This window comes from Pristiophorus japonicus, unplaced genomic scaffold, assembly GCF_044704955.1.
Source record: "Pristiophorus japonicus isolate sPriJap1 unplaced genomic scaffold, sPriJap1.hap1 HAP1_SCAFFOLD_141, whole genome shotgun sequence".
Taxonomy (NCBI): Eukaryota; Metazoa; Chordata; class Chondrichthyes; family Pristiophoridae; genus Pristiophorus; species Pristiophorus japonicus.
Window position 1 is genome coordinate 774,943 of NW_027251082.1, and position 72,089 is coordinate 847,031.

The 72,089-nt window shown below is 48.4% G+C and overlaps 1 protein-coding gene across 1 annotated transcript; it reads right to left on the bottom strand.

Annotated features, from left to right (window-relative positions):
* Nucleotides 1–3,100: 3,100 nt before the first annotated feature.
* Nucleotides 3,101–54,937, bottom strand: LOC139242649 (probable G-protein coupled receptor 139; the record flags this gene model as incomplete). The annotated part of the gene is made up of 2 exons (XM_070870453.1): nucleotides 3,101–3,175; nucleotides 54,074–54,937. Coding segments are annotated over 2 exons (939 nt in total), but the record flags the coding sequence as incomplete, so codon positions are not given.
* Nucleotides 54,938–72,089: the final 17,152 nt, after the last annotated feature.

Here is a 72,089-nt window from a genome sequence, read left to right on the forward strand (position 1 = left end):
GTGATAACACCAAACAAATCTCTCAGCACACAAGTGTTCGCAATGTTCATAAATTAACTGGAACTGTGTTTGCGAGCAGAAATGTACAGGTCAGAATCCACGAGTTTGCAACTGCCAGCAGGCCTCAGGTGACCCAGATGACGGAGAATCCCCAACAAAGGATGAATGCAAGGCAATTCACACCTTTGACGTTGTGGAGGCTTCCATTCAGCCTATTCATGCCGCTTCAAAGGGTATGTTTGCAAGGGCTGTGGAACAATGGGGCATCTCCAACGAGCTTGCAAACGAGCTGCAAGCTCTGCAAAACCTGCTAACCACCACGTGGCAGAGGAAGATCGGTACATGGTGGATCAAAGCAATTTCAAGCCTCAGAGAGAGGAGGCAGATGCTGAAGTATACAGGGTGCACACATTTTTGACAAAATGTCCATCTATAATGCAAAACTTAAAATTGAATGGCTTACCCGTAGCCATGGAACTGGGCACTGGCGCTAGCCAATCCATCATGAGTAAAAAAATGTTTGAGAGACTGTGGTGCAACAAGGCATTCAGACCAGCCCTGAGCCTCATCCACACGAAACTGAGAACGTACACCAAAGAGCTTATCACTGTCCTGGGCAGAGCCATGGTCAAGGTCACCTACGAGGACACAGTGCATGAACTGCCACTCTGGATTGTCCCGGGCGATGGCCCCACACTGCTTGGAAGGAGCTGGCTGGGCAAAATCCGTTGGAACTTTGATGACATCTGAGCGCTATCACATGTCGATAAGGCCTCATGTACCCAGGTCTTAACAAATTTCCTTCCCTTTTTGAGCCAGGCATTGGAAACTTTTCTGGGGCGAAAGTGCGGATCTACTTGGTCCCAGAGGCACAACCCATTCACCACAAGGCGCGAGCGGTACCTCACATGATGAGGGAGAGAGTGGAAATCGAGCTGGACAGGCTGCAACGCGAGGGCATCATCTCCCCAGTGGAATTCAGCGAGTGGGCCAGCCCGATTGTTCCAGTACTCAAAAGTGATGGCACGGTCTGGATTTGCGGCGGTTATAAAGTAACTATTAATCGTTTCTCGCTACAGGACCAATACCCGCTACCTAAGGCAGATGACGCTGGCAGGAGGCTCGATGTTCACCAAGCTCGACCTGACTTCGGCCTACATGACGCAGGAGCTGGAGGAGTCTTCGAAGGGCCTCACCTGCATCAACACACACAAGGGATTGTCCATCTACAACAGATGCCTGTTTGGAATTCGGTCGGCTGCAGGATCTTCCAGAGAAACACGGAGAGCCTACTCAAGTCGGTACCACACATGGTGGTCTTTCAGGACGACATATTGGTCACGGGTCGGGACACCGTCGAGCACCTACAAAACCTGGAGGAGGTCCTCCAGCGACTGGATCACGTGGGGCTGCGGCTGAACAGGTCGAAATGCGTCTTCATGGCAACAGAAGACATTCCTTAAACGTTACCACATTTTTGGTCACCTGCGCTAATTTCTACCCATGTGGCTAGGTACCAAATGTTTAACTCAAACCTCTTGTGCAGCAGGGGCCTTTCTGTATGTTAAATGAGCTATATAATTAAAAGCTATTGTGTTATGCTTATCTAAGGCTCCCTTTACATGTGTCTATACTATTCGCTTCAACCACTGTTTGAGCAACTGCTGCCACAATCTCACCACTCTCTCAGTAAATCATTTTCTGCTGAATTCCGTATTTGATTTCTTGGTGTCTATCTTACATTGATGGCCTCTAGTTTTGCTCTTCGCCACAAGAGGGAAGGCGCTCCCTGCTGCTAGTAAATGTAATGCCTTCTATTAGTTCACCGCTCAGCCTTGTGTGTCACTTGAGACACAGATGCAGCCTGTTCATCTTTTCCTGGTTGGTATAACTTTGCCTTTCTGGTATCATCCATTCTGGCATCTTTATGAAATAGTTTCGGCAGTGAGAAGTTAATCATGGAGACACATGTATAATGGGCGGACCAATGATAGCAGGACTGAGGAAGGAAGGGGGAAACGAGTGGAATCAGGCTAACTCATTCAAAACATTGCCAATTAGGTCGACAGGTGTCGTTTAAGGAAAAGTAAAAAAGTTACCATACGTGCCTATTTTTAAATAGACAAAGAATAAGCGGCACATTATTAATCACACTTATCAAACTGAAGTCAAATGTGTCAGCAATTATGAATCATTGGTTCAAGTTGCATGTATTTAGAAAATATATTAGACGATCTAACACAACAACATCCTTGGAGATCATATAGCTATGTATACTTTTGTACAGATTCAGAAATTCTCAGATGTGTACACCAGGGAGAAAAACAATTCAGGTTTCTCCCATTTAAATATCCGCCATACTTACCGCGAACGTGAACGCGGACACTTTATGATTTCTGATTGGCAACTGTGCAATGAAAAGGTCCGTTATGTTCGGAACTATTGATCTTAAATCAATGCAGATTTTCGCGGTTTGTTAGCTTCATTGAATGGATCCTAGTATTGTCTTGATAAAATCCAACGTGATAATGATACCACAATAGTAAAATCTAGACCGACTCTTGAGCATCAGAGCATCTCCTTCCAGAACCGAAGGCGGATCGACCTGTAAGGTCACATCGCCATCTAATTGGGAGCAAAGTGTCCTGGTTAGAATGCATCACCTGTTTAACTCACACAAAGATCTTTCTGTAAAGCCGTCCAAAAAAAACCGGCAAGTTAAAGTTCAGGTTTCCAACTTTCCCGTTTCCTGCCTTTGTTGCGCTGAATAAATGTAACACTAATATCGATTTCCATGAATCCTGTTTCACAGTCCCTGCTCCTGCACCCAGCCCTAATTCGAACTCCAATCCAGCCTCGGGCAAGTGAAGAACAGGAAGGAAGCTGAGTTTAATTGCTGCATGGTTTCAATTGCCGTTAATTCATATTTCTCTCCTCGAGCCGCAAGTTTCCACTATGCGACCCAAATCTTCTGAAGTTGCATCTCTGAAATTAAACTATGTTGGGAACAGCTGGTAAATGGGAACTATTCGTCGAGAGCTAACTGACGACATAATGTGGCGAGGAGTAGAGTTTCTAATGAAGTTCCACGCTAATGAGGTCAGATTGTTCCATGTTGAACCATGAGGACGTGCAGCTCATCCAAGCCACATATGTACATCTCCAGCTGTTCCACCTGGGTGGGAAGCAACTCCTAAGCAGAGCATAGAATAGGCAATCCAGTGCTAAAGTTAAATTAGTGCTTAAAGAATCCTGCTATATATGTACTCAAACTGATTATCTGCACAATATATTGTGCCCTTGTGTGCATGCGGGCGGTGGGACCAGGCTTTCCTGTGCAATTCACTGATCACCTTAGGCATATGCGAACTAGCAGCTGGTCCACGCATGTGCAGTAACCCACAATTGTCGCTGCAGTTCAGCGTGGGCCAAATTGTTCAGCTCCGGAGGAGAATAGCCTGCATGGGATCCGTGCTGGCCAGCGGTGGGGGAGGGGAGAAGAGAATACCGAAGGGAGAGAGATAATCCTAGCGAGAGGGGACGAGAGATAAGTCGGGAGAGGGAGCGATCAGCTCTGGGACCCCAAATATGTATAATATATATATTAATGATTTGGAAGAAGGGACAGAGTGTAACGTAGCCAAGTTTGCTGATGATATAAAGATGGGAGGAAAAGCAATGTGTGAGGAGGACACAAAAAATCTGCAAAAGGACAGAGACAGGCTAAGTGAGTGGGCAAACATTTTGCAGATGGAGTACAATGTTGGAAAGTGTGAGGTCATGCACTTTGGCTGAAAAATTCAAAGAGCAAGTTATTATTTAAATGGAGAAAAATTGCAAAGTGCCGCAGTACAGCGGGACCTGGGGGTACTTGTACATGAAACACAAAAGGTCAGTATGCAGGTACAGCAAGTGATCAGGAAGGCCAATGGTATCTTGGCCTTTATTGCAAAGGGGATGGAGTATAAAAGCAGGGAAGTCTTGCTACAGTTATACAGGGTATGGGGGGGGCCACACCTGGAGTACTGCGTGCAGTTTTGGTTTCTATATTTATGTAAGGGTATAATTGCTTTGGAGCCAGTTCAGAGAAGGTTCACAAGGTTGATTTCGGAGATGAGGGGGTTGTATTATGAGGAAAGGTTGAGTAGGTTGGGCCTCTACTCATTGGAATTCAGAAGAATGAGAGGTGATCTTATTGAAATGTATAAGATTATGAGGGGGCTTGACAAGGTGGATGCAGAGAGGATGTTTCCACTGATAGAGGAGACTAGAACTCGAGGGGTCGTATGGCCTACTCCTGCTCCTATTTCCTTATCTTAGAATAAGGGGCCGACCATATAAAACTGAGATGAGGAGAAACGTCTTCTCTCAGAGGATTGTGGATCTTTGGAACTCACTGCCTCAGAGAGCGGTGGAGGTTGGGACATTGAATATATTTAAGACAGAAATAGACTGTTTCTTACACGATAAGGGAGAAGGGGTTACGGGGAGCGGGTGGGAAGTGGAGCTGAGTCCATGATCAGATCAGCCATGATTGTCTTGAATGGCGGAGCAGGCTCGAGGGGCCATATGGCCTACTCCTGCTCCTATTTCTTATTATCTGTGACCATCGACATGATTAACCTAAGCTGCTAAACTCTAAAGCAGCTGAAGAGAAGAAACACTCAGTGGTGAAATTCGACTGCGGCAGAATGCAGAACAATCGGTTACACATTTTCCGCCAGTCTATAGGTGTCGTCACGTATTCAGTTCAATCGAAGTATATGTAAAATATGAATGCATCCAACTATTCAAATTACCTGCACAGGAACAAATATAATTTATTTGAAGATCCTAATGGTCTGAGGATAAATGGAAATATGATGTCAGATGAAAGGAAAATGTCTAACATTTAAATTATTCATTGTTGTGAGAGCCACTGAGTTCTCCTGTTCTGTCAAAAACAATCATTTTAAAAATTAGTGATAAGCCATTTAGGATGGAAATCAGGAAGTTTCTTTTCACATAATGGGATGTTGCCTTAAACCTTCACACCATCCAGCACCAGTGCACTGTGGCTGCAGTGCATATCATCGCGAAGAAGCACGACAGCATTTCGCCAAGACTCACAAACCCGCGACCTCTACCACCGAGATAGACAGTGGCAGCAGGCACATGGGAACATGAGCAGCTCCACGTTCCCCTCCAAAATACACACCACCCTGACTTGGAAATATATTGGCCGTTTCTTCATCGGCACTGAATCAAAACCTGGAGCTCCCTCCCTAACAGCACTGTGGAATTACCATCACCACACGGACTGCAGTGGTTCAAGAGGGTGGCACACTAAAGGGGCAATTAGAGATGGGCAATAAATGCTGACTGCGGCAGAATGTGGCAGAATTGGACACCATTCCACAACATCGAGGATACCCCAGGAGGGGCAGGAATTCGGCAGGATACAGAATACCCCAAGTGGAGGAAAGATAGAAGAAACAGAGGATACCCCAGGAGGGGCATAAATTAAAAACTGAGAAAATGTTGGCTGGAAAGGACTTATACACGAACTATGCTGCACTAAATATACTGGTAATAGTGCAAGGGAACTCGTCTTGCTCGTATTATCCTGTAAAAATGTGTAACCGACGTAAGAGGCAGGCCCGAGCTCGTACTAGAGTTAAAACATTGAATAAAGGCAGAAATGACTTACTTAGTATAACTTGATGGGAAAGTCAATAGGTAGATCCTGCAGCTCGGGAAGAAGCACTACCCAGGCGAAAGCACAACCCTGGAAGGTCACCCAAGAGGGATTAATTGGGAAATACCTTATCTTGGGCATATAGCCAAGGGCCATTCGGGGGGAAATGTAAGGGATAAATTGTCAGGTTGCAAATAGGTGGTCAGAATTATGGTGAAGGTAGTGAACTTATCAGTAGTAGGAGGGTCTGTATGATTGCCGATGTATGTAACACTTGCTGTTGGGGAGGAGTTAAATGAATATGGCAGGGGGATGGGAACCTATGCAGGGAGACAGAGGGAAATAAAATGGAGGCAGAAGCAAAAGATAGAAAGGAGAATAGTAAAAGTGGAGGGCAGAGAAACCCAAGGCAAAAAACAAAAAGGGCCACATTACAGCAAAATTCTAAAGGGGCAAAGTGTGTGAAAAAGACAAGCCTGAAGGCTCTGTGCCTCAATGCGAGGAGTATTCGGAATAAGGTGGACTAATTAACTGTGCAGAAAGCAGTTAACGGATATGAAGTAATTGGCATCACGGAGACATGGCTCCAGGGTGACCAAGGCTGGGAACTCAACATTCAGGGGTGAGAAGGGGGATTTAATAATGGGAAATGTGGAAATGGCTGAGACCTTAAACAATTATTTTGCTTCGGTCTTCAAAGTGGAAGACACAAAAACCATGCCAGAAATTGCTGGTCACAGGAATGTGGGAAGGGAGGACCTTGAGACAATCACTGTCACTAGGGGGGTAGTGCTGGACAGGCTAATGAGACTCAAGGTAGACAAGTCCCCTGGTCCTGATGAAATGCATCCCAGGGTATTAAAAGAAATGGTGGAAGTTATAGCAGATGCATTCGTTGTAATCTACCAAAACTCTTTGGACTCTGGGGAGGTACCAGCGGATTGGAAAGCAGCTAATGTAACGCCTCTGTTTAAAAAAGGGGGCAGACAAAAGGCCGGTTAGTTTAACATCTGTAGTGGGGAAAATGCTTGAAACTATCATTAAGGAAGAAATAGCAGGACATCTAGATAGGAATAGTGCAATCAAGCAGACGCAACATGGTTTCATGAAAGGGAAATCATGTTAAACTAATTTACTGGAATTCTTTGAGGATATAACGAGCATGGTGGATAGAGGTGTACCGATGGATGTGGTGTACTTAGATTTTCAAAAGGCATCCGATAAGGTACCACACAAAAGGTTACTGCAGAAGATAAAGGTACGCGGAGTCAGAGGAAATGTATTAGCATGGATAGAGAATTGGCTGGCGAACAGATAGCAGAGAGTCGGGATAAATAGGTCCTTTTCAGGTTGGAAATCGGTGGTTAGTGGTGTGCCACAGGGATCAGTGCTGGGACCACAACTGTTTACAATATACATAGATGACCTGGAAGAGGGGACAGAGTGTAGTGTAACAAAATTTGCAGATGACTCAAAGATTAGTGGGAAAGCGGGTTGTGTATAGGACACAGAGAGGCTGCAAAGAGATTTAGATAGGTTAAGCGAATGGGCTAAGGTTTGGCAGATGGAATACAATGTCGAAAAATGTGAGGTCATCCACCTTGGAAAAAAAAAACAGTAAAAGGGAATATTATTTGAATGGGGAGAAATTACAACATGCTGCGGTGCAGAGGTACCTGAGGGTCCTTGTGCATGAATCCCAAAAAGTTAGTTTGCAGGTGCAGCAGGTAATCAGGAAGGCGAATGGGATGTTGGCCTTCATTGCGAGAGGGATGGAGTACAAAAGCAGGGAGGCCTTTCTGCAACTGTATAGGGTATTTTTGAGGCCGCACCTGGAGTACTGCGTGCAGTTTTGATCACCTTACTTAAGGAAGGATATACTAGCTTTGGAGGGGGTACAGAGACGATTCACTAGGCTGATTCCGGAGATGAGGGGGTTACCTTATGATGATAGATTGAGTAGACTGGGTCTTTCCTCGTTGGAGTTGAGAAGGATGAGGGGTGATCTTATAGAAACATTTAAAATAATGAAAGGGATAGACAAGATAGAGGCAGAGAGGTTGTTTCCACTGGTCGGGGTGACTAGAACTAGGGGGCACAGCCTCAAAATACAGGGGAGCCAATTTAAAACCGAGTTGAGAAGGAATTTCTTCTCCCAGAGGGTTGTGAATCTGTGGAATTCTCTTCCCAAGGAAGCAGTTGAGGCTAGCTCATTGAATGTATTCAAGTCACAGATAGATAGATTTTTAAGCAATAAGGGAATTAAGGGTTACGGGGAGCGGGCGGGTAAGTGGAGCTGAGTCCACGGCCAGATCAGCCATGATCTTGTTGAATGTTGGAGCAGGCTCCTGGGGCTAGATGGCCTACTCCTGTTCCTAATTCTGATGTTCTTATGACTGGATAAGTTATGTGTGGGAAGAATCTTCCCGATGTTGGGGAAGTCCAGAACCAGGGGACATAGTCTTAGGATAAGGGGTAGGCCATTTAGAACTGAGATGTGGAGAAACTTCTGCACTCAGAGAATGGTGAACCTGTGGAATTCTCTACCACAGAAAGTTGTTGAGGCCAATTCACTAAATATATTCCAAAAGGAGTTAGATGTAGTCCTTACTACTAGGGGGATCAAGGGGTATGGTGAGAAAGCAGGAATGGGGTACTGAAGTTGCATGTTCAGCCATGAACTCATTGAATGGCAGTGCAGGCTCGAAGGGCCGAATGGCCTACTCCTGCACCTATTTTCTATGTTTCTATGTTCTATGATAAGAGTCCACAAATCAACATTACTTTGGTGATAACAATAAACCTATCGAAGATGTTGAGGAGGATAGCTCTTCTCCAAAACCTGTATAAAGTATGCTTGAAAACTCTTGTATTTCGGCGGTTCCATGACGGAACTTCCCGTGCATCGCTCGTAATAAAACTGGTTGGACCTGCGATTTCGTGTGTTCACTTCCGTGGTGGATGTAGAACAGGAGAAGGGCGAGGTGTCGATTAATGATATCAGTTAATTCACCTAAAGGAGAGAGGCATCATGTTACCCCAACAGACGGGTGAGGTATTGATTAACTATATCAGTTAGTGCACCTTGAGGGAGAGAGTTCTCCTGTTACCCCAACAGACGGGTGAGGTATTGATTAACTATATCAGTTAGTGCACCTTGAGGGAGAGAGTTCTCCTGTTACCCCAACAGACGGGTGAGGTATTGATTAACTATATCAGTTAGTGCACCTTGAGGGAGAGAGTTCTCCTGTTACCCCAACAGACGGGTGAGGTATTGATTAACTATATCAGTTAGTGCACCTTGAGGGAGAGAGTTCTCCTGTTACCCCAACAGACGGGTGAGGTATTGATTAACTATATCAGTTAGTGCACCTTGAGGGAGAGAGTTCTCCTGTTACCCCTACACAGGACATTTGGAAAAGCATAATTTGGTCAGGCAGAGTCAGCATCGATTCATGAAGGGGAAGTCATGTTTGACAAATTTACTGGAATTCCTTGAGGATGTAATGAACAGGGTGGATAAAGGGGAACCAGTGGATGTGGTGTATTTGGATGTTCAGAAGGCATTTGACAAGGTGCCTCATAAAAGGTTACTGCACAAGATAAAATTTGACAGGGTTGGGGGTAATATATTAGCATGGATAGAGGATTGGCGAACTAACAGAAACCAGAGAGTCGGGATAAATGGTTAATTCTCAGGTTGGCAACCAGTAACTAGTGGGGTGCCGCAGGGATCAGTGCTGGGACCCCAACTATTTACAATCTATATTAACGACTTGGAAGAAGGGACCGAGTGTAATGTAGCCAAGTTTGCATCGAAACAAAGGTGGGAGGAAAAGCAATGTGTGAGGAGGACACAAAAAACATGCAAAAGCACATAGACATGCTAAGTGAGTGGGCAAAAACTTGGCAGATGGAGTATAACATTGGAAAGTGTGAGGTCATGAACTTTGCCAGAAAAAAATTAAAGAGCAAGTTATTACTTAAATGGAGATAAATTGCAAAGTGCTGCAGTACAGCTGGACCTAGGGATATTTAGAAACATAGAAACATAGAAAATAGGTGCAGGAGTAGGTCATTCGGCCCTTCGAGCCTGCACCACCATTCAATAAGATCATGGCTGATCATTCCCTCAGTACCCCTTTCCTGCTTTCTCTCCATACCCCTTGATCCCTTTAGCTGTAAGGGCCATATCTAACTCCCTCTTGAATATATCCAATGAATTTGCATCAACAACTCTCTGCGGCAGGGAATTCCACAGGTTAATAACTCTCTGGGTGAAGAAGTTTCTCCTCATCTCAGTCCTAAATGGTCTACCACTTATCCTTAGACTGTGACCCCTGGTTCTGGACTTCCCCAACATCGAGAACATTCTTCCCGCATTTAACCTGTCCAGTCCCATCAGAATCTTGCATGTGTCCATGAAATCTCCTCTCATCCTTTTAAACTCCAGTGTTTAAAGGCCCAGTTGATCCAGTCTCTCCTCATATGTCAGTCCTACCATCCCAGGAATCAGTCTGGTGAACCTTCACTGCACTCCCTCAATAGCAAAAATGTCCTTCCTTAGATTAGGAGACCAAAAGTGAACACAATATGCCAGGTGAGGCCTCACCATGGCCATGTACAACTGCAGTAAGACCTCCCTGCTCCTATACTCAAATCCTCGAACTATGAAGGCCAACATACCATTTGCCTTCTTCACCGTCTGCTGTACCTGCATGCCAATCTTCAATGACTGATGAACCCTGACACCCAGATCTCGTTCCACCTCCCCTTTTCCTAGTCTGCCGCCATTCAGATAAAATTCTGCCTTCGTGTTTTTGCCCCAAAATGAATAACCTCATATTTATCCACATTATACTGCATCTGCCATGCATTTGCCCACTCACCTAACCTGTCCAAGTCACCCTGCAGCCTCTTAGCATCCTCCTGACAGCTCACACCGCCACCCAGTTTAGTGTCATCTGCAAACTTGGAGATATTACACTCTATTTCTTCATCCAAATCGTTAATGTATATTGTAAATAGCTGGGGTCCCAGCACTGAGCCCTGCGGCACTCCACTAGTCACTGCCTGCCATTCTGAGAAGGACCCGTTTATCCCAACTCTCTGCTTCCTGTCTGCCAACCAGTTCCCTATCCACATCAGTATGTTATCCCCAATACCATGTGCTTTGATTTTGCACACCAATCTCTTGTGTGGGACCTTGTCAAAGGCCTTTTGAAAGTCCAAATAGATGACATCCACTGGTTCCCCCTTGTCCACTCTACTCGTTACATCCTCAAAAAATTCCAGAAGATTCGTCAAGCATGATTTCCCTTTCATAAATCCATGCTGACTTGATCCGATACTGTCACTGCTTTCCAAATGCGCTGCTATTTCGTCCTTCATGATCGATTCCAACATTTTCCCCACTACTGATGTCAGGCTAACCAGTCTATAATTACCCGTTTTCTCCCTCACTCCTTTTTTAAAAAGTGGTATTACATTAGCTACGCTGCACTCCATGGGAACTGATCCAGAGTCGATAGACTGTTGGAAAATGATCACCAATGCATTCACTATTTCTAGGGCCACTTCCTCGAGCACTCTGGGATGCAGACTATCAGGCCTTCAATCCCATCAATTTCCCGAACACAATTTCCCACCTAATAAGGATTTCCTTCAGTTTCTCCTTCTCACTCGAACCACTGTCCCCTCGTCCCTTCGGAAGGTTAGTTGTATCTTCCTTCGTGAAGACAGAACCAAAGTATTGGTTCAATTGGTCTGCCATTTCTTTCTTCCCCATTATAATTTCACCTGAATCCGACTGCAAGGGACCTACGTTTGTCTTTACTAATCTTTTTCGCTTCACATATTTATAGAAGGGTTTGCAGTCAGTTTTTATATTCCCTGCAAGCTTCCTCTCGTACTCTATATCCCCCTCTTAATTAAACCGTTTCTCCTCCTCTGTTGAATTCTAAATTTCTCCCAGTCCTCAGGCTTGTTGCTTTTTCTAGCCAATTTTTTATGCCTCTTCCTTGTTTTTAACACTATCCTTAATTTCCCTTGTTAGCCATGGTTGAGCCACCTTCCCAGTTTTATTTTTACTCCAGACAGGGATGTACATTTGCTGAAGTACGTCCATGTGATCTTTAAATGTTTGCCATTGCTTATCCACCATCAACCCTTTAAGTATCCTTTGCCAGTCTATTCTAGCCAATTCACGCCTCATATCATCGAAGTTACCTTTCCTTAAGTTCAGGACCCTAGTTTCCGAATTAACTGTGTCACTCTCCATCTTAATAAGGAAATCTACCATATTATGGTCACTCTTCCCCAAGGGGCCTCCCACAACAAGATTGCTAATTAGTCCTTTCTCATTACACAATAGCCAGTCGAGGATGGGCAGCTCCCTGGTTGGTTCCTCAACATATTGGTTTAGAAAACCATCCCTAGTACACTCCAGGAAATCCTCCTCCACCGCATTGCTGCCAGTTAGGTTAGCCCAATCTATATGTAGATTAAAATCGCCCACGATAACTGCTGTACCTTTATTGCACACATCCATTATTTCTTCTTTGATGCTGTCCCCAACCTCACTACTACTATTTGGTGCTCTATACACAACACCCACTCGCGTTTTCTGCACTTTGGAATTCCGCATCTCCACCCATACCGATTCCACATTATCCAGGCTAATGTCCCTCCTTACAATTGCATTAATTTCCTCTTTAACCAGCAACGCCACCCCGCCTCCTTTTCCTTTCTGTCTATCCTTCCTGAATGTTGAATACCCCTGGATGTTGAGTTCCCAGCCTTGGTCACCCTGGAGCCATGTCTCTGTGATGCCAATCACATCGTATCCGTTAACTGCTATCTGCGCAGTTAATTCATCCACCATATTCCGAATACTCCTCGCATTGAGGCACAGAGCCTTCAGGCTTGTATTTTTTAAACACACTTTTCCCTTTTAGAATTTTGCTGTAATGTGGCCCTTTTTGTTTTTTGCCTTGGGTTTCTCTGCCCTCTACTTTTACTATTCTCCTTTCTATATTTTGCTCTGCCTCCTTTTTATTTCCCTCTGTCTCCCTGCATAGGTTCCCATCCCCCTGCCATATTAGTTTAACCCCTCCCCAACAGCACCAGCCAACACTCCCCCTAGGACATTGGTTCCGGTCCTGCCCAGGTGCAGACCGTCCGGTTTGTACTGGTCCCACCTCCCCCAGAACCGGTTCCAATGCCCCAGGAATTTGAATCCCACTCTGCTGCACCACTGCTCAAGCCACGTATTCATCTGAGCTATCCTGCGATTCCTACTCTGACTAGCACGTGGCCCTGGTAGCAATCCTGAGATTACTGCTCTTGAGGTCCTACGTTTTAAATTAGCTCCTAGCTCTCTAAATTCGCCTCGTAGGACCTCATCCCGTATTTTACCTATGTCATTGGTACCTATATGCACCACGACAACTGGCTGTTCATGCTCCCTTTTTAGAATGTCCTGCACCCGCTCCGAGACATCCTTGACCCTTGCACCAGGGAGGCAACATACCATCCTGGAGTCTCGGTTGCGGCCGCAGAAATGCCTATCTATTCCCCTTACAATTGAATCCCCTATCACTATCGCTCTCCCACACATTTTCCTGCACTCCTGTGCAGCAGAGCCAGCCACAGTGCCATGAAATTGGCTGCCCTCCCCTGATGAGTCATCCCCCCCAACAGTACCCAAAGCAGTGTATCTGTTTGGCAGGGGGATGAGCACAGGGGACCCCTGCACTATCTTCCTTGCACTGCTCTTCCTGCTGGTCTTCTATTCCCTATCTGGCTGTGGACCCTTCACCTGCGTTAAGACCAACTCGCTACACGTGCTATTCACGTCATTCTCAGCATCGTGGATGCTCCAGAGAGAATCCACCCTCAGCTCCAATTCCGCAACGCGGTCTGTCAGGAGCTGGAGGCGGATACACTTCCCGCGCACGTAGGCGTCAGGGAGACCAATGGCATCCCTGATTTTCCACATAGTACAGGAGGAGCATAACACGTGTCCGAGCTGTCCTGCCATGACTTATCCCTTAGATACACTTAAATTGGCAGCAACAATGCTAAATGTTACTTACTGATATCGAAAAGCAAAAGGAAAAACTACTCACCAATCACCAGCCAATCACTTACCCCCTTTCTACTTCTTTTTGCTGCACAAGCCCCGCCTTTTATAGGCCTGTCGCCGACCCCGGACTCAGCGACCACGAACTCCCGGTGCCTCTCACGGCCTTTATAGGCCTGTCGCCGACCCCGGACTCAGCGACCACGAACTCCCGCTGCCTCTCGCGGCCTTTATAGGCCTCTCGCTGACCCCGGACTCAGGCCTCAGCGACCACGAACTCCCGCTGCCTCTCGCGGCCTTTATAGGCCTCTCGCCGACCCCAGACTCAGGCCTCAGCGACCACGAACTACCGCTGCCTCTCGCGGCCTTTATAGGCCTCTCGCCGACCCCGGACTCACACCTCAGCGACCACGAACTCCCGCTGCCTCTCGCGGCCTTTATAGGCCTCTCGCTGACCCCGGACTCAGGCCTCAGCGACCACGAACTCCCGCTGCCTCTCGCGGCCTTTATAGGCCTCTCGCTGACCCCGGACTCAGGCCTCAGTGACCACGAACTCCCGCTGCCTCTCGCGGCCTTTATAGGCCTCTCGCCAAACCCGGACTCACACCTCAGCGACCACGAGCTCCCGCTGCCTCTCGCAGCCTTCATAGGCCTCTCGCCGACCCCGGACTCAGGCCTCAGCGACCACGAACTCCCGCTGCCTCTCGCAGCCTTCATAGGCCTCTCGCTGACCCCGGACTCAGGCCTCAGCGACCACGAACTCCCACTGCCTCTCGCAGCCTTTATAGCCCTCTCGCTGACCCCGGACTCACACCTGAGCGACCACGAACTCCCGCTGCCTCTCGCAGCCTTCATAGGCCTCTCGCTGACCCCGGACTCAGGCCTCAGTGACCACGAACTCCCGCTGCCTCTCGCAGCCTTCATAGGCCTCTCGCTGACCCCGGACTCAGGCCTCAGTGACCACGAACTCCCGCTGCCTCTCGCAGCCTTCATAGGCCTCTCGCTGACCCCGGACTCAGGCCTCAGTGACCACGAACTCCCGCTGCCTCTCGCGGCCTTTATCGGCCTCTCGCTGACCCCGGACTCAGGCCTCAGCGACCACGAATTCCCGCTGCCTCTCGCGGCCTTTATAGGCCTCTCGCTGACCCCGGACTCACACCTCAGCGACCACGAATTCCCGCTGCCTCTCGCGGCCTTTATAGGCCTCTCGCTGACCCCGGACTCACACCTCAGCGACCACGATCTCCCGCTGCCTCTCGCAGCCTTTATCTGGCCTCTCGCTGACCCCGGACTCACACCTCAGCGACCACGAACTCCCGCTGCCTCTCGCAGCCTTCATAGGCCTCTCGCTGACCTCGGACTCAGGCCTCAGTGACCACGAACTCCCGCTGCCTCTCGCAGCCTTTATAGGCCTCTCGCCGACCCCGGACTCACACCTCAGCGACCACGAACTCCCGCTGCCTCTCGCAGCCTTTATAGGCCTCTCGCTGACCCCGGACTCACACCTCAGCGACCACGAATTCCCGCTGCCTCTCACGGCCTTTATAGGCCTCTCGCTGACCCCGGACTCACACCTCAGCGACCACGAACTCCCGCTGCCTCTCGCAGCCTTTATAGGCCTCTCGCCGACCCCGGACTCAGGCCTCAGCGACCACGAACTCCCGCTGCCTCTCGCGGCCTTTATAGGCCTCTCGCCGACCCCGGACTCAGGACTCAGCGACCACGAACTCCCGCTGTCTCTCGCGGCCTTTATAGGCCTCTCGCCGACCCCGGACTCAGGCCTCAGCGACCACGAACTCCCGCTGCCTCTCGCGGCCTTTATAGGCCTCTCGCTGACCCCGGACTCACACCTCAGTGACCACGAACTCCCGCTGCCTCTCGCGGCCTTTATAGGCCTCTCGCTGACCCCGGACTCACACCTCAGCGACCACGAACTCCCGCTGCCTCTCACGGCCTTTATAGGCCTCTCGCCGACCCCGGACTCACACCTCAGCGACCACGAACTCCCGCTGCCTCTCGCGGCCTTTATAGGCCTCTCGCCGACCCCGGACTCACACCTCAGCGACCACGAACTCCCGCTGCCTCTCGCGACCTTTATCGGCCTCTCGCTGACCCCGGACTCAGGCCTCAGCGACCACGAACTCCCTCTGCCTCTCGCGGCCTTTATAGGCCTCTCGCTGACCCCGGACTCAGGCCTCAGCGACCATGAACTCCCGCTGCCTCTCGCGACCTTTATAGGCCTCTCGCTGACCCCGGACACACACCTCAGTGACCACGAACTCTCGCTGCCTCTCGCGGCCTTTATCGGCCTCTCGCTGACCCCGGACTCAGGCCTCAGCGACCACGAATTCCCGCTGCCTCTCGCGGCCTTTATAGGCCTCTCGCTGACCCCGGACTCACACCTCAGCGACCACGATCTCCCGCTGCCTCTCGCAGCCTTTATCTGGCCTCTCGCTGACCCCGGACTCACACCTCAGCGACCACGAACTCCCGCTGCCTCTCGCAGCCTTCATAGGCCTCTCGCTGACCTCGGACTCAGGCCTCAGTGACCACGAACTCCCGCTGCCTCTCGCAGCCTTTATAGGCCTCTCGCCGATCCCGGACTCACACCTCAGCGACCACGAACTCCCGCTGCCTCTCGCAGCCTTTATAGGCCTCTCGCTGACCCCGGACTCACACCTCAGCGACCACGAACTCCCGCTGCCTCTCGCAGCCTTTATAGGCCTCTCGCCGACCCCGGACTCAGGCCTCAGCGACCACGAACTCCCGCTGCCTCTCGCGGCCTTTATAGGCCTCTCGCCGACCCCGGACTCAGGACTCAGCGACCACGAACTCCCGCTGTCTCTCGCGGCCTTTATAGGCCTCTCGCCGACCCCGGACTCAGGCCTCAGCGACCACGAACTCCCGCTGCCTCTCGCGGCATTTATAGGCCTCTCGCTGACCCCGGACTCACACCTCAGCGACCACGAACTCCCGCTGCCTCTCGCGGCCTTTATAGGCCTCTCGCCGACCCCGGACTCACACCTCAGCGACCACGAACTCCCGCTGCCTCTCGCGGCCTTTATAGGCCTCTCGCTGACCCCGGACTCAGGCCTCAGCGACCACGAACTCCCGCTGCCTCTCGCGACCTTTATAGGCCTCTCGCTGACCCCGGACTCACACCTCAGCGACCACGAACTTCCGTTGCCTCTCGCGGCCTTTATCGGCCTCTCGCTGACCCCGGACTCAGGCCTCAGCGACCACGAACTCCCGCTGCCTCTCGTGACCTTTATAGGCCTCTCGCCGACCCCGGACTCACACCTCAGTGACCACGAACTCCCGCTGCCTCTCGCGGCCTTTATAGGCCTCTCGCTGACCCCGGACTCACACCTCAGTGACCACGAACTCCCGCTGCCTCTCGCGGCCTTTATAGGCCTCTCGCTGACCCCGCACTCACACCTCAGTGACCACGAACTCCCGCTGCCTCTCGCGGCCTTTATAGGCCTCTCGCTGACCCCGGACTCACACCTCAGCGACCACGAACTCCCGCTGCCTCTCACGGCCTTTATAGGCCTCTCGCCGACCCCGGACTCACACCTCAGCGACCACGAACTCCCGCTGCCTCTCGCGGCCTTTATAGGCCTCTCGCCGACCCCGGACTCACACCTCAGCGACCACGAACTCCCGCTGCCTCTCGCGACCTTTATCGGCCTCTCGCTGACCCCGGACTCAGGCCTCAGCGACCACGAACTCCCGCTGCCTCTCGCGACCTTTATAGGCCTCTCGCTGACCCCGGACTCAGGCCTCAGCGACCACGAACTCCCGCTGCCTCTCGTGGTCTTTATAGGCCTCTCGCTGACACCGGACTCACACCTCAGCGACCACGAACTCCCGCTGCCTCTCGCGGCCTTTATAGGCCTCTCGCTGACCCCGGACTCATGCCTCAGCGACCACGAACTCCCGCTGCCTCTCGCGGCCTTTATAGGCCTCTCGCTGACCCCGGACTCAGGCCTCAGCGACCACGAACTCCCGCTGCCTCTCGCGGCCTTTATAGGCCTCTCGCTGACCCCGGACTCAGGCCTCAGCGACCACGAACTCCCGCTGCCTCTCACGGTCTTTATAGGCCTCTCGCTGACCCCGGACTCAGGCCTCAGTGACCACGAACTCCCGCTGCCTCTCACAACCTTTATAGGCCTCTCCGATAGAATGGCAGAGCAGGCTCGAGGGGCGGTATAGCCTACCCCTGTTCCTATTCCATATGTTTTTATGTTCTTATTAGCAATAATGGCTGAGAAAATATGAAATTAAATTCATAACCCAGATATTAGTGCCTACGGTATTAAGCTTTGGAGCATTAAGCTGTCCGAATAACTTCTGTCTTATTGCCAATTAAACAGAGTGATCAGCTTCTTGAAACCATCAAGTAATGGTTGCGGTTTATATTCAATACTTGATATTCAGATGACATTCCTTGTTCTGTTTTGGCATTCGTCTTTTAAAATAAATAGTGCAGTGGCTTCCGTCAAACAGATGAATGTGAAAGAAGAAGTTTCAGCATCCAGGCAGCAATGGCCTGTCTTTGAGTCACTTGTTTCGTTTTGCCACAGAGGTACTTATAGTAACTCACTAAAACAGCAACAGATTCGCTGTGTATAGGAGTTTCTGCCGCCGTTGTTGACTTTACTGGTTTGGTAAGTAATCCCGGTTATACTGGACTCCTCTTGGTGGACTTCTTTATCCGGGTCTTTGCAGAACGAGGAAGGTCCTCGGGTCGAACTGTTGGTCACTGAGCAGGTTAACAATGCTTCGCCTCCTTTTATTAACTCATTACATGGCCTGATTGAGAAATCTGGAATTGACACTGGGACTCCTGGCAATATATCCACTTGTTAATTACTTTGCTTTGGTTGAAGTTGTCACGTCAGTTTTAAAGTCAAATCGGACTCTCATCGTAATTAAGAGCCTGGTCACTGAGATCACCACACCAATATTGGGCACCCGTCTCCCCCTTCTACTTTAGCAGTAGTTAGAGGTAATTGAGGAAAGCGCGATTGTGGAACGTTACTGAGTCCTCATGCAGCCAACCTACTATCTCTGGTCCGGTTCTGATTCGTACTGACTCTGCTCATCAAAGGCAGGAGCTCTGCACTATCCCCGTGCCATGGCCACTAATCTAACTAAAAGCAATGGTGTCCAACTCCTCCACTCTACGTGGCAAATCTTAACCTCCAGCACTCGTCATCAGAAAGAAGTTCCAAGCTCTGCACTTCCCGTCTTTAGTGATCATTATGCATTGATCATCCATCCTTATATATTTCACATTTCGACAAAAAACCTTCCCCTATTTACTTTAACCTCACCCTTAACTTTAAAAATAACCAGTGCTAAATGACATAGCTGCTTTGGTTACTCTTGCAATATTTTTCCCAGTAGTTCAAGTTTCACCTGAAGAATAAATGTATCCATCCCAGTGACATCCTGTCCGTTTTCTATTATTTTAAAGTTCTCTTTAGAATTGACGCCATAAATTGCACGCAGTGATTGATGCCAAATGAGTGTGCCGTACAAACATACCTGTCGTTATTACTCTGGTTTTCTATGTATCGATGTATTTACTATGTTACAAAGTATGTGTTAAACATATAGGTAAGGCCCACTTCGAGACTGGGAAATTCCTGTGTGAGAATTTGTTAGGAATAATGTGGAAGAAAGATGATAATTGCAGTAAATGTTACTGACGTCTGACTGAAACTGAAACCGGATTTCTCGGTTTTTTCACCTCACTGTTCAAAGTAAATCCCCCAATCGTCCGGCCGAGATGTCTGCTTGATATAATAGTTGTGGTCTTTCGCTGAAGTGAAGGCTTGTCCATCTTTATAAAATTCATATCTCACAGAAGAAGGGGGGCAAAATATTTCAACCAAACAGGCGAGTTTAAAATGTTGGCCCTCAAATAACTGATGGTCAGACTCAGCCCTCAATGTAGGTTTGGAGAAGACCTCTACAACATTGAACACCATTTGGATTTTCCATCTAAAACATCTAACACAAACTTAAGAATTTGTGTTTGGGTAACAAATGTTAATGATCAGAACATGGAAATCCCGAGAACACCTCAGAGAAGGAGTCTTTCAATAATCATTGATTTCGCTCTGCTTACAGGAACATGCACTCTGGGATACTGACAAAGATATCACCTGAGATCTGAGCAGCTGCTCTTATGCAGTCTAATTTACATTTTACCCACTAGTTTTCAACTATAAAATATTTGGGGGACAATATGTGGTTGGATATTTTATGATTAAACACACTGCTAACTTTCCCCAGGTTCTGCTCAGCGATGATTCAGTCAGACTGAAACACATCCAAATATGTTTTTAAATGTGGGAGGGTTTCTGCCTCTACCAACCTTTAAGGCAGTGAGATTTAGACCCCCACCAGAATCTGGGTAAAGACATTCCCACTCATATCTCCTCTAAACCTCCGACCAATTACTTTAAGTCTATTTAACGTGCAGCAAATTCGATACCGAACATTCCACAGTATTGCAGGAAGCTAATATTACCCACTTGCAATGCATAGTGTTCTTCATAGTTTGCCCCTCTTACAAGTGTGGCGTATGTCAAATGTATGGATTAGAAACATAGAAACATAGAAAATAGGTGCAGGAGTAGGCCATTCGGCCCTTCGAGGCTGCACCATTATTAAATATGATCATGGCTGATCATGCAACTTCAGCACCCAACTCCTGCCTTCTCTCCATACACCCTGATCCCATGAGCTGTAAGGGCCACATCTAACTCCCTTTGAATATACCCAATGAACTGGACTCAACAACTTTATGTGTTTGAGCATTCCATAAGTTCACAATTCTATAGTGCAAAAGTTTTTCCTCATCACAGTGCTAGATGGCTGCGGGTGTAAGGGGTTTTCACAGGGTTGTTGTGCCTTGGGTGTCTCTCTCTGGCCTTCTGCCCTCACAGCTTATGCCTGGCCTGTGAGGTACCCTGAGTGCTGCAAGAGCACCCCTGGAGAGACTGTGTCCACAGCTTATGCCTGGCCTGTGAGGTACCCTGAGTGCTGCAAGAGCACCCCTGGAGAGACTGTGTCCACAGCTTATGAAGGGGGTTTTGAGACTCGTACGTCCCCACAGCTTATGCCTAGCCTGTGAGGCACCTGTGAGTGTCAAACACTCCTAACCCCTTCTTCCCGAGCCTGTGACACACAGTTGAGCGTTTTCGAGGCGTTCCTAGCTTCCCTTACACGGTTCTGACATACGACTCACGATCAGGAGATGTAATACAATAGAACTGAGACAAGGTGATTCCAAGAGGAACTTTAGGCTTCCAATTTATTTGACAAGGTGTAACTCAACAAACAGCAATACACCAACAAAACAATCCCCCTAAATCCCACTAAACGGACACAACGAAAATCTTTACACCAGTTTAGCAGTACAATGCCCAACCTCCCACCTTTCCTGGCCTAACTGAGTTGGGAATTCTGGGGACCAGAGGTTATACTCACTATTGTGCCTTCTGCAGTCTGGTGGTTTGTTTCTTCTATCTTCGGTGTCTCCAGACACTGGTTTTCCTTCAGTGTCGAGGGGCTTGCTGGTTGTGGTTGTTGGATGACGAGGGCAGGGAAAATCATCACTCCTTTTTCACTGCGTCAGAAACCCCTTTTTTATAGCCAGATTATCCAGTCCGCCTCTCCTGCTGAAGTCGATTCTTCTCATTGGTGGGCTTTTTGATTTTGAAAAATGCAGCAGTTTTAGATTGACGGTTTTTTTCCACTGATGTTAACCTACTCAAGGTTTGAGTGGGTGTTGATTGCATTGGCCTCCTGTAGCCATTGTGCTAGTCTGGCCTGAGCCAGATATTTCTATGCCTGATGAAAAAGGTGTTGGAATATGTATGTGGCATTGTTTAAATGCTAATGTTTTCAAGGGGCAAGTTTCGAGGGTATACAGTTCCCAGACAATTTGATTAGTTCCAATGTCCAAACTGGCCCTTTTGATATTCACAGCACAGACTGATCCCACAGCCCTTTTCCTTCTGGGTAAAATGAGGGGTTTTTGTCCTCCCCTACATAATCCCCCATCTGACACAGTCAGACACCACTCGAGTGTGTCAAAGTTCAGGGTGGTGAGAAAACCCTCGGTCTCCCAAATTGCCCAACTTTCCCCAGTTTAACTCTAAACTGATCCCGTCGATATATATCGTAATTCCTTTTAACGCGGTACTAAACACAGAAATCCAACAGGTTACAATACACGACAGAAACATATATGTACTTAAGGTTACAGCAGTAATTGTACATTGAGTCTCATTTCAGTCTCAACCGTAAAACAAAGAAACCTGCCCTGCAAACTCCCCAGGAGCCATGTATGAAAAACGCAGTCATCCCTGGGAATAACAAAACCGCCTAAGTGTCGCGGTCAAGCTTTATTTACACACCTTGAGTGTTTAGCAACGGCTCTCCTGGCTGTGTAGTAGCCTGAGGAACTGCGTTCTTTTTCTTTTTCTCCTGAGCTTACAGCTTGTAACCAGCAGATAAGCTACAATCAGGAGTTGGCCGATTACTAAGGCATGCGATCCCACCCGGATCCATGCAGGTATGTCTGCCCGTATTCCCAAATCCCACCATGCTGGGGTTTAATCTGGGCAATCTCCCCTGCTAGAATTTCAGTTTTCTGCTCCATGGTGTAAAAATGTTTTTGAGACAAATGCACTGCCTGGAGGAGGGCTGTAAGTTTCTCAGGTAGTGGGGCAATGGGATAGCCAAACTGGGCGACATATTGTTGTAGATGGCTGAGGTTGTTTTGTACCGTGAGGTGAATCGTGGAAGGTTCAGGGATGGGTGTGATTCTGGTGTGTGCCACTTGAACCTCTGCCCCGGGTTTAAAGCAAAAGCTGCTGTACGGTATTGGACACCACCTTCCCGGTCCGTGTTCATACCGATGGGCACTTGTGGTGACACAATATGTCCCACCGCCTACATATGCTACCTGTGGAGGCATGTGGATAGGGGCCATTACCTCCATTGTACAATTGATAGGCTCTGCCCCAGCAGTGCTGAACCCGCATTGTGGCCTTGCAAAAGCGTTCAAGTGCTGGGGGCACAGGATTACCTGTGCTCCCCTGCTCCGACAACCCGAGAGGTCTGTACCTGTCACAGTGTGCTCCCACATTGTGACATAAGGTGGGACCTCTTGGAATCGAACATGCACCCCTCCACGAATGGCTCCCACATTCTCCACTCGGTACAGGGGTGCTGGTCGTGGGGACGGCCCCATCACGGGCATCCTGACCACCACACCCATGGTGGTATGGTTTGACTTTCCACAGTCCACCGGTACCGGGTACACTTCCGACGCTACACGAAGTTGGCAAGGACTCAAAACATTATCATAAGGGTGCAGTGCTGCTAAGTGCTGGTTGCTGATCCAGGAGGGGACCTGTCCCTGTCTCAGATCCTCGAGGTTACTCCCTCCCTCTCCCAGCAACCAGGCCCCATAGAGCACGCAAACCTCATTTTGGGCGGCTTGATCGGAGGCGTTTCTATCCTCCCGAATCAAGGCGTTTACAGCCCTGGCCTGTGCCTCCAATTGAGAGATAATCTCCTTTAAGTGAACTGTCATTGCCACCTCTTGGTGGAGCGCGGATCCAACGACGGTATTCTCGTCCCCCAGGACTTTGTGCAGCTGATTCTTTAACCCATTTATCTGGAGGGCCAGCTGCATGTTATCCAAACTGTTTATGGCGGACGCCCCGGTGTTAAACCCCGTAAGAATGTCATTTAAAGTGCCGCGCCTCTGCCTGCCCGGTTCAGCCCGATCCCACTGTTTATACAAGTCTGTCACACTGACATCCCCGAAGTCCAGTTCATAGAACTTCCAGAACATCTCCCGCAGCAGAGCCTGGTCTAACAGCTCGGCTTCCCGGGGACACCACGTGGGTAGGTGGACTTCTGTCAGATTCAGCACCACTGATGTCACCGTGCAGTGTACCCCCTGATAAAGTAGTTTCTCGGTGGGGACCAACACTAAACCATTCCCCGGCCCCCTGGTTGTTGTCGGGCACTCGTGTGGGACGGTGGGCTTGGCCGTGAGTGGGGGCTTCCTTTCCCGAACTACAAGTTCGGTGGCATTTACTGGTACCCGGAGATTGGGGGTCACACACGCCTCCCCGCTGCGATCCCATCCCACCCCATCCCCGACATCCTGCCCCCACCTATAGAAAGCAATGGAGACCCCCTCTGAACACACGCGAGTGGATCCCCACATACACAAATAAATTCCTTGGTCGTACGCCCACCATTTCTCCCAGCACACCGTGACCCTGCCAGATGACCCCATGATGGTTCGGTAGGTATCATTATCCGGACGTTCCCAGTCCGAGTGTCGGTCTCCCACGTCCCTCTTGAGCTTTCTGAGCCACCACCACCGTCCCAGAGGTATGTCCCCTTGGCAAGTTAGGCATACCCTCCTGCCTTCTGTCACTCTCACTCTGGAAGTGGCCACAGTGATCTCTGGGCAGGGGATGGAGGTCTCTCCGTAGGTAAAGTCCTTATGGTTGGAGTACTTGGTGGAGTTCGATTCCAACCACCCAGGCCATCTCCCCTCGTGGGAGTAGGTGACCCGGCCATCCACCAATGGAGTCCCTTCTCCTGTGGTCACTGTCGGCGCTCTGCCCCCGGAGCATCCGAAAACCAGGGAGTCCTCGTTGTCCCCTCGGTGCCCGGTGCAGATCCTTAGCGATACCAGCATCACTAACGTCCAGTAGGGAGGTGTTGGCATCTGAAAGGCAAGAAGAACATGGCCTTGCCTTGAGAGACCTCTCCAGACTCGGCCCGCGTAACATGTTCCAAACATAAAATGCTGTATCCAACCGTCACTGCCTTACCTAAACACATATACACACAACACAAAGTAACAAAACAGGAAGGGAAAATATACACACCACCACCCGTCCCCGGGTGGCCAGGCTACATCCTGTCACTGTACAGGCGTCGTCGACCACTCGGCTGACCGTACCCTGGGGACCAGGATGCCCTCCGCTGAGGGGCTCGTATGGTTCCCCTTAATGAGTCTTGTGCTGCCCTCCAAGGCCCTCCCGAGCCCCGGATAATCGGTGGGAGACCCTTGCTAGTGCAACAGAGCACCCTCCCTGTTGTCTTTCGCCTTCTCGGTCTGGGGCGGGAGTCTCAGTAAACAGGGGTCCACGGTGCCCTGGGCTGTGGCACTCTGTTACTCCTCCTTACTGTCGGTGCAGAGTCCCACGTTATGGGCTGCAATGCCATCTCCTCCACCTCTTGGGCTAGCCCCAGCTGATCCACCATGGGAGGTTCAGCTTCCCCTTGAACCTTGCTAATGGTAGCGCCTTTCTCCCTACTTCTGTTAGTGGGCTGGGAACCTCTACCCAGTGGTGGGATAGCCTTACAGGAGCAGTGAACCAGCCCCGGCTGTAGAGTTTCGGGGCCCGCTGCCTCCTCCGGAGCCTCCAAATCCACCTGGGCCTGTTCCTCCCCCAGTGCCTGATTCCCTTCCCTTGCTCGTCCCCTCTGTTTTTTACCTCTTTTGGGGTCAAACAATTTACACTGATTAATGTGATACCACTTCACCCGGCGAGGCAATCGAACCGCATAGACCATAGGGCTGGCCTTGTCGACTATGCTGTATGGTCCCATATACAGTGGTTCAAATACCCCGACCCGAGCATAGTTCCTCACCATCACCTGGTCCCCTATTTCCCATTCGTGGTGTTTGCTGGGTTCTAGCAGCAATCGGTTACTCTGATGCTGTCTGCCCATGTTACTAGCAGCCTGCCAGTGAATCTGTTTCAGGTGTTCAAACAGGTTCCTGACAAACTGGTCCCGGTTCACCTCTCGGAGCTGCCCTTCGGTGAGAACCGGCACCAACACATGCACTGGGGTTCTCATGATCCGGCCCGTCATCAGCTCATGGGGTGAGTACCCTGTGCTCTTTGACTGACTGGCCCGGATTCCCATGAGGACCAACGGTAAGACCTCCACCCACTTGTTCGGTGAGTCTCCCGTCTCCTTGCGCAGCCTTTCCTTTAGGGTCTGGTTCAGGCGTTCTACGGGGCCTGAGGACTGAGGGTTGTAGGCGACATGCCATTTGGCTCTTATCCCCAGCACCTTTAGGGTGGCCTGCATCACCTGGCCGGTGAAGTGGCTTCCCCGGTCGGACTCCACGATTTGAGGTAGACCTCACCGAGAGAACACCTCCCTCACCAGGATTTTTGCAGTCCCCACCTCGATAGCTGTTCGGCAAGGGAAGGCTTCCACCCACTTGGAAAACACATCCACCAGGACGAGGCAGTATTTATAACCTCCCTGGGCGGCCGGTAGGGGTCCGATGTAGTCGATCTGGATCGACTGCCATGGTCCCTCTACCCGCCTGACGTGTCCCATAGACACCTTCCTTTTCTGAGGGTCTGGGTTGTTTGCAGCACAAACCAGACATCCCGCACAGAAGTCGCGGACGTCTTCCCGGAGGTCTGGCCACCACCCTGCCTTTTCTACCCGTTGCCAGGTAGATTCCGGCCCAGTGTGTCCCGCACCTGGACCCTCATGGGCCAGCTGAAGGAATTCCCTCCGGTGTTGTGGCGGCACTACCCATTTGTCCCCTTTAAACAACATGCCTTCCCGCACAGCAATATCTACAGCACTGTATGGGCCCTCCGCCTTTTCCCCCCTTTTAATAGCAGCCAAGGCAGCCTTCAGGATCGGATCCTGCATCTGGACTACTTTAAGGTCCGGGGCCGCAGCCGCCCCTACGCTCCCTTGTGTCCCTGGCTTGCTTCTTGCTGCTGCTCTCCTGCCTGCCTCGTATGGGTCCCATGGGCGACCTGTGCGAGCACCTTCCCTTGCCAGCAGGCCTGCCTGCTGGTTACCTTCCCCCCGTGGCTCAGTTTTGGAGTGGGCCTTTACCTTATGGATATATACATCCCCGGTTTCTCCCACTGCAGCCACGATCTTTTCTAGCAGGGGTTTGGTCACAAGGGGCTTCCCATCCACAGAGGTGTACCCCCGGCGTGACCAAATCGCCAGATACTCTGTACACCAATTGCAAGTGAACATGCTGTCTGAGCAAACCGTGTATGGGGTAGGGAATTCCTCGGGGTGTGTGACCACATACATCACCGCCGAGAGTTCCGCCTGCTGGGCGCTCAGGGTGCATGGGAGTTTAAGAGCCAAGGCAATTCCTGCCTTGGGATCCCAAACTCCGCAGCCCGTGAGTCTTGTACCCGCGGACACTGAACTGGAGCCATCAACGTAGATCTTGCGGCCTGTGGGGTGTATCCCTGCCCGAAATCCAAAGTTAATGTCCCACACTCCCTCCACAGAGCATCGATGCGGCTGCCCTGGATAGATTAAATTTGCTGAGAGCCTGGGCTCGCAGAGGCCCTTGACCTTTAAAGTTATTTGGGAGAGGAGGAGGGTCCAGCGAGTGATTCTAGCACTGCTCACTGTCCCGTCCTTAATCCTCCCGTCCAACAGCATCTGTGTCGGGGTATGATGGGTGAGGAGTGTAATGGGGGATATTCCGCTAAAGATCTGAGCTCTGTTTACTGCCCAGTGGGTGGCAAGCAAGTGCCTCTCACAATTGGAGTATCCCTTTTCTACCTCCGTGAGGACCCTGGAGGAGTACACCACTGGTCTCAGCTGACCGTTTCACCCCTGGAGCAACACTGCACTTAAGCTGTCACCACTGGCTGCCACCTCCAGGAAGAATTCCTCCCCCCCATCAATTGCCCCGAGGGCTGGTGCTACCTGCAGGTCTCTCTTAAGACGGACAAATGCTGCCTCACAGCCCTTGTCCCATTCCCACTCGACCCCCTTATGTAGGAGTCTGAGCAGAGGGGCGGCAGTGGCTGCATAGTCCTCGATGAAGTCCCTACAGTAGCCGGTGATTCCCAGGAAAGACCTTACCCCCGACACATCCCTAGGGACAGGGAGTTCCTGCACTGCCTTTCTTCTAGCCTCATCAATGGCCCTTTCTCCTGCCCTTATCGTCAGGCCCAGGAATTTTACCTCTCCTAGACCTATCTGGGCTTTCTTGGGGTTAACTTTAAAACCCCCTTCCCTCAGTAAGACCAGCAGTTCGGCCAGCAGTGGACCGTGTTCCTCACTGCTGTCTGTGAACAACAACAGGTCGTCCACATACTGGACCAGCTGGTGTGGCTGGCTGAACCTGTTAAGCAGTTCGCCATGCATTGGTGAAAGGTGCTGGGACTATTATGAAAGCCCTGTGGGAGGCAGCTCCATGTACACTGCTGTTCCCGGAAGGTGAAGGCAAACTTGTACTGGTCTTCCCTCCGTACAGGGATAGACCAGAACACGTTGGATATGTCCAACACTGAACTTGGTTGTGGATGCAGGGATTTCCCCGATCAGATCCACAACCGCCGCTACTGTGGGGGCACAAGCTGGGATGTTTTTATTGAACACCCTATAATCCACCGTAGCCCTCCAAGAATTATCCGGTTTCCTAACCAGCCAAAGCGGGGAGTTAACATGGGTGGCTATGGGTCTCAAAACGCCCTGCTCAACAAGTGAGCTTAAAGCTGTCTCCAAGTCTGCTTCTGCCTCTCGGGGAAAGCCATACTGCTTTTGCGGGCGGGACATGGGATCCCCATCTATTCTAACCTCCACTCCTGTGACTCTCCCACAGTCGTGTTTATGGGTGGCAAATGCTGCAAGATTTGCTTGTACATAGGCCCGGTACTCGGCCGGGGTGTTACTGACCAGAACCTCCAGGTCGTAACCCCCTTTTGGCTTCATTGTACACAGAGTCCCTTTTCCCTGTTTCTTATCAATAACCATGACTTCTCCCTCTGCTCCCGTGCCCACTGTGCCCCATAGACAGTGATTCCTCAAGTCTACTAGGATCTGGCGAGCGATGATAAAATCAGCCCCCAAAATCCCTTTTCCCACCTGCTCCCATTTCATCAGGACGCACTTCCATTGTATTTGGAGTGCTCCAAAACGAACTGTGAGCGGGACTGAGAAAAATCCAGCCTTCTCATTACCTGTGAACCCAACTAGTTGATACGGCACCCCGTTTGATAGAGGTGAGGTTGTGGGGTCCTCCGAATGGACTATGGTGCTGGAAGCACCAGTGTCCAAAAGGTAAGTACCCAGTACACCCTCAACCTCCATCTTGACCCAGGGTCGTCCCCAGGGGTCGTATTCTAGTGGACACAGGTATACAGGCTGGGTCTGGGCTAGTCACGGCCTCTGTACTGGCAGGGTTGCTGGTGCTTCCCTGCCTGTTGCCGTGGCTACCTTCCCAGTCCCCTCCAGCACTGTCCTCACTGCAGCTACTATCTGGTCAAGGGATGGTGAGGAGCTCGCTCCACTTCCCCCATTCTGGGCAGCTCCTGAAGGACTTCTCCCCCCATATCTCTTTACTGGGCTCCTGCAATCCCTTTTAAAATGCCCGGCTTTCCCGCACCCATAGCACACTCCCTCCTCATCAGACGAGCGGCCACCCTCCTGGTGCCATTCCCTTTTGGGAATCGAGTTGGGCTTTACTTCATTTACCCGACCTTTGGAGGTTTTCTCCTCCTCCCCTCCTCCATTCCGTTGGACCAGTGCCAGTTGCCTGACCACTGCTTCCTCGGTGAGGTTGGGGTCCCGGGAATCGAACCACAGTTCTGCCCTGGCCTTGAGCCGGGGCAAGCAGTTTGCCACCAGCATCCTCAGCCAGCGGCCAGTCTGTACCGCGGAAAGATTCGCCCGGTCGAGGAGCTCCCCACAGGCTGCGTGGTATACCACCCACAGCCTGTCCGCAAACGCCTGCGGGGTTTCCCCTGCGAGCTGCCTTGTCCTTTCGACCCGTTCGAAAGGACTGCCGTCATCGAAGCCCATAGCCTCAAGGACGGCCCTCTGGACCTCAGTAAATGTGCGCTGCCCCCTCTGGCATTCTGCCGGCAGGGCCTGGTACAATTTGGTGTCCAGAGAGAAGAGCAGCAGCTTGGCTGTCTCTTCCTCGTCACACCCATTAATTTCCCCGGCCTGCATCACCTCCATGAAGTGGATAGACGGGTCCCCGCTGTGAGTGAGTTTGGCCAAATGGGCCACCATGGCCCTGAGTGATTGAACTCCATGGGGAATAATAAAGTCTCTCTCCAGCGATCCCTGACCTTGGCCACCTCCCTGTGGAGGACCGTACTTGTGCTGCCTGACCGGGCACATCCGCCCTGGTTCAGGATCTTTCTGCGCTGGTCCCTCTACCTCCGGCTGTCCCACCATACCTGGTGCAGCAGACAGTGCCTGGTCTCCTGATCTAGCCCTTAACTGACCCTCGGCTGGAGCCTCACATCCCTGCTGCCGAGCGGGACACATTGGTCCTGCCCCCAGCCCTGGGTATGCTGCTACCTGCGTGCCCCACTCCTCCTGGTACCCCACCGGACAAACCACCGGTGCCTCAGGAGGTGGTCGGGCGCCTCTTGCCTTTGGATTCTCCTCTAACCCCCAATACTCTCCTTTGTCCCCTGTGGACCCTCCGGGTCCTATCAGGGCGACCATCCCCTTTGCCTGGGATAGAGCATGGCTGAGAGTTTTAATCCTCTCCTGGCAGGGACCGTGATCTGCAAACTCACTGCGACTGGCCACTTTATAGGCTGCCTGTACGTCTTTTAATTTATTCTCCAGTTCCCACATTTTCTGGGTGTACCGAGAGTTCTGTTCCCGGAGGGACCCCTCACTACCCTTGGCCTCAGTGACCTGACACTGAAGATAGTCCCGGCTATTTCGGAAGGTCTCCTCCAACTGCCGGTTCCTTTGCTGCTCCCCAGCTAATTCGGTCAGCAGGTTGTCCCCAACCACAGCCCGGATAGCAGAGAGCTCCTCTGATTTCTGAAGACTCTGTTCCAAGTCCTTCACCCACTGGTCGAGCTTTCGGACTTGGCGGGTGAGGCAGATAAGCCAGATGGCCTTTTCCACCCTGTGGTTGTGGTCCTTCCCTGCTGTCCACTGGGCAGCAGCATCCACTGGGCGCTCTGCCCGAGTGAGGGCTTGTACCCAAGGTTTGGTGAGGTTCACCTTGCCACAAATGTATGAGGAAATTCTCTCCTCCATTTTAGTTTCCTCTCTTATCACCTCATCTGTTATATTAACATCTCCTGTTTGCTTATGTCCCTTCGTGGTCGCCATGTTCTGTAAGGGGTTTTCACAGGGTTGTTGTTGTGCCTTGGGTGTCTCTCTCTGGCCTTCTGCCCTCACAGCTTATGCCTGGCCTGTGAGGTACCCTGAGTGCTGCAAGAGCACCCCTGGAGAGATGTGTCCACAGCTTATGAAGGGGATTTTGAGACTCGTGTGTCCCCACAGCTTATGCCTAGCCTGTGAGGCACCTGTGAGTGTCAAACACTCCTAACCCCTTCTTCCCGAGCCTGTGACACACAGTTGAGCGTTTTTGAGGCGCTCCTAGCTTCCCTTACACGGTTCTGACATAAGACTCACGATCAGGAGATGTAATACAATGGAACTGAGACAAGGTGATTCCAAGAGGAACTTTAGCTTCCAATTTATTTGACAAGGTGTAACTCAACAAACAGCAATACCCCAACAAAACAATCCCCCTAAATCCCACTAAACGGACCCAACGAAAATCTTTACACCAGTTTAGCAGTACAATGCCCAACCTCCCACCTTTCCTGGCCTAACTGAGTTGGGAGTTCCAGGGACCAGAGTTTATACTCACTACTGTGCCTTCTGCAGTCTGGTGGTTTGTTGCTTCTATCTTCGGTGTCTTCGGACACTGGTTTTCCTTCAGTGTTGAGAGGCTTGTGGTTGTGGTTGTTGAATCACGAGGGCAGGGAACCACACAATCTATGTCAGAAACCCCTTTTTATAGCCAGATTATCCAGTCCACCTATCCTGCTGAAATCGATTCTTCCCACTGGTGGGCTTTGGGATTTTGAAAAATGCAGCAGTTTTAGATAATTGCGGGTTTTTTTCACTGATGTTAACCTACTCAAGGTTTGAGTGGGTGTTGATTGCGTTGGCCTCCTGTAGCCATTGTGGAGGCCCTTGTGTTGTTTTGGGTTCCCTGGTTTTCTGAAGGTCTGCATAATTTCCCTCCATAGTGTAAACATGGGGAAGACAATAGTCCGATAATGGCTGTGGGTCAGTCCCACAGTTTGAGCAAGTGCTCTCCCATTGGCTTGAAAGCCCCATGCTTCGGGCTGACTCTGTCTCACCATTGGCCCTCCGGTGTCCTCCCCCGTCCAATCACTGCTCTGCCAAGGTCAAACTGTATCGGTTTCAATTCACAGCACAGACTGATCCCACAGCCCTTTTCCTTCTGGGTAAAATGAGGGGGTTTTCAACCTCCCCTACAACTGACTGGTGTCTCTCAGTCCATCTTCCTCAGGGAAATATCTGTACACTGACTGGTGTCTCTCAGTCCCTCTTCCTCAGGGAGATATCTGTACACTGACTGGTGTCTTTCAGTCCCTCTCCCTCAGGGAGATATCTGTACACTGACTGGTGTCTCCCAGTCCCTCTCCCTCAGGGAGATATCTGTATACTGACTGGTGTCTCTCAGTCGCTCTCCCTCAGGGAGATATCTGTACACTGACTGGTGTCTCTCAGTCCCCTCTCCCTCAGGGAGATATCTGTACACTGACTGGTATCTCTCAGTCCCTCCCCCTCAGGGAGATATCTGTACACTGACTGGTGTTTCTGAGTCCCTCTCCCTCAGGGAGATATCTGTGCAGTGACACTGTCTCTCAGTCCCTCTCCCTCAGGGAGATATCTGTACACTGACTGGTATCTCTCAGTCCCTCCCCCTCAGGGAGATATCTGTACACTGACTGGTGTTTCTGAGTCCCCTCTCACTCAGGGAGATATCTGTACACTGACTGGTATCTCTCAGTCCCTCTCCCTCAGGGAGATACCTGTACACTGACTGCTGTCTCTCAGTCCCTCTCCCTCAGGGAGATACCTGTACACTGACTGCTGTCTCTCAGTCCCTCTCCCTCAGGGAGATATCTGTACACTGACTGGTATCTCTCAGTCCCTCCCCCTCAGGGAGATATCTGTACACTGACTGGTATCTCTCAGTCCCTCCCCCTCAGGGAGATATCTGTACACTGACTCGTGTTTCTGAGTCCCTCTCCCTCAGGGAGATATCTGTGCAGTGACACTGTCTCTCAGTCCCTCTCCCTCAGGGAGATATCTGTACACTGACTGGTATCTCTCAGTCCCTCTCCCTTAGGGAGATACCTGTACACTGACTGGTGTCTCTCAGTCCCTCTCCCTCAGGGAGATATCTGTACACTGACTGGTGTCTCTCAGTCCCTCTCCCTCAGGGAGATACCTGTACACTGACTGGTGTCTCTCAGTCCCTCTCCCTCAGGGAGATATATTTACATTGACTGCTGTCTCTCAGTCCCCACTCCCTCAGGGAGATACCTGTACACTGACTGGTGTCTCTCAGTCCCTCTCCCTCAGGGAGATATCTGTACACTGACTGGTATCTCTCAGTCCCTCTCCCTCAGGGAGATATCTGTACACTGACTGCTGTCTCTCAGTCCCTGTCCCTCAGGGAGATACCTGTACACTGACTGCTGTCTCTCAGTCCCTCTCTCTCGGGGACATAGAAACATAGAAAATAGGTGCAGGTTTTCGCCATTCGGCCCTTCGATCCTGCACCACCATTCAATATGATCATGGCTGATCTTTCATCTTCAGTACCCCATTCCTGCTTTCTCAGCATCCCCCTCGATCCCTTTAGCCATTAGGGCCACATCCACCTCCCTTTTGAATATATCTAATGAACTGGCCTCACCAACATTCTGTGGTAGAGAACTGAGTGAAGAAGGGATTTCGGATTAGGGAGACGTGGCTCCAGGATGATCAGGGCTGGGAACTCAACATCCAGGGGTATTCAACATTCAACATTCAACATTCAGGAAGGATAGAATAAAAGGAAAAGGAGGTGGGGTAGCATTGCTCGTTAAAGAGGAGATTAATGCAATAGTTTGGAAGGACATTAGCTTGGATGATGTGGAATCTATATGGGTAGAGCTGCAGAATACCAAAGGGCAAAAAACGTTAGTGGGAGTTGTGTACAGACCTCCAAACAGTAGTAGGGATGTTGGGGAGGGCATCAAACAGGAAATTAGGGGTGCATGCAATAAAGGTGCAGCAGTTATAATAGGTGACTTCAATATGCACATAGATTGGGCTAGCCAAACTGGAAGCAATACGGTGGAGGAGGATTTCCTGTAGTGAATAAGGGATGGTTTTCTAGACCAATATGTCGAGGAACCAACTAGTGGGGAGGCCATCTTAGACTGGGTGTTGTGTAATGAGAGAGGATTAATTAACAATCTCATTGTGCAAGGCCCCTTGGGGAAGAGTGACCATAATATGGTGGAATTCTACATTAGGATGGAGAATGAAACAGTTAATTCAGAGACCATGGTCCAGAACTTAGAGAAGGGTAACTTTGAAGGTATGAGGTGTGAATTGGCTCGGATAGATTGGCGAATGATACTTAGGGGGTTGACTGTGGATGGGCAATGGCAGACATTTAGAGACCGCATGGATGAATTACAACAATTGTACATTCCTGTCTGGCGTAAAAATAAAAAAGGGAAGGTGGCTCAACCGTGGCTATCAAGGGAAATCAGGGATAGTATTAAAGCCAAGGAAGTGGCATACAAATTGGCCAGAAATAGCAGCGAACCCGGGGACTGGGAGAAATTTAAAACTCAGCAGAGGAGGACAAAGGGTTTGATTAGGGCAGGGAAAATGGAGTACGAGAAGAAGCTTGCAGGAAACATTAAGACGGATTGCAAAAGTTTCTCTAGGTATGTAAAGAGAAAAAGGTTCGTAAAGACAAACGTAGGTCCCCTGCAGTCAGAATCAGGTGAAGTCATAACGGGGAACAAAGAAATGGCAGACCAATTGAACAAGTACTTTGGTTCGGTATTGAATCAGGAGGAAACAAACAACCTTCCGGATATAAAAGGGGTCAGAGGGTCTAGTAAGGAGGAGGAACTGAGGGAAATCTTTATTAGTCGGGAAATTGTGTTGGGGAAATTGATGGGATTGAAGGCCGATAAATCACCAGGGCCTGATGGACTGCATCCCAGAGTACTTAAGGAGGTGGCCTTCGAAATAGCGGATGCATTGACAGTCATTTTCCAACATTCCATTGACTCTGGATCAGTTCCTATGGATTGGAGGGTAGCCAATGTAACCCCACTTTTTAAAAAATGAGGGAGAGAGAAAACAGGTAATTATAGACCAGTCAGCCTGACCTCAGTTGTGGGTAAAATGATGGAATCAATCATTAAGGATGTCATAGCAGCACATTTGGAAAATGGTGACATGATAGGTCCAAGTCAGCATGGATTTGTGAAAGGGAAATCATGCTTGACAAATCTTCTGGAATTTTTTGAGGATGTTTCCAGTAAAGTGGACAAAGGAGAACCAGTTGATGTGGTATATTTGGACTTTCAGAAGGCTTTCGACAAGGTCCCACACAAGAGATTAATGTGCAAAGTTAAAGCACATGGGATTGGGGGTAGTGTGCTGACGTGGATTGAGAACTGGTTGTCAGACAGGAAGCAAAGAGTAGGAGTAAATGGGTACTTTTCAGAATGGCAGGCAGTGACTAGTGGGGCCCCAGCTGTTTACATTTTACATTACTGATTTAGACGAGGGGATTAAATGTAGTATCTCCAAATTTGCGGATGACACTAAGTTGGGTGGCAGTGTGAGCTGCGAGGAGGATGCTATGAGGCTGCAGAGTGACTTGGATAGGTTAGGTGAGTGGGCAAATGCATGGCAGATGAAGTATAATGTGGATAAATGTGAGATTATCCACTTTGGTGGTAAAAACAGAGAGACAGACTATTATCTGAATGGTGACAGATTAGGAAAAGGGGAGGTGCAACGAGACCTGGGTGTCATGGTACATCAGTCATTGAAGGTTGGCATGCAGGTACAGCAGGCGGTTAAGAAAGCAAATGGCATGTTGGCCTTCATAGCGAAGGGATTTGAGTACAGGGGCAAGGAGGTGTTGCTATAGTTGTACAGGGCCTTGGTGAGGCCACACCCGGAGTATTGTGTACAGTTTTGGTCTCCTAACTTGAGGAAGGACATTCTTGCTATTGAGGGAGTGCAGCGAAGATTCACCAGACTGATTCCCGGGATGGCAGGACTGACCTATCAAGAAAGACTGGATCAACTGGGCTTGTATTCACTGGAGATCAGAAGAATGAGAGGGGACCTCATGGAAACGTTTAAAATTCTGACGGGTTCAGACAGGTTAGATGCAGGAAGAATGTTCCCAATGTTGGGGAAGTCCAGAACCAGGGGTCATAGTCTAAGGATAAGGGGTAAGCCATTTAGGACCGAGATGAGGAGAAACTTCTTCACCCAGAGAGTGGTGAACCTGTGGAATTCTCTACCACAGAAAGTAGTTGAGGCCAATACACTAAATATATTCAAAAAGTAGTTAAATGTAGTCCTTACTACTAGGGGGATCAAGGGGTATGGTGAGAAAGCAGGAATGGGGTACTGAAGTTGCATGTTCAGCCATGAACTCATTGAATGGTGGTGCAGGCTCGAAGGGCCGAATGGCCTACTCCTGCACCTATTTTCTATGTTTCGATGTTTCTAATAGCAAGCATGTCCTTCCTCAGATTAGGAGAGCAAAGCTGTACACCGTATTCAAGGTGAGGCCTCACCAAGGTTCTGTACAACTGCAGTATGACCGCCCTGATCCTATACTCAAATCCTCTCGCTATGAAGGCCAATATGCCAATAAGCCTTCTTCAATGCATGCTGTACCTGCATGTTAACCTTCAATGACTGATGTACCATGACACCCAGGTCTCGTTGCACCTCCACTTTTCCTAATCTGTCAACTTGAGATAATATTCTACCTTCCTGTTTTTGCAACCAAAGTGGATAACCTCACATTTATCTACAATATACTGCATCTGTACACTGACTGGTGTCTCGAAGACCCATCTCACTCTGAGAGTATCTGTGAAATGACAGAGGGCTATGGGGAGAGAGCAGGGCAGTGGGATTAGTTTGGGATTGATACAGGGCTATGGGCAGAGAGTGAGGCAGTGGGATTAGTTTGGGATTGATACAGGGCTATGGGGAGAGAGCGGGGCAGTGGGATTAGTTTGGGATTGATACAGGGCTATGCGGAGAGAGCAGGGCAGTGGGATTAGTTTGGGATTGATACAGGGCTATGGGGAGAGAGCAGGGCAGTGGGATTAGTTTGGGATTGATACAGGGCTATGGGGAGAGAGCGGGGCAGTGGGATTAGTTTGGGATTGATACAGGGCTATGGAGAGAGGGTGGGGCAGTGGGATTAGTTTGGGATTGATGCAGGGCTATGGGGAGAGAGCTGGGCAGTGGGATTAGTTTGGGATTGATACAGGGCTATGGGGAGAGAGCGGGGCAGTGGGATTAGTTTGGGATTGATACAGGGCTATGGAGAGAGGGTGGGGCAGTGGGATTAGTTTGGGATTGATACAGAGCTATGGGGAGAGAGCAGGGCAGTGGGATTAGTTTGGGATTGATACAGGGCTTTGGGGAGAGAGTGGGGCAGTGGGAATAGTTTGGGATTGATACAAGGCTAAGGGGAGAGAGCAGGCAGTGAGATTAGTTTGGGGATTGATACAGAGTTATGGGGAGAGAGTGGGGCAGTGCGATTCGTTGGGGATTGATACAGGGCTATGGGGAGAGAGCGGAGCAATGGGAATAGTTTGGGATTGATACAGGGCGATGGGGAGAGAGGGGGGCAGTGGGATTAGTTTTGGATTGGTACAGGGCTATGGGGAGAGAGCAGGGCAGTGGAATTAGTTTGGGATTGATACAGGGCTATGGGGAGAGAGCAGGGCAGTGGGATTAGTTTGGGATTGATACAGGGCTATGGACAGAGAGTGAGGCAGTGGGATTAGTTTGGGATTGATACAGGCCTATGGGGAGAGAGCGGGGCAGTGGGATTAGTTTGGGATTGATAAAGGGCTATGGGGAGAGAGCAGGGCAGTGGGATTATTTTGGGATTGATACAGGGCTATGGGGAGAGAGCAGGGCAGTGGGATTAGTTTGGGATTGATACAGGGCTATGGGGAGAGAGTGGGGCAGTGGGATTAGTTTGGGATTGATGCAGGGCTATGGGCAGAGAGTGGGGCAGTGGGATTAGTTTGGGATTGATACAGGGCTATGGGGAGAGAACAGGGCAGTGGGACTAGTTTGGGATTGATACAGGGCTATGGGGAGAGAGCGGGGCAGTGGGATTAGTTTGGGATTGATACAGGGCTATGGAGAGAGGGTGGGGCAGTGGGATTAGTTTGGGATTGATACAGGGCTATGGGGAGAGAGCAGGGCAGTGGGATTAGTTTGGGATTGATACAGGGCTTTGGGGAGAGAGTGGGGCAGTGGGAATAGTTTGGGATTGATACAAGGCGAAGGGGTGAGAGCAGGCAGTGAGATTAGTTTGGGGATTGATACAGAGTTATGGGGAGAGAGTGTGGCAGTGCGATTTGTTGGGGATTGATACAGGGCTATGGGGAGAGAGCGGAGCAATGGGAATAGTTTGGGATTGATACAGGGCGATGGGGAGAGAGCGCGGCAGTGGGATTAGTTTGGGATTGATACAGGGCTATGGGGAGAGAGCAGGGCAGTGGGATTAGTTTGGGATTGATACAGGGCTATGGGGAGAGAGTGGGGCAGTGGGATTAGTTTGGGATTGATACAAGGCTATGGGCAGAGAGTGGGGCAGTGGGATTAGTTTGGGATTGATACAGGGCTATGGGGAGAAAGCAGGGCAGTGGGATTAGTTTGGGATTGATACAGAGTTATGGGGAGAGAGTGGGGCAGTGCGATTAATTGGGGATTGATACAGGGCTATGGGGAGAGAGTGGAGCAATGGGAATAGTTTGGGATTGACACAGGGCGATGGGGAGAGAGCGGGGCAGTGGGAATAGTTTCGGATCGATACAGGGCTATGGGCAGAGAGTGGGGCAGTGGGATTAGTTTGGGATTGATAGAGGGCTATGGGCAGAGAGCGGGGCAGTGGGATTAGTTTGGGATTGATACAGGGCTATGGGGAGAGAGCAGGGCAGTGGGATTAGTTTGGGATTGATACAGGGCTATGGGGAGAGGGTGGGGCAGTGGGATTAGTTTGGGATTGATACAGGGCTTTGGGGAGAGAGTGGGGCAGTGGGAATAGTTTGGGATTGATACAGGGCTATGGGGAGAGAGCGGGGCAGTGGGATTAGTTTGGGATTGATACAGGGCTATGGGGAGAGTGTGGGGCAGTGGGATTAGTTTGGGATTGATACAGGGCTATGGGGAGAGTGTGGGGCAGTGGGATTAGTTTGGGGATTGATACAGGTCTATGGGGAGAGTGTGGGGCAGTGGGATTAGTTTGGGATTGATGCAGGGCTATGTGGAGAGAGTGGGGCAGTGGGATTAGTTTGGGATTGATACAGGGCTATGTGGAGAGAGTGGGGCAGTGGGATTAGTTTGGGATTGATACAGGGCGATGTGGAGAGAGCGGGGCAGTGGGATGAGGGTTGTACCAGGGGTAACAGCAAGCATTGGAGAGCGTATTATTTTTAATAGGGACTAGGGAATGAAAGGTGGTGTTGAGGGTCTGGTTGAGCAGATCGGTGACTGCAGAAATGCCATTGTTAAAAGAGGGCGAAAGGTTGGACCGTTTTGAGTTGATAAGTGCAGTTGTAAGAGAGTTTGGGGAGAGTTTTATTCCAGGGGCAGATACGGAAAGGAGTAGGTTTGTCTTGGGGAAAGGGGCATGTGGGTCCAGAGCGATACAAGGAAATGGTCAGAGATGGTCCCATCTGTAATTGACACTGTTGGAGTAACAAGGCAACGAGAGATTGCAAGGCCAAGGAAGTGTCTGTGAATATGGGTTGAGGAATTTACATGGAGGGAGTGATTGAGGGAGGACAGGAGGGTCATGAACTCAGAGTGAGTGTGAGCTCATATGGTGAGTGTGGGCTCACTACAGACCTTTAAAAGGGGAAGTTGAAACGTTTCTGAGAGGACATTGCCAGTTACAGGGAGTGAGTGGACACTTTAGATTGTGATGTTACCGGAGCAACAGTGCTCTCCCTGGAGCCTCAGGCAGTTGGAGAGCAATTGCCCGGAGGCTTTTCCTGAATTGGCCACGTTCCTTTGTATGTTCCGAGAGATAGTGTTACTGGGAGGTGGGACAGGAACATGCCAGGTTATTCTGTCTGACAGACTTTATCTACTGACAGTCTTTGTGTACATTTGTATGTGCAGACTGGGGATTGTCTCTGGGACCTGCCTGGTGTGTGGCTCAGAGACTTCACCCAGTCAATAGCTGAGTCCAACGACAATCCCCAGTCAGAAGCTGGCAAGATGGTTCGCTTTATTGACTGGATCTGGCGCTGGCTCCCATGGGTAACACTCACTTTGATCAATTTGTCCTGGGAGCCAGAGAGTCTGTTCCCTTGCAGGGTCCACCCTTCTCACCCTAAATTCCATAGCAACATAGAAACATAGAAATTTACAGCACAGAAGGAGGCCATTCCATCCCATCGTGTCCTCACCGGCCGACAAAGAGCCACACGGCCCTCGGTCAGCAGCCCTGAAGGTTACATATAAACCTATGAACAATGACAGAAAGGCAAAGAGCACCCAGCCCAACCAGTCCGCCTCACACAACTGTGACATCTCTTATACTGAAACATTCTACACTCCACCCCAACCGGAGTCATGTGATCTCCTGGGAGAGGCAAAAACCAGATAAAAACCCAGGCCAATTTAGGGAGAAAAAATCTTGGAAAATTCCTCTCCAACACATCCAGGCGATCGACACTAGTCTAGGAGATCACCCTGGCCGTATTCTATTCCCTGCAGTACTTACCATTATATCTGCACCGTCCAACAAAAGGTCATCCAGTCTAATCCCAATTACCAGCTCTCGGTCTGTAACCCTGCAGGTTACTGCACTTTAAGTGACCATCCAACCATCTCTTAAAAGTGCTGAGGGTTTCTGCATCCACCACTCTTCCAGGCAGCGAGTTCCAGATCCCCACAACCCTCTGTGTAAAGAAGCCCCCCTCAAATCCCCTCTAAACCTTCCAGCAACCACCTTAAAACTATGCCCCCTCATAATAGACCCCTCCACCAATGGAAATAGACCCTTACTATCCACTATGTCCAGGCCCCTCAATATTTTGTTGACATCGATGAGGTCTCCTCTCAACCTCCTCCGTTCCAATGAGAACAAACCCAGCCTATCCAATCGGTCCTCATAACTAAGATTCTCCATTCCAGGCAGCATCCTAGTAAATCTCCGCTGCACCCTCTCAGGTACAATCAAATCCTTCCTGCAATATGGCAACCAGAACTGCATGCCGTACTCCAGCTGTGGCCTAACCAAAGTATTATACAATTTAAGCATAACCTCCCTGCTCTTATATTCTATCTCTCGGCCAATAAAGGCAAGCATTCCGTATGCCTTCTTAACCACCTTATCCACCTGGCCTGCTACTTTCAGGGATCTGTGGACAAGCACTCCAAGGTCCCTTTGTTCATCTACATGATTAAGTGGCCTACCGCTTAATGTGTATACATACCCTTTCCTTATTAGCATTCACAAAATGCATCAAAGGGGGATAGAAAGGTGTTTCTGCAGTCGCAACCGAGACTCGAGGATGGTATGTTGCCTCCCTGGTGCAAGGGTCAAGGATGTCTCGGAGCAGCTGTCGGCATACTGGAGGGGGAGTGTGAACAGCCAGTTGTCGTGGTACATACAGGTACCAACGATAAAGGTAAAAAACGGGATGAGGTACTACAAGCTGAATTTAGGGAGCCAGGAGTTAAATTAAAAAGTAGGACCTCAAAGGTGGTAATCTCAGGATTGCTACCAGTGCCACGTGCTAGTCAGAGTAGGAACCGCAGGATAGCTCAGATGAATACGTGGCTTGAGGAGTGGTGCAGCAGGGAGGGGTTCAAATTCCTGGGGCATTGGAACAGGTTCTGGAGGAGGTGGGACCAGTACTAACCGGACGGTCTGCACCTGGGCAGGACCGGAGCCAATATCCTAGGGGGAGTGTTGGCTGGTGCTGTTGGGGAGGAGTTAAACTAATATGGCAGGGGGATGGGAACCAATGCAGGGAGACAGAGGCAAATAAAATGGGGGCAGAAGCAAAAGATGGAAAGGAGAATGGTAAAAGTGGAGGGCAGAGAAACCCAAGGCAAAAGTCTAAAGGGACAAAGAGTGTTAAAAAGACAAGCCTGAAGGCTCTGTGCCTCAATGCGAGGAGTAGTCGTAATAAGGTGGATGAATTAACTGCGCACGCAGCTATTAACGATTATGATATAATTGGGATTACGGAAACATGGCTCCAGGGTGACCAAGGCTGGGAACTCAACATCCAGGGGTATTCAGCATTCAGGAAGGTTGGACAGAAAGGAAAAGGAGGCGGGGTAGCGTTGCTGGTTAAAGAGGAAATTAACACAATAGTAAGAAGGGACATTAGCCTGGATGATGTGGAATCTGTATGGGTGGAGCTGCGGAATACCAAAGGTCAGAAAATGCTCATGGCAGTTATGTACAGACCACCAAACAGTAGTAGTGAGTTTGGGGATGGCATCAACCAGGAAATTAGGGATGCATGCAATAAAGGTACAGCAGTTATCATGCGACTTTAATCTACATATAGATTGAGCTAACTAAACTGGTAGCAATGCGATGGAGGAGGATTTCCTGGAGTGCATTAGGGATCAGTTCCTGTGGAGTGGAGGGTAGCCAATGTACCCCACTTTTTAAAAAGGAGGGAGAGAGAAAACAGGGAATTATAGACCGGTCAGCCTGACATCGGTAGTGGGTAAAATGATGGAATCAATTATTAAGGATGTCATAGCAGCGCATTTAGAAAGCACTGATTGGATCGGTCCAAGTCAGCATGGATTTATGAAAGGGAAATCATGCTCAACAAATCTTCTAGAATTTTTTGAGAATGTAACTAGTCGAGTGGACAAGGGAGAACCAGTGGATGTGGTGTATTTGGTCTTTCAAAAGGCTTTTGACAAGTCCCACACAAGAGATTAGTGTGCAAAATTAAAGCACATGATATTGGGGACAATGTACTGACGTGGATAGAGAACTGGTTGGCAGACAGGAAGCAGAGAGTCAGGATAAACAGGTCCTTTTCAGAATGGCAGGCAGTGACTAGTGGGGTGCCGCAGGGCTCAGTGCTGGGACCCCAGCTCTTTACAATATACATTAATGATTTAGATGGAGGAATTGAGTGTAATATCTCCAAGATTGCAGATAACACTAAGCTGGGTGGCAGTGTGAGCTGTGAGGAGGATGCTAAGAGGCTGCAGGTTGACTTGGACAGGTTAGGTGAGTGGGCAAATGCATGGCAGATGCAGTATAATGTGGATAAATGTGAGGTTATCCACTTTGGGGACAAAAACTGGAAGACAGAATATTATCTGAATTGTGACAGATTCGGAAAAGGGGAAGTGCAACGAGACCTGGGTGTCATGGTACATCAGTCACTGAAGGTTGGCATGCAGGTACAGCAGGCGATGAAGAAGGCAAATGGCATGTTGGCCTTCATAGTTCGAGGATTTGTGTATCGGAGCAGGGAGGTCTGACTGCAGTTGTACAGAACCTTGGTGAGGCCACACCTGGAATATTGTGTTCAGTTTTGGTCTCCTAATCTGAGGAAGGATGTTCTTGCTATTGAGGGAATGCAGCAAAGGTTCACCAGACTGATTTCCGGGATGGCAGGACTGGCAAATGTGGAGAGACTGAATCAATTGGGTTTGTATCCACTGGAGTTTAGAAGAATGAGAGGGGATCTCATAGAAACATATAAAATTCTGACGAGATTAGACAGGTTAGATGCAGGAAGAATGTTCCCATTGCTGGGAAGTTCCAGAACCAGTGGTCACAGTCTAAGAATAAGGGGTAAGCCATTTAGGACCGAGATGAGGAGAAACTTCTTCACTCAGAGAGTGGTGAATCTGTGGAATTCTCCACCGCAGAAAGTTGTTGAAGTCAGTTCGTTAGATATATTCAAAAGGGAGTTGGATGGGGCCCTTACGGCCAAAGGGAGCAAGGGGTATGCAGAGAAAGCAGGGATGGGGTACTGAGGAATTGATCAGCCATGATCTTATTGAATGGCGGTGTAGGCTCGAAGGGCCGAATGGCCTACTCCTGCAACTAATTTCGATGTTTCCACCTTTCTCACACTTCTCTGAATTAAATTCCATTTGCCACTGCTCTGCCCAGCTGACCATTCGATTGATATCCTCCTGCAGCCCATGACTTTCCTCTTCATTATCAACCACACAGACAATTTAAGCATTGTCTGCAAACTTCTTAATCCTACTCTCTATATTCAAATCTAAGTCATTGATGTATGCCACAAAAAGCAAGGGAACCAGTACTGAGCCTTGCGGAACCCCACTGGAAACATCCTTACAATCACAAAAACATCCATCAACCATTACCCTTTGCTTCCTACCTCCAAGCCATTTTTGGATCCAACTTGCCACTTTGCCCTGTATCCCATGGGCTTTAACCTTCATGACCAGTCTACCATGTGGGATCTTATCTAAAGCCTTGCTAAAGTCCAAATATATTACATCGTACACACTGCCCTCATCGACCCTCTTGGTTACTGCCTCAAAAAAGTCAATCAGGTTAGTCAAACAGGATCTTCCCTTAACAAATCCGTGCTGACTGTCCCGAATTAATCCTTGCCTATCCAAATGCAGATTTATCCTGTCTTTTAGGATTTTTTTCAATCATTTTCCCACCTCTGACGTTAGGCTGACAGGCCTGTAATTACTCGGCCTATAACTTTTGTCCTTATTAAACAAGGGTACTACATTAGCAGTTCTCCAATCCTCCGGCACATTGCCCAGATCCAAAGAGGACTGGAAAATGATGGTCAAGGTCTCGGCTATTTCCTCTTTTAATTTGCTGGGATGCATTTCATCCGGGCCTGGGGACTTATCTACTTTCAAACCTGCTAACCCCTTTAATACTTCCTCTCTCAGTATATTTATTTCCTCCAGAATATTACACTCCTCCTCTATAGCAGTATCCAGATTACCTCTTTCCTTTGGATTGCTACCAGTGCCACGTGATAGTCAGAGTAGAAATCGCAGGATAGCTCAGATGAATACGTGGCTTGAGGAGTGGTTCAAATTCCTGGGACATTGGAACCGGTTCTGGGGGAGGTGGGACCAGTACAAACCGGATAGTCTGCACCTAGGGGGAGTGTTTGCTCGTGCTGTTGGGGAGGAGTTAAACTAATATGGCAGGGGGATGGGAACCTGTGCAGGGAGACAGAGGAGAGTAGAATGGGGGCAGAAGCAAAAGATAGAAAGAAGGAAAGTAAAAGTGGAGGATAGAGAAACCCAAGGCAAAAAGCAAAAAGGGCCACATTGCTGCAAAACTCTAAAGGGGCAAAGTGTGTTACAAAGACAAGCCTGAAGGTTCTGTGCCTGAAAGTGAGGAGTATTTGGAATAAGGTGGACGAATTAACTGCGCAGATAGCAGTTAATGGGTATGATGTAATTAGCATCACAGAGACGTGGCTCCAGGGTGACCAAGGCTGGGAACTCAACATCCAGGGGTATTCAACATTTTGGGAAGGATAGACAGAAAGGAAAAGGAGGTGGGGTGGCGTTGCTGGTTAAAGAGGAAATTAATGCAATAGTAAGGAAGGACATTAGCTTGGATGATGTGGAATCGGTATGGGTGGAGCTGCGGAATACCAAGGGGCAGAAAACACTAGTGGGAGTTGTGTACAGACCACCAAACAGTAGTAGTAAGGTTGGGGACAGCATCAAACAAGAAATTAGGGATGTGTGCAATAAAGGTACAGCAGTTATCATGGGTGACATTAATCTACATATTGATTGGGTTAACCAAACTGGTAGCAATGCGGTGGAGAAGGATTTCCTGGAGTGTATTAGGGATGGTTTTCTAGACCAATATGTGGAGGAACCAACCAGGGAGCTGGCCATCCTAGACTGGGTGGTGTGTAATGAAAAGGACTAATTAGCAGTCTTGTTGTGGGAGACCCCTTGGGGAATAGTGACCATAATATGGTCGAATTCTTTATTAGGATGGAGAGTGACACAGTTAATTCAGAAACTAGGGTCTTGAACTTAAGGAAAGGTAACTTCGATGGTTTGAGGCGTGAATTGGCTAGAATAGACTGGCAAATGATGCTTAAAGGGTTGACAGTGGATAGACAATAGCAAACATTTAAAGGTCACATGGATGAACTTCTGCAATTGTACAACACTGTCTGGAGTAAAAATAAAACGGGAAAGGTGGCTCAACCGTGACTAACAAGGGAAATTAAGGATAGTGTTAAATCTAAGGAAGAGGCATAGAAATTGGCCAGAAAAAGCAGCAAACCTGAGGACTGGGAGAAATTTAGGATTCAGCAGAGGAGGACAAAGGGTTTAATTAAGAGGGATGAAAATAGAGTACGAGAAGAGGCTTGCCGGGAACATAAAATCTGACTGCAAAAGCTTCTATAGATATGTGAAGAGAAAAAGATGAGTGAAGACAAACGTAGGTCCCTTGCGGTCGGAGTCAGGTGCATGTATAATTCCAAGTTGGCTCCAAAATTGGCTTGGAGGTAGGAAGCAAAGGGTAATGATTGATGGATGTTTTTGTGACTGGAAGGATGTTTCCAGTGGGGTTCTGCAGGGCTCAGTACTGGGTCCCTTGCTTTTTGCGGTATATATCAACAATTTAGATTTGAATATAGGGAGTATGATTAATGCTTTTGTTCTGCATCCTTTTTTAAATAGGGGCGTTACATTTGCGGTTTTGCAATCCACTGCGACCGCCTCAGAATCCAGGGAATTTTGGTCGATTACAACCAAAGCATCCACTATTGCTGCCGCTACTTCTCCGAAGATGTAGGTGTCAGGTCCAGGGTGTAGTGTCCCTGCACCTTACTACAAACTCACACATGGCATGGATATATCAGTCACGGTCACTCTGTGACCTTCACTTTATTCCCAGGACCAAGGAGTACTGACCCTGGGTGGGACCTCCCCTTTTATACCTGGAAACCCAGGTGAGGAGTGTCTCCCGCAAGTTCACCCCCCTGTGGTCAGGGTGTGCATTTCTAGGGTACAGGTACAGGGTGCATGAGTTACAGTTACATGACTATGTCATTGCAAGATGGTGAAATACATGACATCACCTCCCCCCTTTAGTCTTTTAGTTTCAGAGGTTAAGTCTATCGGGTGGTCTGCGCTCTCTCGTGGAGCGCTGCAGTTGTGACTCTGGTGGCTGAGCCTCAGCACGTGTCTCTGTCACTTGAGGTGATTCCGGCCTGTCCGGGCTGGCCGCAGGGACTGTGCATGCTGAGGGCTGTCTTTGTTGTTCGTGCGCTGGCAGTGGTGTGGGTGCTATCCCATCATGCTCTTCTTCAGGTTCCTCCGTGTCTGCACTGAACCTTGTCTTTACTTGGTCCAAGTGTTTGCGGCATATCTGCCCATTGTTTAGTCTGACCACCATGACCCTGTTTCCTTCTTTGCCAATTACGCTGCCCTCAAGCCACTTGGGTCCCAAAGCATGGTTAAGAACAAATACCGGGTCCTCTATTTCTATACACCTCCCCCTTGAGCCTCGATCATGGAGATCGGTTTGGGACTGGCGCTTGCCCTCAACAATGTTTGCCAGGGCTGGGTGAATGAGGGACAGCTGCGTCTTGAGCGTGCGTTTCATGAGGAGTTCCGCTGGCGGGACTCCCGTGAGCGAGTGCGGCCGGGACCTGTAGGCCAGCAGGAGGCGTGATAGGCGCTACTGAAGGGTGGGACCCTGGATACGTAGCATGCCCTGCTTTATGACTTGGACCACCCGTTCCGCCTGGCCATTGCAGGCCGGCTTGAAAGGCGCTGTCCAGGCGTGCTTGATACCATTGCCCGACATAAACTCCTGGAATTCATGACTGGTGAAACACGGGCCATTGTCGCTGACCAGGATATCCGGCAAACCGTGGGTCGCGAAAACCGTACGCAGACTCTCCACGGTGGTGGATGTCGTGCACGAGTTTAATATGATGCACTCGATCCACTTCGAGTACGCATCGACAACGATCAGGAACATTTTCCACATGAACGGGCCCACATAGTCTACGTGAATACGTGACCATGGGCTGGTGGGCCAGGGCCACGGGCTGAGTGGGGCCTCCCTGGGGGCATTGCCCAGCTGGGCACACGTCGTGCACCTGTGAACCCAGTGTTCCAGGTCTGAGTCAATCTCCGGCCACCACAAGTGTGACCGGGCAATGGCCTTCATTAACACGATGCCAGGGTGCTCGCTGTGGAGTTCCCTGATGAACGCTTCCCTTCCTTTCTGGGGCATGACTACCCGGCTGCCACATAACAGGCAGTCGGCTTGGATGGAGAGTTCATCCATCCGTCTCTGAAACGGTCTGACCTCCTCGGGGCACGCCCTGTGTGTGGGCGCACAATCCCCAGTCAGGACACATTTCTTTATCATGGATAGGACGGGGTCCCTGTTGGTCCAGAGTTTGATCTGGTGGGCTGTGATGGGGGAGCCCGCAGTGTCAAAAGCCTCAACGGCCATGACCATCTCAGCGCTCTGCTCCGACGCCCCCTCAGTGGTGGCCAGTGGGAGCCTGCTGAGTGCGTCAGCGCTGTTTTCGGTGCCTGGCCGGTGCTGTATGGTGTAGTCATACGCAGCCAGTGTGAGGGCCCAGCACTGTATGTGAGCTGATGCATTAGCATTGACAGCCTTGCTGTCTGACAACAGGGATGTTAACGGCTTGTGGTCCGTCTCTAGCTCGAACCGTCTACCGAAGAGGTACTGGTGCATCTTTTTCACACCGTACACACACGCGAGTGCCTCCTTCTCAACCGCGCTGTATCCACGCTCTGCCTGGGAGAGCGACCTGGAGGTGTAAGCCACTGGTTGGAGTCGGCCGTCATCGTTACCCTGCAACACACACCCAACCCCGTAGGATGACGCATCGCATGTTAAAACCAGTTTTTTACAGGCGTCATACAAAGTCAACAGTTTGTTGGAACACAGCAGTTCCTCGCCTTATTGAAAGCCCGTTCTTGACAGTCCCCACAAAACCATTCACAACCTTTCCGCAGGAACATGTGTAACGGCTCCAACAACATGCTTCAGTTCGGCAGAAAGTTCCCGAAATAGTTCAAAAGTCCCAGGAATGATCACAACTCTGACGTGTTTCCAGGCCTGGGTGCCCGGTGAATCACCTCAGTTTTTGATTCAGTGGGCCTGATCCCGTGTACAGCAACCCTCCTGCCCAAAAACTCGACCTCTGGGGTCAAAAACACACACTTGGCCTTTTTCAGCCGCAAGCCTACCCGATCCAATCGGCGTAGCACCTCCTCCAGGTTGTGGAGGTGTTCCTCGGTGTCTCGACCCGTTATGGGAATGTCGTCTTGGAACACAATCGTTCCAGGGATGGACTTGAGCAAACTTTCCATGTTTCTCTGAAAGATAGCTGCTGCCGAACGAATGCCAAACGGACACCTGTTGTAGATAAATAATCCCTTGTGTGTCGTGATGGTCAGAAGCTTGGGTTCTTCAGTCTGTTCCTGAGTCATGTCGGCCAAAGTGAGGTCCAGCTTCGTGAACAGCTTACCACCTGCCAGTGTGGCAAAAAGGTCCTCCGCTCTCGGGAGCGGGTATTGGTCTTGCAGCGACACTCGGTTGATGGTTGCTTTGTAGTCGCCACAAATCCTGACCGAGCCGTCTGCTTTAAACACAGGAACGATGGGACTGGCCCAGTCGCTGAATTCAACGGCCGAAATTATGCCCTCTCTGAGCCTGTCCAATTCATAATCAATATTTTTATGCATCACATACGGCACCGCTCTGGCCTTGTGGTGCACTGGTCTGGCGTCCGGTGTGATGTGTATCACTACTTTAGTGCCCTTGAACGTTCTGACACTGGGTTGAAACAGTGACCTGAATTTTTGCAGGACCTGTGAGCATGAACATCGCTCCACGGATGAAATGGCGTGCACTTCCCCCCATTTCCATTTCATCCCAGCTAACCAACTCCTCCCCAAAAGCACGGGACCATTTCCCGGAACGACCCAGAGTGGCAGCCGGTTCTGTGATCCATTATATGTTACCACCAGGTTTGCACTGCCCAGCACTGGGATGATCTCTTTGGTGTAAGTCCGTAGCTGCGTCTCAATGTGTTCCAGTTTGGGCCTGCTAGCTCTGTGTGGCCATAGTCTCTCAAATTGTTGGGCGCTCATGAGTGACTGGCTCACTCCCGTATCCAGCTCCATGTGCACCGGGATGCCATTCAGTAAGACTTTCATCATCATGGATGACGTTTAGTGTATGAGCTGTGGACGTCAGCCACGTGAACCCGCTGAACTTCAGCATCCATGGCTTTACCCCAGGCATCATCCTGCATTGCAGATCCCTCGTCTGGTTCCTCTGTCTCGCAGATTAGCCTCGCTACTGCCTTTTTGCACATCCTGGCCAAGTGTCCACTGACATTACAAATCCTACAGGTATATTGCTGGAACCTGCAGCTTCTTGCAGTGTGTCTACCCCCCACATCTCCAGCATGAGCTGAGATTGAGATTGTTGTTAACAAAGGGACTATTACCCGGCATTCCCCTTTGATTGCCCATTTGGCTGTTTCTAAGCACTCTGATGGTGGGTGTTAATGGTCCTATCGCGGGACACATTGTTCCTCGAGATGGCGTGAATTGCCGATCCCCTTTCCATTGTCCTTGTTGCAGGCCCACCCTAGAGCCTGTTGCTGCCTGGGTGGTTTCGAAATGCCCTTGCCTGCCTACGGGGTCCCGAGCAGTTTTCACCATGTTAACTCCCTGGTCCATCGCCACGTTGGGAGTAGGGCTGCGCCAGTAGATTAGCTTGGTCTCCTCTTCCCCTGCCATAAAGGTCTGAGCTTTCAACGCCGCCCCTTCTAAAGTCAAGTCCTTGGTCTCTATGAGCTTCCTGAAAATGCCGGCATGATTAATGCCCTCGATGGCAAAAGTCCCTCAATATCTCCCCCCTGCAGGCATCAGAGAACTTACAGAAACTGACCAAGCACTGCAGGTCCGCCACGAAGTCCGAGACGTTTTGTCCCTCCCGGTGCCGGTGAGAGTAGAACCGGTGCCGGGCCATGTGTACACTACTTGCCGGCTTGAGATGCTCACTGATCAGCTGGCTGAGCTCTTCAAAAGACTTGTCCGCCGGCTTTTGGGGTGCGAGCAGGTCTTTCATCAGCGCATACGTCTGTGGACCACAGCTGGTCAGTAGATGCATACGTCTGTGGACCACAGCTGGTCAGTAGATGCATACGTCTGTGGACCACAGCTGGTCAGTAGATGCATACGTCTGTGGACCACAGCTGGTCAGTAGGTGCATACGTCTGTGGACCACAGCTGGTCAGTAGATGCATACGTCTGTGGACCACAGCTGGTCAGTAGATGCATACGTCTGTGGACCACAGCTGGTCAGTAGATGCGCCCTCCGCTTGTCAGCCGCTGTCGCTTCCAGCCAGTCCTTTGTGACAAAGCTCTGCTGGAGTCTTTCCACAAAGTCATCCCAGTCCTCACCCACACAGTAACGTTCCTCTGTGCCACCGGTGGCCATCCTCGTGGTTTGGTGATTCCCATTTCTCATCGCCAAATGTAGTGTCCCTGCACCTTACTACAAACTCACATGAGGCATGGATATATCAGACACGGTCACTCTGTGACCTTCACCTTTATTGCCAGGACCAAGGAGTACTGACCCTGGGTGGGACCTGCCCTTTTATACCTGGAAACCCAGGTGAGGAGTGTCTCCCGCAAGTTGACCCCCTGTGGTCATGGTGTGCATTTCTAGGGTACAGTGTGCATGAGTTACAGTTACATGACTATATCATTACAAGAAGGTTAAATACATGACACAGGGGACTTGTACGCCTTTAGTCCCATTATTTTACTGAGTACTACTTCATTAGTGATAGTGATTGTATGAAGTTCCAACCTCCCTACAGCCCCTTGCTTATCCACTATTGGGGTGTTTCAGTGGCTTCTACAGTGAAGACGGATACAATATATTTGTTCAATGTATCGACCATTCCCCAGTCTCATCCTCCAGGGGAGGAACATTTACTTTAGCCACTCTTTTCCTTGTTATGTACCTGTAGAAACTCTTATTGTGTTTTTATATTTTGTGCTTGTTTACTTTCATACTCTATCTTCCCTCTCTTTGTCAATTTTGTATTTGTTCTTTGCTGGCTTTTAAAAGTTTCCCAATCCTCTGGTCTCCCACTGATCTTGGCCCATTGCAGGCCCTTGTTTTCAATGTGATGCCGACCCTTATTTCCTCAGTTAGGCACGGATGGTTATCCGTTCTCTTACAGTCTTTCCATCTCATTGGGATATATTTTAGTTGCGAGTTAAGAAATATCTCCTTAAATGTCTGCCACTGATCATCAACCATCCCGTACTTTAATCTATTTTCCCAGTCCACTTTAGCCAACTCTGCCCTCATACCTTTGTTTTCTCAATAATTTAAGCTTAGGACACTGGTTTGAGAACTAACTTACTCACCGCCCAACAGAATTTCAAATTGAACCATGTTATGGTCATTCATTTCACTGCACCAGATCTAAGATAGGCTGCTCGCTGGTTGGATCCGCAATATGCTGTTCAAGGAAACCATCCAGGATACACTCTATGAACTCTTCCTCGGGGCTACGCTGGCCAATTTGCTTTGTCCAATCAATATGTAGGTTAAAATCGCCCAGGATTCTTTCGGTGCATTTATTACAAGCCTCCACCTGCCACGATCTTGCATGGCAGAGCAGGCTCGAGGGGCTCAATGGACTAATCGTGCTCCTATTTACTGCAAAAGCTTCCACAGATATGTGAAGAGAAAACGATTAGTGAAGACAGACGTAGGTCTCTTGCAGTCAGATTCAGGCACTGATGGAAAGCCTGGCCGACAGGAGCTGCCATCGTACCTGGTGTTGGACCTCCTCCTTACCATGCTGGGTTGTGGGGATTGGTGCAGGGCCGGGCCGAGTGGCTTCCCCTAGCCACTCACTCACTGCTTTGGTGAAGAAACCTCTATCTGCTGCTGACCTCGACTCTCGCTGTAACTCACCTGGCCTCACTTCTGGGAAGGGGAAGGTCAGTGACATCAACCAGCCAATGGGAATAGATCCTGCCACCAGCTTTGTGCTGGGTACCAGAGCTGTATATGCTGTGCCGAGCGCGAGTGAGGACATCCATATGTGAGGCAGGGAGTGGTCCTGAGGAACACTACCCCATTGTCTAGGCAACGGATGTCGCCACCTTAGTGCAGGCGGGTGACCAGCTACTTTAGGTGGTACTTTAGGGGGTGCCATCCTTTTGCAGGTCACTGCTGACCTTGCAGAGGATCCTGACAGATTGTCACTCCCCGCCCAGGGAGCCCTGTGTAGACAGTGTGTGAGTGAGTGTGATAATATTAACCATGAGGGAGAGTGACTCGGACACAATGGGCCTTAAATTCCGGCCTCACCAGGTCAGGCCCAAGTGTACATGCCCCGGAAACCGGCTTTTCCGATCTGTCAAAGATTTCTCCATATGGATTCTCCATATCCCGGGGAGAAGACCATTTGTGTGGGTGAGATTGGGTCATTTGCCCAAATCATGCCCAGAGAATGTCCTTCAAACTCTTAAACCAGGTAAAAGCAGGTCGATACATTACTTTTACCAGTGTAAGAGTTCTAAAACATATCAAAAATAAACTTAAATACATATTTTTACAGTAAAAACCCTTTCCACCAAGGATCATTTATTTTAAACCTTATTGAAACATGTTAAAAAAATTCCAAAACATTTTTTTAACAAAACATTTAATTGACTTTAATTTCAATTAATTTTAAATATGCGATGTGTTTTTTAATTTATTCTGTTGCTTTTCAATATTGAGGTGTTTATTCACATTGATAATATTGGGAACTCTGAAAAAGCGAGTTGCCATTATTATCACTGAGAATACTGCAGCGTGATTGGTGCTTCAGGCCCATGTGACTCCAGCTTTACTGTACGTATGGGGAAGGCCATTTCCCTAACGCTACACATGGAATGAAGGTCTCGGATGGGAATCGAAGGTTTACGTAAAATATCCTCCGGTCGGAGGCATTTGTCCGAAGGAAGCCCCCAACCGGGATTTCCCCCCCATTATCTGGTGGCATTGAGTTCTGAGGCTGTAAAGTCTCTGCTGCTTCTTATCGTTTAATGCATTTTACAATTACAACAAAGGGATATTTCAGCACATTCTTCCACTGCTCCCGGAACTTAGTCTGTGTCACGGCGTAAATCCCAGTGTTTGTACAGCAACTCAGCTGTTGCAGCATGTATCCCAGTTCAGTTACAAACACAGGTATACCTACATGTCGTGTAATCCAACCAATCCGGTTTGCCACAAGAACCACCATATATATTGCCCATAACAGGATGAAATTCCCCGAGATAACAAACAATAAAATCATGGATTTCCTGCGACTCTCCATCTCGGGGTCTCTGGGACTCTCCCCACTGCTGTGACCCCGGAGTCTCCTGCGAGCTCTGCTGGCCATTAAAATGTGTCTGACAGTGAGAGCATTGAGCAGCAGGATCAGAATAAATGGGACACACGGGGTTAGAATATAATGAAGTAGTTCGAATACTGCCCAGCCCAATGATGCATAATTAGTGTAATACACATCACAAAACCAGGGGTTGTTACCAAGCACATACCAACCTGAGAACATAAAATACCAGGGTATGTTCTTTAAACAGCTCAGCACAGTCACTGTTCCCAGAACCACAGCCGCCGTTCTCTCGGTGCAATATTTAGTTTTCAGCTTCTGGCAACAAATGGCCACAAATCGATCGAAGGTGAAAGTGACGGTGAACCAGACAGAACAGTCTGTGGCTGCATAGAGCAGGACGGCGTGGATATTACACAGGGGGATGGAATACACAAAAATAAACTGTTCCTCATAACGAATCGGAATGTGCCTCAGTATCAGATCCAGGATCACGACCAGTAGATCCGCTGTTGCCATGGCCACCAGGTAACGAGTGACACATTTGGAGAGTCCACACTTTCCCCGGGACAGGATCATTATCGTCACTAAGTTCACTGTGAGGAAAGGAAATAACCAGTTAAATTAAACATCAGGCTGGGAGCAAGAGCAGAAGATTGATGGGATTCGGTCTGCAATCTGCAAATCATTAGTGACATGAAATGATATAATCTAATTCTCATACCTGAGGAAATGAATGCAGGGTTTATTGCAAAAATAATAAGGAATCAATAAATGAAATGGGGATAAAGACAACATGAAATGAACAGATGTTTGATCAATGAGACATTAAATGATAGATCTACCTTTAGCTCAGCAGGCAACAACACTGCCCAAGGTAACAGGGACACACGGGTCAAGAACCTCTCAGGAAGCCTTCGTGTCCCGGGATCAGTCAGCACCGAGAGCGGTGGGATTCGCTTCTGTGCCGCTGTGTTGGTGGGAGGGGGCGGTGATGGGGGGAGAGGGAGGGAGACCCTCATTGTATTCTTGCTCCTGCTGAGGATATGGATTCTAATTAGAACTGAAAGTGAGTGTAACAGAAATAAACATCGACTGCAATTTTGGCTTGCAATAATTACAGGTGGTTCTACTTAAAATGTATGAAGGTAATATGACGATGTTAGGTTATTAAATACAAATGTACAGCAGTTAGAAAGATAACTGGGCTGCAGGAAGTGTATTGAACAATGAGCTTTACACCTTTTTGTTGAAATTGTTGTTCATTGAAAGTAAGAATTTCCGAATAACATGGCAAAGAATGGACTCTGAATAAAATAAATGGTTATCATTGACCAGGGAATGTCCAACTAAATGCTTTGTTTTAGCATCGAAATCGGACGACTTATTCCACAGGTAAAGTGCTGCCCAATGTTTCTGTAAAGTATCTGAACACAAATGGATAAGAGTTATTCTTGTTTTCTTTCACATGTTGCTTTCCAACTTGTGCATCGTATATTGGATGGAAAAATATCAAAGGATTGTTTGATCATTAATACTTCAGTTACAATCAGCTGACATTCTTTATGCTGAATGAAAGCAGGGTACAACAGAGAATTACTCCGATTCTCACTGAGAGACCCACTGAGCTGTGGCAGACATACATGAGAGGCAATTGTAAACTCAAAACAAAGATTGCAAATAAATGTCTGGAAATCTGACTGAATGAGCATTTAGTGAGAATGAAAATGACTCTGATAAATCTGTTCCAACCATCAGAAGCAGTGGCAGTAATGCAGAACTGGAGAATGTGGAAAATGAGGCACAGGCTGGAACTGAATGATTCGAAACATGGAAACATAGAAAATAGGACCAGGAGTGGGCCATTCGGCCCTTCGAGTCTGCACCACCATTCAATATGATCAAGGCTGATCCTCTATCTCAACACCATACCCCGCTTTTCCCTCATACCCCTGGATAACCTTTATAGAAATATAGAAAATAGGAGAAACATAGAAAATAGGAGATATTTCAGTGATTTAAGAAGGTGTGTATGATCTGTCAGGATTTGTTCTTCGCACTGTGTGTAAGTAAACATGGCGAGCATTCGGTGAACACAACAGTAAAATACTGTGGATGATGAAAGTCTGAAATAAAAATAGAAAATCCGAGAGATAATCAACAGGTCAGGCAGCATCTGAGGAGAGAGAAACACAGTGACTGTTTCAGGTCAATCACCTGTCGTCATTTGGTGACAAGTTCCCGAAACGCAGTAAACCTGCTTCTGATCTGACACAAATGTGCAGTGTAGTGAGGATTCTGAAATTCAGGAAATAAAGTGTCTCTTCCAATATCTTTGCTTGAGTTCAATACAGAACATTTGAATCTAGATGGTCCAATATCATTTAAATAATCAATAGCCGACAGCACGGTGATGGACAGGGGTGAGTTAACAGATACACTAACAGTGAGGTACGAGGGACACTAACAGTGAGGTACAAGATATACTAACAGTGAGGGACCAGGGACACTAACAGTGAGGTACCAGATACACTAACAGCGAGGTACCAGGGACACTAACAGCGAGGTACCAGATACACTAACAGTGAGGTACCAGATACACTAACAGTGAGGTACCAGATAAACTAACAGCGAGGTACCAGATAAACTAACAGCGAGGTACAAAGGACACTAACTGTGAGGTACCAGATACACTAACAGTGAGGTACCAGATGCACGAACAGTGAGGTACCAGATACACTAACAGCGAGGTACCAGATACACTAACAGTGAGGTACCAGATACACTAACAGTGAGGTACCAGATACACTAACAGTGAGGTACCAGATACACTAACAGCGAGGTACCAGATACACTAACAGTGAGGTACCAGATACACTAACAGTGAGGTACCAGATACACTAACAGTGAGGTACCAGGGACACTAACAGCGAAGTACCAGATACACTAACAGTGAGGTACCAGATACCCTAACAGTGAGGTACCAGATACACTAACAGTGAGGTACCAGGGACACTAACAGCGAGGTACCAGATACACTAACAGTGAGGTACCAGATACACTAACAGTGAGGTACCAGATACACTAATAGTGAGGTACCAGATACACTAACAGTGAGGTACCAGATACACTAACAGTGAGGTACCAGATACACTAACAGCGAGGTACCAGATACACTAACAGTGATGTACCAGATACACTAACAGTGAGGTACCAGATACACTAACAGTGAGGTACCAGATACACTAACAGTGAGGTACCAGATACACTGACAGTGAGGTACCAGATACACTGACAGTGAGGTACCAGATACACTAACAGTGAGGTACCAGATACACTAACAGTGAGGTACCAGATACACTAACAGCGAGGTACCAGATACACTAACAGTGAGGTACCAGATACACTAACAGTGAGGTACCAGATACACTAACAGTGAGGTACCAGATACACTGACAGTGAGGTACCAGATACACTGACAGTGAGGTACCAGATACACTAACAGTGAGGTACCAGATACACTGACAGTGAGGTACCAGATACACTGACAGTGAGGTACCAGATACACTGACAGTGAGGTACCAGATGCACTGACTGTGAGGTACCAGATGCATTAACAGTGAGGTACCAGATACACTAACAGCGAGGTACCAGATACACTAACAGCGAGGTACCAGATACACTAACAGTGAGGTACCAGATACACTAACAGTGAGGTACCAGATACACTAACAGTGAGGTACCAGATACACTAACAGTGAGGTACCAGATACACTAACAGTGAGGTACTAGATACACTAACAGTGAGGTACCAGATACACTGACAGCGAGGTACCAGATACACTAACAGCGAGGTACCAGATACACTAACAGCGAGGTACCAGATACACTAACAGCGAGGTACCAGATACACTAACAGCGAGGTAATAGATACACTAACAGCGAGGTACCAGATACACTAACAGTGAGGTACCAGATACACTAACAGTGAGGTACCAGATACACTAACAGTGAGGTACCAGATACACTAACAGTGAGGTACCAGATACACTAACAGTGAGGTACCAGATATACTAACAGTGAGGTACCAGATACATTAACAGTGAGGTACCAGATACACTAAAAGTGAGGTACCAGATACACTAACAGTGAGGTACCAGATACACTAACAGTGCGGTACCAGATACACTAACAGTGAGGTACCAGATACACTAACAGTGAGGTACCAGATACACTAACAGTGAGGTACCAGATACACTAACAGCGAGTTACCAGATACACTAACAGTGAGGTACCAGATACACTAACAGTGAGGTACCAGATTAACTAACAGTGAGGTACCAGATACACTAACAGTGAGGTACCAAGGACACTAACAGCGAGGTACCAGATACACTAACAGTGAGGTACCAGATACACTAACAGCAAGGTACCAGGGACACTAACAGCGAGGTACCAGATACACTAACAGTGAGGTACCAGATACACTAACAGTGAGGTACCAGATACACTAACAGTGAGGTACCAGATACACTAAAAGTGAAGTACCAGATACACTAACAGTGAGGTATCAGATACACTAACAGTGAGGTACCAGATACACTAACAGTGAGGTACCAGATACACTAACAGTGAGGTACCAGATACACTAACAGCGAGGTACCAGGGACACTAACAGTGAGGTACCAGATACACTAACAGCGAGGTTCCAGATACACTAACAGCGAGGTACCAGATACACTAACAGTGAGGTACCAGGGACACTAACAGTGAGGTACCAGATACACTAACAGTGAGGTACCAGATACACTAACAGTGAGGTACCAGATACACTAACAGTGATGTACCAGATACACTAACAGTGAGGTACCAGATACACTAACAGTGAGGTACCAGATACACTGACAGTGAGGTACCAGATGCACTGACTGTGAGGTACCAGATACACTAACAGCGAGGTACCAGATACACTAACAGCGAGGTACCAGATACACTAACAGCGAGGTACCAAATACACTAACAGCGAGGTACCAGATACACTAACAGTGAGGTACCAGATACACTAACAGTGAGGTACCAGATACACTAACAGTGAGGTACCAGATACACTAACAGCGAGGTACCAGATACACTAACAGCGATGTACCAGATACACTAACAGCGAGGTACCAGATACACTAACAGTGAGGTACCAGCTACACTAACAGTGAGGTACCAGATACACTAACAGTGAGGTACGAGGGACACTAACAGTGAGGTACCAGATATACTAACAGTGACGGACCAGATACACTAACAGTGAGGTACCAGATACACTAACAGCGAGGTACCAGATACACTAACAGTGAGGTACCAGATACACTAACAGTGAGGTACCAGGGACACTAACAGTGAGGTACCAGATACACTAACAGCGAGGTACCAGGGACACTAACAGCGAGGTACCAGATACACTAACAGTGAGGTACCAGGGACACTAACAGTGAGGTAGCAGATACACTAACAGTGAGGTACCAGATACACTAACAGTGAGGTACCAGGGACACTAACAGCGAGGTACCAGATACACTAACAGTGAGGTACCAGATACACTAACAGTGAGGTACCAGATACACTCACAGTGAGGTACCAGATACACTAACAGTGAGGTACCAGATACACTAACAGCGAGGTACCAGATACACTAACAGTGAGGTACCAGATAAACTAACAGCGAGGTACCAGATAAACTAACAGCGAGGTACAAAGGACACTAACTGTGAGGTACCAGATACACTAACAGTGAGGTACCAGATACACTAACAGTGAGGTACCAGATACACTAACAGCGAGGTACCAGATACACTAACAGTGAGGTACCAGATACACTAACAGTGAGGTACCAGATACACTAACAGTGAGGTACCAGATACACTAACAGCGAGGTACCAGATACACTAACAGCGAGGTACCAGATACACTAACAGTGAGGTACCAGATACACTAACAGTGAGGTACCAGATACACTAACAGTGAGGTACCAGGGACACTAACAGCGAAGTACCAGATACACTAACAGTGAGGTACCAGATACCCTAACAGTGAGGTACCAGATACACTAACAGTGAGGTACCAGGGACACTAACAGTGAGGTACCAGATACACTAACAGTGAGGTACCAGATACACTAACAGTGAGGTACCAGATACACTAACAGTGAGGTAACAGATACACTAACAGCGAGGTACCAGATACACTAACAGTGAGGTACCAGATACACTAACAGCGAGGTACCAGATACACTAACAGCGAGGTACCAGATACACTAACAGCGAGGTACCAGATACACTAACTGCGATGTACCAGATACACTAACAGCGAGGTACCAGATACACTAACAGTGAGGTACCAGATACACTAACAGTGAGGTACCAGATACACTAACAGTGAGGTACCAGATACACTAACAGTGAGGTACCAGATACACTAACAGTGAGGTACCAGATACACTGACAGTGAGGTACCAGATACACTGACAGTGAGGTACCAGATACACTAACAGTGAGGTACCAGATACACTGACAGTGAGGTACCAGATACACTGGCAGTGAGGTACCAGATACACTGACAGTGAGGTACCAGATGCACTGACTGTGAGGTACCAGATGCATTAACAGTGAGGTACCAGATACACTAACAGCGAGGTACCAGATACACTAACAGCGAGGTACCAGATACACTAACAGTGAGGTACCAGATACACTAACAGCGAGGTACCAGATACACTAACAGCGAGGTACCAGATACACTAACAGCGAGGTACCAGATACACTAACAGCGAGGTACCAGATACACTAACAGCGAGGTAATAGATACACCAACAGCGAGGTACCAGATACACTAACAGTGAGGTACCAGATACACTAACAGTGAGGTACCAGATACTCTAACAGTGAGGTACCAGATACACTAACAGTGAGGTACCAGATACACTAACAGTGAGGTACCAGATATACTAACAGTGAGGTACCAGATACATTAACAGTGAGGTACCAGATACACTAACAGTGAGGTACCAGATACACTAACAGTGAGGTACCAGATACACTAACAGTGAGGTACCAGATACACTAACAGTGAGGTACCAGATACACTAACAGTAAGGTACCAGATACACTAACAGTGATGTACCAGATACACTAACAGTGAGGTACCAGATACACCAACAGTGAGGTACCAGATACACTGACAGTGAGGTACCAGATGCACTGACTGTGAGGTACCAGATACACTAACAGTGAGGTACCAGATACACTAACAGCGAGGTACCAGATACACTAACAGCGAGGTACCAGATACACTAACAGCGAGGTACCAGATACACTAACAGTGAGGTACCAGATATACTAACAGTGAGGTACCAGATACATTAACAGTGAGGTACCAGATACACTAAAAGTGAGGTACCAGATACACTAACAGTGAGGTACCAGATACACTAACAGTGCGGTACCAGATACACTAACAGTGAGGTACCAGATACACTAACAGTGAGGTACCAGATACACTAACAGTGAGGTACCAGATACACTAACAGCGAGTTACCAGATACACTAACAGTGAGGTACCAGATACACTAACAGTGAGGTACCAGATTAACTAACAGTGAGGTACCAGATACACTAACAGTGAGGTACCAAGGACACTAACAGCGAGGTACCAGATACACTAACAGTGAGGTACCAGATACACTAACAGCAAGGTACCAGGGACACTAACAGCGAGGTACCAGATACACTAACAGTGAGGTACCAGATACACTAACAGTGAGGTACCAGATACACTAACAGTGAGGTACCAGATACACTAAAAGTGAAGTACCAGATACACTAACAGTGAGGTATCAGATACACTAACAGTGAGGTACCAGATACACTAACAGTGAGGTACCAGATACACTAACAGTGAGGTACCAGATACACTAACAGCGAGGTACCAGGGACACTAACAGTGAGGTACCAGATACACTAACAGCGAGGTTCCAGATACACTAACAGCGAGGTACCAGATACACTAACAGTGAGGTACCAGGGACACTAACAGTGAGGTACCAGATACACTAACAGTGAGGTACCAGATACACTAACAGTGAGGTACCAGATACACTAACAGTGATGTACCAGATACACTAACAGTGAGGTACCAGATACACTAACAGTGAGGTACCAGATACACTGACAGTGAGGTACCAGATGCACTGACTGTGAGGTACCAGATACACTAACAGCGAGGTACCAGATACACTAACAGCGAGGTACCAGATACACTAACAGCGAGGTACCAAATACACTAACAGCGAGGTACCAGATACACTAACAGTGAGGTACCAGATACACTAACAGTGAGGTACCAGATACACTAACAGTGAGGTACCAGATACACTAACAGCGAGGTACCAGATACACTAACAGCGATGTACCAGATACACTAACAGCGAGGTACCAGATACACTAACAGTGAGGTACCAGCTACACTAACAGTGAGGTACCAGATACACTAACAGTGAGGTACGAGGGACACTAACAGTGAGGTACCAGATATACTAACAGTGACGGACCAGATACACTAACAGTGAGGTACCAGATACACTAACAGCGAGGTACCAGATACACTAACAGTGAGGTACCAGATACACTAACAGCGAGGTACCAGATACACTAACAGTGAGGTACCAGATACACTAACAGTGAGGTACCAGATACACTAACAGCGAGGTACCAGATACACTAACAGCGAGGTACCAGATACACTAACAGTGAGGTACCAGATACACTAACAGTGAAGTACCAGATACACTAACAGCGAGGTACCAGATACACTAACAGCGAGGTACCAGATACACTAACAGCGAGGTACCAGATACACTAACAGCGATGTACCAGATACACTAACAGCGAGGTACCAGATACACTAACAGTGAGGTACCAGATACACTAACAGTGAGGTACCAGATACACTAACAGTGAGGTACCAGATACACTAACAGTGAGGTACCAGATACACTAACAGTGAGGTACCAGATACACTAACAGTGAGGTACCAGATACACTGACAGTGAGGTACCAGATACACTGACAGTGAGGTACCAGATACACTAACAGTGAGGTACCAGATACACTGACAGTGAGGTACCAGATACACTGACAGTGAGGTACCAGATACACTGACAGTGAGGTACCAGATGCACTGACTGTGAGGTACCAGATACACTAACAGTGAGGTACCAGATACACTAACAGTGAGGTACCAGATACACTAACAGCGAGGTACCTGATACACTAACAGCGAGGTACCAGATACACTAACAGTGAGGTACCAGATACACTAACAGTGAGGTACCAGATACACTAACAGTGAGGTACCAGATACACTAACAGTGAGGTACCAGATACACTAACAGTGAGGTACCAGATACACTAACAGTGAGGTACCAGATACACTAACAGCGAGGTACCAGATACACGAACAGTGAGGTACCAGATACACTAACAGTGAGGTACCAGATACACTAACAGCGAGGTACCAGATACACTAACAGCGAGGTACCAGATACACTAACAGTGAGGTACCAGATACACTAACAGTGAGGTACCAGATACACTAACAGTGAGGTACCAGATACACTAACAGCGAGGTACCAGATACACTAACAGTGAGGTACCAGATACACTAACAGCGAGGTACCAGATACACTAACAGCGAGGTACCAGATACACTAACAGTGAGGTACCAGATACACTAACAGTGAGGTACCAGATACACTAACAGCGAGGTACCAGATACACTAACAGCGAGGTACCAGATACACTAACAGCGAGGTACCAGATACACTAACAGCGAGGTACCAGATACACTAACAGTGAGGTACCAGATACACTAACAGTGAGGTACCAGATACACTAACAGCGAGGTACCAGATACACTAACAGCGAGGTACCAGATACACTAACAGTGAGGTACCAGATACACTAACAGTGAAGTACCAGATACACTAACAGCGAGGTACCAGATACACTAACAGCGAGGTACCAGATACACTAACAGCGAGGTACCAGATACACTAACAGCGATGTACCAGATACACTAACAGCGAGGTACCAGATACACTAACAGTGAGGTACCAGATACACTAACAGTGAGGTACCAGATACACTAACAGTGAGGTACCAGATACACTAACAGTGAGGTACCAGATACACTAACAGTGAGGTACCAGATACACTAACAGTGAGGTACCAGATACACTGACAGTGAGGTACCAGATACACTGACAGTGAGGTACCAGATACACTAACAGTGAGGTACCAGATACACTGACAGTGAGGTACCAGATACACTGACAGTGAGGTACCAGATACACTGACAGTGAGGTACCAGATGCACTGACTGTGAGGTACCAGATACACTAACAGTGAGGTACCAGATACACTAACAGTGAGGTACCAGATACACTAACAGCGAGGTACCTGATACACTAACAGCGAGGTACCAGATACACTAACAGTGAGGTACCAGATACACTAACAGTGAGGTACCAGATACACTAACAGTGAGGTACCAGATACACTAACAGTGAGGTACCAGATACACTAACAGTGAGGTACCAGATACACTAACAGTGAGGTACTAGATACACTAACAGCGAGGTACCAGATACACTAACAGCGAGGTACAAGATATACTAACAGCGAGGTACTAGATACACTAACAGCGAGGTACCAGATACACTAACAGCGAGGTACTAGATACACTAACAGCGAGGTAATAGATACACTAACAGCGAGGTACCAGATACACTAACAGTGAGGTAACAGATACACTAACAGTGAGGTACCAGATACACTAACAGTGAGGTACCAGATACACTAACAGTGAGGTACCAGATACACAAACAGTGAGGTACCAGATACACTAACAGCGAGGTACCAGATACACTAACAGCGAGGTACCAGATACACTAACAGTGAGGTACCAGATACACTAACAGCGAGGTACCAGATACACTAACAGTGAGGTACCAGATACACTAACAGTGAGGTACCAGATACACTAACAGTGAGGTACCAGATACACTAACAGTGAGGTACCAGATACACTAACAGTGAGGTACCAGATACACTAACAGTGAGGTACCAGATACACTAACAGCGAGTTACCAGATACACTAACAGTGAGGTACCAGATACACTAACAATGAGGTACCAGATAAACTAACAGTGAGGTACCAGATACACTAACAGTGAGGTACCAGGGACACTAACAGCGAGGTACCAGATACACTAACAGTGAGGTACCAGATACACTAACAGCAAGGTACCAGGGACACTAACAGTGAGGTACCAGATACACTAACAGTGAGGTACCAGATACACTAACAGTGAGGTACCAGATACACTAACAGTGAGGTACTAGATACACTAACAGTGAGGTACCAGATACACTAACAGTGAGGTACCAGATACACTAACAGCGAGGTACCAGATACACTAACAGTGAGGTACCAGATACACTAACAGCGAGGTACCAGATACACTAACAGCGAGGTACCAGATACACTAACAGTGAGGTACCAGATACACTAACAGCGAGGTACCAGATACACTAACAGCGAGGTACCAGATACACTAACAGCGAGGTACCAGATACACTAACAGCGAGGTACCAGATACACTAACAGCGAGGTACCAGATACACTAACAGTGAGGTACCAGATACACTAACAGTGAGGTACCAGATACACTAACAGCGAGGTACCAGATACACTAACAGCGAGGTACCAGATACACTAACAGTGAGGTACCAGATACACTAACAGTGAAGTTCCAGATACACTAACAGCGAGGTACCAGATACACTAACAGCGAGGTACCAGATACACTAACAGCGATGTACCAGATACACTAACAGCGAGGTACCAGATACACTAACAGTGAGGTACCAGATACACTAACAGTGAGGTACCAGATACACTAACAGTGAGGTACCAGATACACTAACAGTGAGGTACCAGATACACTAACAGTGAGGTACCAGATACACTAACAGTGAGGTACCAGATACACTGACAGTGAGGTACCAGATACACTGACAGTGAGGTACCAGATACACTAACAGTGAGGTACCAGATACACTGACAGTGAGGTACCAGATACACTGACAGTGAGGTACCAGATACACTGACAGTGAGGTACCAGATGCACTGACTGTGAGGTACCAGATACACTAACAGTGAGGTACCAGATACACTAACAGTGAGGTACCAGATACACTAACAGCGAGGTACCTGATACACTAACAGCGAGGTACCAGATACACTAACAGTGAGGTACCAGATACACTAACAGTGAGGTACCAGATACACTAACAGTGAGGTACCAGATACACTAACAGTGAGGTACCAGATACACTAACAGTGAGGTACCAGATACACTAACAGTGAGGTACTAGATACACTAACAGCGAGGTACCAGATACACTAACAGCGAGGTACAAGATACACTAACAGCGAGGTACTAGATACACTAACAGCGAGGTACCAGATACACTAACAGCGAGGTACTAGATACACTAACAGCGAGGTAATAGATACACTAACAGCGAGGTACCAGATACACTAACAGTGAGGTAACAGATACACTAACAGTGAGGTACCAGATACACTAACAGTGAGGTACCAGATACACTAACAGTGAGGTACCAGATACACAAACAGTGAGGTACCAGATACACTAACAGCGAGGTACCAGATACACTAACAGCGAGGTACCAGATACACTAACAGTGAGGTACCAGATACACTAACAGCGAGGTACCAGATACACTAACAGTGAGGTACCAGATACACTAACAGTGAGGTACCAGATACACTAACAGTGAGGTACCAGATACACTAACAGTGAGGTACCAGATACACTAACAGTGAGGTACCAGATACACTAACAGTGAGGTACCAGATACACTAACAGTGAGGTACCAGATACACTAACAGTGAGGTACCAGATACACTAACAGCGAGTTACCAGATACACTAACAGTGAGGTACCAGATACACTAACAGTGAGGTACCAGATAAACTAACAGTGAGGTACCAGATACACTAACAGTGAGGTACCAGGGACACTAACAGCGAGGTACCAGATACACTAACAGTGAGGTACCAGATACACTAACAGCAAGGTACCAGGGACACTAACAGCGAGGTACCAGATACACTAACAGTGAGGTACCAGATACACTCACAGTGAGGTACCAGATACACTAACAGTGAGGTACCAGATACACTAACAGTGAGGTACCAGATACACTAACAGTGAGGTACCAGATACACTGACAGTGAGGTACCAGATACACTGACAGTGAGGTACCAGATACACTAACAGTGAGGTACCAGATACACTGACAGTGAGGTACCAGATAGACTGACAGTGAGGTACCAGATACACTGACAGTGAGGTACCAGATGCACTGACTGTGAGGTACCAGATACACTAACAGTGAGGTACCAGATACACTAACAGTGAGGTACCAGATACACTAACAGCGAGGTACCAGATACACTAACAGCGAGGTACCAGATACACTAACAGAGAGGTACCAGATACACTAACAGTGAGGTACCAGATACACTAACAGTGAGGTACCAGATACACTAACAGTGAGGTACCAGATACACTAACAGTGAGGTACTAGATACACTAACAGTGAGGTACCAGATACACTAACAGCGAGGTACCAGATACACTAACAGCGAGGTACCAGATACACTAACAGCGAGGTACCAGATACACTAACAGCGAGGTACCAGATACACTAACAGCGAGGTAATAGATACACTAACAGCGAGGTACCAGATACACTAACAGTGAGGTACCAGATACACTAACAGTGAGGTACCAGATACACTAACAGTGAGGTACCATATACACTAACAGTGAGGTACCAGATACACTAACAGTGAGGTACCAGATACACTAACAGTGAGGTACCAGATACACTAACAGTGAGGTACCAGATACACTAACAGTGAGGTACCAGATACACTAACAGTGAGGTACCAGATACACTAACAGTGAGGTACCAGATACACTAACAGCGAGTTACCAAATACACTAACAGTGAGGTACCAGATACACTAACAGTGAGGTACCAGATTAACTAACAGTGAGGTACCAGATACACTAACAGTGAGGTACCAGGGACACTAACAGCGAGGTACCAGATACACTAACAGTGAGGTACCAGATACACTAACAGCAAGGTACCAGGGACACTAACAGCGAGGTACCAGATACACTAACAGTGAGGTACCAGATACACTAACAGTGAGGTACCAGATACACTAAAAGTGAGGTAACAGATACACTAACAGTGAGGTATCAGATACACTAACAGTGAGGTACCAGATACACTAACAGTGAGGTACCAGATACACTAACAGTGAGGTACCAGATACACTAACAGCGAGGTACCAGGGACACTAACAGTGAGGTACCAGATACACTAACAGCGAGGTACCAGATACACTAACAGTGAGGTACCAGATACACTAACAGTGAGGTACCAGATACACTAACAGTGAGGTACCAGATACACTAACAGTGAGGTACCAGATACACTAACAGTGAGGTACCAGATACACTGACAGTGAGGTACCAGATGCACTAACAGTGAGGTACCAGATACCCTAACAGTGAGGTACCAGATACACAAACAGTGAGGTACCAGCGACACTAACAGCGAGGTACCAGATACACTAACAGTGAGGTACCAGATACACTAACAGTGAGGTACCAGATACATTAACAGTGAGGTACCAGATACACTAACAGCGAGGTACCAGATACACTAACAGTGAGGTACCAGATACACTAACAGTGAGGTACCAGATACACTAACAGCGAGGTACCAGATACACTAACAGCGAGGTACCAGATACACTAACAGTGAGGTACCAGATACACTAACAGCGAAGTACCAGATACACTAACAGCGAGGTACCAGATACACTAACAGCGAGGTACCAGATACACTAACAGTGAGGTACCAGATACACTGACAGTGAGGTACCAGATACACTGACAGTGAGGTACCAGATACACTGACAGTGAGGTACCAGATACACTAACAGTGAGGTACCAGATACACTGACAGTGAGGTACCAGATACACTGACAGTGAGGTACCAGATACACTGACAGTGAGGTACCAGATGCACTGACTGTGAGGTACCAGATACACTAACAGTGAGGTACCAGATACACTAACAGTGAGGTACCAGATACACTAACAGCGAGGTACCAGATACACTAACAGCGAGGTACCAGATACACTAACAGTGAGGTACCAGATACACTAACAGTGAGGTACCAGATACACTAACAGTGAGGTACCAGATACACTAACAGTGAGGTACCAGATACACTAACAGTGAGGTACCAGATACACTAACAGTGAGGTACTAGATACACTAACAGCGAGGTACCAGATACACTAACAGCGAGGTACAAGATACACTAACAGCGAGGTACCAGATACACTAACAGCGAGGTACCAGATACACTAACAGCGAGGTAATAGATACACTAACAGCGAGGTACCAGATACACTAACAGTGAGGTACCAGATACACTAACAGTGAGGTACCAGATACACTAACAGTGAGGTACCAGATACACAAACAGTGAGGTACCAGATACACTAACAGCGAGGTACCAGATACACTAACAGCGAGGTATCAGATACACTAACAGTGAGGTACCAGATACACTAACAGCGAGGTACCAGATACACTAACAGTGAGGTACCAGATACACTAACAGTGAGGTACCAGATACACTAACAGTGAGGTACCAGATACACTAACAGTGAGGTACCAGATACACTAACAGTGATGTACCAGATACAATAACAGTGAGGTACCAGATACACTAACAGTGAGGTACCAGATACACTAACAGTGAGGTACCAGATACACTAACAGCGAGTTACCAGATACACTAACAGTGAGGTACCAGATACACTAACAGTGAGGTACCAGATACACTAACAGCAAGGTACCAGATACACTCACAGTGAGGTACCAGATACACTAACAGTGAGGTACCAGATACACTAAAAGTGAGGTACCAGATATACTAACAGTGAGGTATCAGATACACTAACAGTGAGGTACCAGATACACTAACAGTGAGGTACCAGGGACACTAACAGTGAGGTACCAGATACACTAACAGTGAGGTACCAGATACACTAACAGTGAGGTACCAGATACACTAACAGTGAGGTACCAGATACACTAACAGTGAGGTACCAGATAAACTAACAGTGAGGTACCAGATACATTAACAGTGAGGTACCAGGGACACTAACAGCGAGGTACCAGATACACTGACAGTGAGGTACCAGATACACTAAAAGTGAGGTACCAGATATACTAACAGTGAGGTATCAGATACACTAACAGTGAGGTACCAGATACACTAACAGCGAGGTACCAGATACACTAACAGCGAGGTACCAGATACACTAACAGTGAGGTACCAGATACACTAACAGCGAAGTACCAGATACACTAACAGCGAGGTACCAGATACACTAACAGCGAGGTACCAGATACACTAACAGTGAGGTACCAGATACACTGACAGTGAGGTACCAGATACACTGACAGTGAGGTACCAGATACACTGACAGTGAGGTACCAGATACACTAACAGTGAGGTACCAGATACACTGACAGTGAGGTACCAGATACACTGACAGTGAGGTACCAGATACACTGACAGTGAGGTACCAGATGCACTGACTGTGAGGTACCAGATACACTAACAGTGAGGTACCAGATACACTAACAGTGAGGTACCAGATACACTAACAGCGAGGTACCAGATACACTAACAGCGAGGTACCAGATACACTAACAGTGAGGTACCAGATACACTAACAGTGAGGTACCAGATACACTAACAGTGAGGTACCAGATACACTAACAGTGAGGTACCAGATACACTAACAGTGAGGTACCAGATACACTAACAGTGAGGTACTAGATACACTAACAGCGAGGTACCAGATACACTAACAGCGAGGTACAAGATACACTAACAGCGAGGTACCAGATACACTAACAGCGAGGTACCAGATACACTAACAGCGAGGTAATAGATACACTAACAGCGAGGTACCAGATACACTAACAGTGAGGTACCAGATACACTAACAGTGAGGTACCAGATACACTAACAGTGAGGTACCAGATACACAAACAGTGAGGTACCAGATACACTAACAGCGAGGTACCAGATACACTAACAGCGAGGTATCAGATACACTAACAGTGAGGTACCAGATACACTAACAGCGAGGTACCAGATACACTAACAGTGAGGTACCAGATACACTAACAGTGAGGTACCAGATACACTAACAGTGAGGTACCAGATACACTAACAGTGAGGTACCAGATACACTAACAGTGATGTACCAGATACAATAACAGTGAGGTACCAGATACACTAACAGTGAGGTACCAGATACACTAACAGTGAGGTACCAGATACACTAACAGCGAGTTACCAGATACACTAACAGTGAGGTACCAGATACACTAACAGTGAGGTACCAGATACACTAACAGCAAGGTACCAGATACACTCACAGTGAGGTACCAGATACACTAACAGTGAGGTACCAGATACACTAAA